At 41.4% G+C, this 72089-nt stretch overlaps 2 protein-coding genes across 5 annotated transcripts; both read left to right on the top strand.

The window, feature by feature from the left end:
* The first annotated feature begins 19632 nt into the window (after nt 1-19632).
* FIBIN (fin bud initiation factor homolog) lies at nt 19633-22977 on the top strand. Of its 2 annotated transcripts, XM_065635962.1 has the most exons (2): nt 19633-19961; nt 20049-22977. In XM_065635962.1, the coding sequence occupies exons 1-2, from the start codon at nt 19788-19790 to the stop codon at nt 20412-20414; spliced, it is 540 nt and encodes a 179-aa protein (XP_065492034.1). In that variant the 5' UTR covers nt 19633-19787; the 3' UTR covers nt 20415-22977. The 2 variants fall into 2 exon arrangements, with proteins under 2 accessions (XP_065492034.1, XP_065492033.1); XM_065635961.1 differs by having other exon boundaries at nt 19633-22866.
* A 6753-nt stretch (nt 22978-29730) lies between these two features.
* BBOX1 (gamma-butyrobetaine hydroxylase 1) lies at nt 29731-59454 on the top strand. Of its 3 annotated transcripts, none has more exons than XM_065635875.1 (9): nt 32638-32690; nt 33725-33843; nt 34153-34586; nt 36020-36134; nt 45102-45300; nt 53066-53171; nt 55121-55317; nt 56062-56228; nt 57454-59454. In XM_065635875.1, exons 3-9 carry the CDS (start codon nt 34203-34205, stop codon nt 57612-57614), a joined length of 1329 nt encoding a protein of 442 aa, XP_065491947.1. In that variant the 5' UTR covers nt 32638-32690; nt 33725-33843; nt 34153-34202; the 3' UTR covers nt 57615-59454. The 3 variants fall into 3 exon arrangements, with proteins under 3 accessions (XP_065491945.1, XP_065491947.1, XP_065491946.1); XM_065635874.1 differs by lacking the exon at nt 32638-32690 and adding an exon at nt 32815-32829; XM_065635873.1 differs by lacking the exons at nt 32638-32690; nt 33725-33843 and adding an exon at nt 29731-29819.
* The last annotated feature ends 12635 nt before the right edge of the window (nt 59455-72089 follow it).

The following is a 72089-nucleotide window of genomic DNA, read 5'->3' as shown; positions in this document are numbered from 1 at the left end:
TTGCTGTGGCATGTGGCACAGTGAGATGTGTCCGTGACTGCTCAGGGTCATAACAGACACGTTGGTCCCCAGGCCACCCTTGTCCCCTGGGTGTTGCAGAACTGCTGCCCCTCATCCCAGTGCTGCTGGCACGGGCTCCCAGCAGCAGCAGGGGCACAGCCTTGTGCCACAATGCAAAGGAGCACAGCAACCAGTGTCCCCTCTTCCCTGGGCTCTCAGCCAAGGCAGTCAGCCTAAAGACAGTGGAGATGATAAATAATCACGTTTTTGTTTCAGGAGGAGGAGGAAGCTCAGTAGCGCAGCCTTTACACATGGGATGCTCAGCGAACTTGGCAGGCAAGGAGGTAGAGGAGATAATGCTATGATTTTGCAATTTTTTCCAATTCTTTTTAGCTTTTTTTCTGATAACTTGCAGGATCACAAGTGTCTTCCTGAGCAATGAGTATTCGGGCAGATCTACATTCAAGCTAAGCACACACATGAAGGTCAGGAACTAGGCTGCATCCTCTGCTCAGCATCCTCTGCTCAGCATCAAGATATCTTGATTTCATCACACCACCTCTTCTTTATTTCCCCTCCACTGTTAGTTCACTGCAACAGTAGATGAAAAGATAAAAATGCCACTGCAACTTCAGTTATTAATAGTATATAGCCATTAGTATAATAAATTCATAACATCCCGTGAGCTGCTATTGGGCCTTTTGGCGATGTGGAAACTGTTCTGGATCAGATCTGCCCAAGGCTCGTGCGACCCTGCAGTGCTTTTGCAACCCGAAGAGCTGCCACAAAATCACTCGTCTACATTAAAAGCCATTGCCATCTTTGAGATAATGGTGGTTTTTTTCCTGTTTGATTTTTTTATCAGGCAAAAAGCTTAGCCATGGCATATTAGAAATACAACCAATGCAATTTAGTTTAGACCCTGTGATTTAAACTCAGTTCACTTCAGAAGAAGCTACTTACGCTGGTTAATTGCTTTGGTCTGAAAAGGGAATCAATACCTTCCGGCTGAGGCATATAATGGCAAATCTCATGTTCTGCCTGAGAAAGAACGGAAATAAGGTTGCACATTCCATCACACCTCAGATGTGATTGCACAAGCGTGTATTACTCTCACATGGTAATTTTTAATATAATTTTGTAGAAAATTATTTTCTGATTTTGCAAAAGAAACTGCTATATGTGTGTGCAGTACAGAAAAAAAATACAGAGTTTGTGCTTAACTTACAGTACTTTCTTGAAGTTAAACCCTCAGGTAACCAACTTGCTGCAGGATGGGCCAGATCCATAAAGAAAGAGATCATTTACAGGCTCCTGAAATTCTATTCCATTAGCAACAGATGGTAAACACAAATACTGAAAAAAAAATGTTTTTGCAAGCTCACTCGATACTGCCGCTTTAACTTTTTAGAGAGCTGCTTCACATGTCAGACTTTCCAAAGGAAAGAGCTCAGCTAGATCAGCAAGTTTGCTAGACAGGCATTCTGTAACTATATATGGATTTAAAAAAGAAACTTAAGCCACGGGAGGCTCGAGTAGTAATATTTTGCAGCTACGAATTAGCAAGAACTAATTGAGCTTCTTTCTGTGAATTAGCATGACCAGATATTTGAAGCAGAATTGTTTTATTCAAGAGGAAACTGAAACGGAGCTGGGTGCCCCAGGACCTGCCCCTGCCCTGCTCCCTGCATTTCACCATTCCCAGCCCCACCGAAGAAAATACCTGCTTAGGAACAACAGTTGTTTTGCTGATCAACTCTGCCGAGCAATGAAAATACATCTTAAAAGTAACAGCTCTGAAAGAGATCGGTTGCTTTCTGCAAACGCCGTGAACTGTTTAGACATATAATTAATGTAGCTTTGCACTTATGGAAACTTGGCATTTCTGCTTGGGATGGTTTTGGCTAAGGGTGTGTTCTTGCTCCTTTTTTTTTAAGGAAGGAATGGTTTGGTATTTATTGCTGAGCAAAACAGCAAGCGCTATTAATATTGTAGTGCTGACAGATAAAGCATTTTCCCAGTTTGCTGCTCTTTTTTCTCTTGCCCTTGAAATGCTTGTTCTCTTTCCATAAACAGATGCAAACAGACCAAACGTTTCCTGCAAAATAAGGCCGTGAGTACAAAGTAGCAACAGCAGGGTTATCTTATTGATGAAAAGACGTACGTCTGCACACGTCAAAGAAAAAAAAATTGCCCGGAGATGAGAAGTTTCGAGGTAACAGTGTTTGCCTGGAGCCAATTTTATGTTGTTCTGTATAAAGCTGACAGGTATTCAGGCATGAATGGATGGAGTAGAAAGTTTTTTGACTCCCGTCTCCCCAGCTATACCATATAATGCTATTTTTTTGCTCTGAGATTCCCAGCTACAAAGCCCTTTTGTGAGCACCAGATGCAGTGGTGCTGCCCTGCCCTGCCCAGGGGATGCTCTTTGGGTGCCTGAACAGGATCACTGAGCCTGCACACACCAAAATTGCTATAATTTGTCAAGCTTAAGGAAAAAAAAAAAAGAAAAAGAGTTTGGGGATATAGATCTTTGAAGACTCTTTTAGCCAAATGCCTGATATTGGGCAGACTCGCCCTACCCCCAGCGTACCAAACAATGCATACCAAATTTCAGGGCAAAATGAGTTCAAGGCCCTGAAAGAGCTGACCTTTAAAGTGAAAATGCTTTGCAACCCTTGACTAGTTGAAGCCGCCACAACTCAGAGAGACATGCTGGGAAAACCAAACACGAGCGTTTCTCATTGCTATGAGAAGAATGATATGATCTCAACCTGATATTTTTCATTCTTTTTTTAATTTTTTTTTTTTTGTGCTGGATGTTTACTGGAGCTCTGTCCTTCATTGCTGGTGCTTTAAACACAGGATTATGCTGCCTAGAGCTTTTTTTTTTCCCCCCCTTGATGTGAAGAGTATGGCAAATAGTCTTGTCTTTATTCCTTCAGCTTATCACTGTTTCCCATCCCAGGAGCACTGGAACTGTCAAACTGCTGACAGCTACCTAGAATTGGACAAATATAGGTACGACAGTAACTGCAAGAAAGAAGGGAGACGAGGCTGTTTCAGGAAAGTGCTACCATTACAGTAAACTTGTGAGCCTATAGTGAATTACATTATGCAACCAGAGCCCTACAGCTTTATTTCCTGGTCACATGAGCTTGAAGCCACAGAGGAAAGAATTGCAAGAAAGAATCATTTGAGGAAATATAATATTCTAGACAAAGCTATTAAACAAGATAAAGAACGTAGTTTCCTTTAAAAAAAAATAGATCAGACTAGAAGAAAAAAGGCAGAAAGTTTCTTATTCATTGAGAAATAAACAAAAGAAATCTTCATTTTCTTTAGGCTTGGAAAAAAGTAGTAAAGATGTCTGAAGTCTGAAAAGAAAAAAAAAAAAGCTATTTTATATCTTATCATTTAATTTATATGTTCTTCTGCATAGAGATTGATGGTTTTTTGTTGGTTGTCCAGAATTTATTGCTGCAGGGTATTGTTCATAAGCAGAGCTTTTTGGTGAAAAGTAAGTAAGAAATAGCATCAGAAGACAGTAAGAATAGCAAACAACAGCCCAATGGTACATCAGTCTGTTTTTCTCTCATACCACATTCCCAGCACTTAAAATGTACACAGGACTTAAACTTGTTTGGACTTCATGCTCTTTTTTTGGGATGGGTGACAGTAAAGCTGTGGTTATGCCTATATGAAAAGGCAGGCAGCACAGGTAAATTAAAGATGGCTAGCTCCTAATAGAAATAAATCCTACTGAGTTATAATTATGAGTTTCCCAGACACCATTCTTTCCAAATCCAGCAAATCCAGTGTGAATGAGTCACCTTATTCCAATACACAGGATTGCACTAACCCAACGACCTCTTAAACTATTGTCTTCATAATACTTAATGATTCTCTTCTCATTTTCCCTCCATGCATACAAGTTGAAAGTACCAGAGAAATAATCCTGTTCAGCCTTCTCTGGGGTGTATTGGGGAAAGCACATTTACTCATTTTTAGAAGTCTTCTCTGCCAGTATGAAGCAGAGAGAGATGTTTTTTCGGTTGTTACCTGCTAGAGTAGTTTTTAACAAGTGCCTTTTTCCTCTCATTTTTTTGTTGATTTTTGGTGGTGGTGGTGGTGGTTTTTGTTTGTTTTGTTTTAAGTTTTAAAGAGCTTAAAAAGCTAAAAATGCTGGGGTTTTGACTGAAAGGGGTTTTGAGGGGGTTTCAGGTTTTCAGTAGCCTGATTCTGGCTCAGTGAGTTATGGGGGGATTTAATTTTCCTCTGGGTTCCTTGGAAACCCTCTATAAATGGTTTAAACTTACCAGCCTGCTTCCTTTAGTCTGCCTGGTTCCTCGGTATGTGCTCTCCATAAAGGCTGCCTTGGGTTTTTATCACCTCATCATTGCTCCTGGTTCACTGATAACAGCTGGTGATAAAGGAAATATCCATGTCGGCTAAAGTTCCCCTGTTCCCTCAGTGCTGCATGATGCAAACCGATGATTTTTTTCTTCCATAGTGGCTGTTGTTAAAAAAAAAAAAAAATGAAGAGACGGAAGACAAAATGCTTAACTTTGTCCATGTTATCATCTCCACAGGGTATTTCCAGGGAGGATGTTTTCACCAATTCTAGACTAGCTTTCTAGTTTCTTGTCCCATATTGGGGCAGAATTTGCTTTAAGTTTGAAAAGGCATTCCTAGACATATTAATATAAGCATAGCTGTGGCAGCTAGTGCATAACTATGTGCTAGCAGTGTAGCCTTTGCAGTCCAGAACTCACTGCAATCTACGGTGTCATGCGTGAAGTGAGGTAAATACCTGAATATTTCTCTTGAGCTGAGATCTGGCCACAAATAGCTGCTGACAGTACTCTCAAGATAACACAAGTCTAGAAACTGTGCCTGTCTGAGGCAACTCTGTACATCTTGACTGCTGGCAAAGGCGGTGGTAATCCCAAGGATTTTCCCAGTATGGAGCCCAAATCTCTGATTTATCAGCTAATGGCTTTCAGTCTCCAAGGCTGTCATTCTGATAACTCTCCTGAGGACTAGGATTTATACCTTCAGCAATCAATTAGGTAGAAGGGCACATCCAGCTGAATTCTCAATGGCAATGTTTTTTATCTCTTTAAACTGTTGTGTTTCTTCTCTGATGCCTTCCAGTTCTCAGAATTCACTGGATTCATATAACAACATCAACCATTTCAAAATTCAATTATATGTTTCATTTCAGGCAGCACTCAGAATCATGGAGAAAATGGCCATATTTACAGAATATAGAAGTAATTACAAGACAGCTTCCCACAGCTATCTAGGAAGAGCAAGTGTCCAAGAAAAATACAGCAAGAATAGTACAGCTTGATCTTTACTGGTTTGTATCTTACAAGAGTCGTATGGCTCATGTGCAGCATGCAGCTGCACCTAAAAAACACTGAGATCCACCAGCCTGAGGTCCTTTCTTTTTATAGAGTCATATGCTAACTGTCCTGGAACAGATATTGTTATTAAGGGGAATTATAAAATAATCGTTTAAGGGAGATAAGCAAGTGGATTTCCACTCTAAGGCAACATCTGTGCATCATATGCTCATGGTAGTGCAGGGAGAAAAGGACCTAACAATTCAGAGGAGAAAATATAAGGTTGTAAAAACAGTGAATCTCATCCCACTCTTGACTGGAAGGGAACAGGGTTTTTTCTTGAACAAATGCAAAGGGGTAATAAGAACAGTTCAGCCCATTTCTTCCATCCTGAGAAGGATTAGAGCCCTGGCCCCCAGCTAGTGTGGAACAGGCATGAAGGGATGGGCTTCCTGGGCTGCATTTTGATCCTAGTGCTCAATTCTGACTGTAAAATTTCAGCGCCCCTAAAAAAAAAAAACACCACCCTAACTCATTGGGATCTCTTGCACAGGTGACATTGGCGTGGGGAAACAGATCTCTTGAACAGGACGGCCGGTCGCTCTCTGGATGGTGGTGGGAGGCCCCACTTCAAGGGTCCTTGCAACAGTGTCTTCAGCTGAATCAGGTGAGACTCTCCAGTCTGCTGTTTGCTGTTCTGTTGTATCCCCTGGGCTGCGGTTCTACAGAACCGCTCTGGCAAACACATCGGTTGTTTCTACAACCCAGGTCAGCCCAGTCAATGCCTGGAGATCTGGGGAGAGCCTGGACCACGCCGGGACCTGATGGCTGAAGTGCACTGGACGTACACACAGGCACTGCCCTGCTACCCAGCTACACCTCAGTTGTAGCTATGGGACAAACATGAATTTCGTGTTATAGTTTATTATTTTAATTTGAATTCCACAGATTTTGCCGCAAGCTTTTCACAGAGTGTTGCTGTGACAGTATTCATACTACTGCTGAGGTTTAGTTTTGTCTGCAGTTTTTCTAAAATGGACTCTTCTCTCGGCAGCTCTGGAACTGGCTGGCTAAGATTATACATATGGGCCCCGATTTATTCAGCAAAGCAGTGAATTAAATGTTATAATTTGTATCAATAGGAACAAAATTGCTCATCTCGGTGCTGTGTGCTTTTAACGGCCCGCTGAGCTCCCACCTTGCTGAAACACATCTCCCATTGAGCTAACTCAGAATAGTTTGCAACCATTCTCCATACTCCTTGTCCTGTTTAAGAGCAGGATGTGGCTGCTAAGCGTTTGGCTGGTCTGTGAAGATATTTGAGGCCTAGGTCCAACCAGCCGCTTTGACCACCGGCAGATCTGGCCCATTGCCCTTCTCCTGGAAGAGACAAGGAGCAGCTGCTTGAGCAGCAAATGCAAACGGAGATGCTGAAGGCTTCCTCCTGCACCAGCCTGGCCATCACACAGTGCAGGTGATGCCTTTGGGCTGCTGTGGGACCATCTGGGTAGCACCACCAGCCCCAGAGCATGTAGGTGGCAGCAGCCGGGCTGGTGGGGAAAAAAAGGTTGTGGTTAAAATAATGAACTTTGATGAAATGGAGCCCTGGGGCAGCTATCTATTGATCCACAAGGCCCTCCAGTTGTCAGCCTCTAAACTGGCACACTCTATATCTATATATACACAGAAGAGATTCTCTGTAGGGTGTTTTTAGCTCTGTGTACGGCTAAGAATTAGTGCAAGGAACTGATTAGTATAATAGCAAACACTGAACATTTGCTTGTCCTCAGATATTTTAGCAAACTAAAAGGGATTGCATTCAAACAGCGGGGGGAAAGTTGACTTTAAAATGAGGAGACGTGTATGGTTTAAATATTCCATGGTGATGTCATGGCAGGAAGTTAAGTCCTATTTCTTTTTCTGGTTTAAACTTAGTGGAAAGCGTAGGAAAATATTTCAGCTGCACAGCTACTGCTATGGCTCTAAGCAGTGTGCTGCATGGAGCAATTACATCTCTGCACGTGCTGTGATGCACAGCACACATCTGCATGCACCCTTGGTGCAGAAGTCACAGTTCCCCTGTGGTCACAAGGAATTACACTGCCATGATCCCGTTGCCAAATACAGTCCACATAAGTAAAAATGTACGCATAAAAAAACCCCAAACAAACAAACAACGAAAGAAAAACCACCAACCAAACACTAACTAATCCTTGCAAAATCCCGTAAGGTAAAACGTGTACTGTTATCTGTGTTCTACAAAGGAATGAGCCAAAAAAGACAGACCGTGTCAATGACTACTTATAAAATAATCTTAAGGCTCCCAAATTATGAATTGCTATTTACAGCGCTTCCCTGGATATTATGGTATTTTCTCAAGGAGGTAACTATACTCATACATCCTAAGAACAAACCAGACTTCTGTGCTAAATAACCCAGACTGCATACCAGAGCAGGTTAGGTATGGATGGCAAAATGAAAGATGATTCTGGAGTACAATATGTTGCAGGAATCACATTCAGTCTGATCAAAGAAACTATTTTAAAACTGAGTTTAAATCCAGAGAATGTACTGGAATGCCCTGCAGGGAGACAGGCTGCCCCTCTCCCCAGCCTCTCCATGTCTGAAAAGAGGCTGCAATCTGACACAGCAGCAATGACCAGAAGTGGGGAGGGAGAGAAAAGAGGTATTATTATTCCCGCTTACACCTACTTTTGACTCTGCATGTTTGTACAGACCTTTAAGCCTTGTATATTTGGCCCAAGCACAGTGATAACAAATCAAGCAAGGAGCTGGACAAAGCCTTGGTATTTCTGACCCAGGCCAGCATGGGAGCATCCAAGCTTGCATCCAAGTGTGCCTTGGGATCCAGCAAAGCTTTCAGGAAAGATTTGACACTTCATTTTTCATGTCTGAGTGGTGCAAGTAGCAGTAACTCTGGGTATTGGTTTGTTAGTAGATTACATTACTGAGAGGCAATGTTTTGTTTGTATTAAATAGCTGTCAGCCTCAGAAGTCGTTCAACAATTTGAACTGTTGATCTTTTACATGGATTTTTTCCTGGAAGAAAATATTTAGTGAACACTCACCATTAAATCAATGAAAAAAGTATGCTTCCCTGATAGTCTCTTTGATCTTTACTAATTTGCAAGCATCTCTGTCCATGCTTGTCTTTCTCATCTTCATAGTCATTGTGAGAAAATGCTATTTTCACATTTTTTCTGGCTTATTTATATTTTGTTCTGATATGGTCACCATCTAGTATTACATGTGGTTTAAATGGAAAAGACACGGTGGTAAAACAAAATTTCTATTATTATTTTGTGGGTTATCCTTAAACTTACCGGTACAGCTTCAGAAGCATAAAGCAATTTGTGGGAAAGGAGAAAGGGCTGATATGCCTGGAAGGGATGTATAGTCAGCCGCTTTCCAGACCTTTTCTCGGGAGATCACCCATGGTGTTTGAAACTTGCTGGGTGACCTGTTGGTGGAGATGACCATACAGAAAACATCTGCTTCCTCAGACCCTTGGCTTGTGAGGACTCACCATGTGCTTCGCTTTCTGAATATAATACCCCTGCTGAGTTTGGTAGGACCGTGTATGTGAACACAGGTAAGTACAGACAGGAATGTGGCCTTCAGCCTTAATTTGTCCAAAAGCACAGATGGAAAAGCAGGTCCATTTTTTTTCTTCTTATGAATCTATAGAAATTATCATGTCATAGTGCGCTCTGTTGCCTCACGGTATGTGGGAATCAGCACAGGTCTAACCAGGCACACAAAATATATAAACAACAAATGGAACGTAGCGAAGGCAGCTTTAGAAGAGCCCCCTGGGGCTGTGTCCAGAGTCCTGTCCCTGTCAGTTTGGAAAATGCTGAGAGGTAACTGAAAGTCTTCTCCCATGGCAATCTGCAATATTGGCCCTTCCAAAGTCAGTTCATGCTTTCTCTTTGGTGTCAACATGGCGAAGATTTAAATTTAAATAGTTCTAGTATTTTGGATAAACACTGCCCACTATTTTGGGGGAAAAAAAAAAAAAAATTCCCATAGATTCCTTCAGAAAGACTATTGCCATGGTTGTCACCATGCCCTACGTGCTCCTTCCAGAATGACATGCTGCCCAAAGCATTGCTTCCTAAGCAGAGAGACACATTTGCCTGGCTGGGCAAGGCACAGCTCCACCTTCACGTTGCCTGTTTGATTTCTCTCTTTCACCTTCTTTTTTTTTAGAGACCCAGCTGTCTTTTGCTGGTTTTCACTGCCATGGCTCATTTATAGGTGATGCGCAGTGAGAAACTTGTGGTTTGGGTTTGTTACAGCGTTATGGAAACCTGTGCTGGCTGCTCTTGAAAGATCTGGTTGCTACGGCCGTCTGCTTTCAAACCCCCACGAACCCTCACGTGGACCAGCTCTCTCCAAAGAGTCACCTTCAAGATCCAGAGTCTTGGACATGGCAGCGGAGCCTCCTCTCAACATCTGGTCCAAGAGAGGAGGGGAGGTAGGACTGGAAGGGTCTGTTTCTTGTGCCTGTGCATCTCTCACAAATCCTATAGCTGCTGATGCTGATGGGAGTGCCCAGAAGTGTCAATTCGGGGAAAGCCCTGAGGACTGGTAAATTTTGATGCTTCTAGATGTATTGAAGTCTAAAAGTCCTGTCTGCTTACATCTGAACTGGTATCAACATTCAACGCGTTATCATATTCTTTTTATCAACTGTTATATATTAGCTTCAACAAGTGTGATACGGTTTTGTCCATACAGACTTACTTCACCTACAAACCCTTCTGCTTCTAATAGACACAGGGAATATGATGAAAGAGAAAATTCTGTGCCATTCCAGAGAAGATTAGACACGTTTTTATTTGCTAATGCATTCCACTTCCAACATATTTACTGCTGTAACATCTGGACAAAAAAAAAAAAAAAAAAGATGTGTTTTAACCAGTGAAGTAACTTGATAAAGTTACAATGTCTGGAGGGGATTACTCTTGTGTTACTATGTGTTAGTCCCACACGGTGTGACTATATATCCAGTTAGAGTCCTGGGTTTATGTATTTGATGAATAGATAAAAATAGAATATTTAGTAGGAAAAAAAAAGGCTTCAGAGGAGATAGTTTATTCTCTAAACTAGATTTTTTTTTTTAACTTTTTTATCACATGAGGCAATGGAGTGTTTTGTTTGCCTTAGTTAGAAAAATATTTCAGCTGCTCAGCTGTTCCAAATCAAATCATACAGCTAATTGCTTGAAAATGTTTGATAACCAAAACCGTTTGTAAACGTCAACACTTCTGTACACCACAGTAGAAATGAACCTCTGCTGAAAATTTGTACCAGAAGTATTTTTTGCCCTGATGATTTTTCTCATGCAACAACTTTGTCCCAAGGCTAGCCATCATATATAAATAATTAGGACCAAATAACTGGTGGGCAAAGAGAACCGCTAGAAAGCCTTGTGTAAGCTGTAATTTGATTAACAATAGCAAATTCTTTTTTGTAAATCATCTGGAATTAACACAATGAACAATCTAGGAATTATTACTCATATCTGGAAATGCCCAACATTTCTGGAAACTTGTGCTTCCAGAAACAACTAATGGTTTCTGTATTATTCATTGTGCTGATTCCCAGATGATTCGCAGCCCAAAAAAGAAGAAAAAAGGCTACTATCTGCAAGTGATTTGCAAGTAAGCCAAGTGCAAGCAAGCCAGTTACAATATAGAGCAAAATATTTCCAACATTTGTCTTTGACTCTGCACCACCGAAGGCACAGGTAAAGTTCCCATCACTTTCAGCAGGAGTTAGAAAAAACTTCCTTAGAAAATGCAGTACTCAATGTCTAAGTGTCTTAGTTTACTAAGGTAGTTATTTTCTCCATTCATGCTGAAGCAGCTTTGGAGTCCTGACCCTGTCACTGCAGCAGGAGCAACAGCAGCAAATGTCCTGATAGGATTCTCAGAAGTCTACTCGCATTCTTGACAGCGACTTAAAACTAAACTGATCTCTTTTAGAGGGGAAAAAAAAAAAAAAAAGGAATTAATATTGGTAAATGGAATAAGACAAATAGAATATGTTATAACATGCAAATAATACAATTTAAATGAATGCTATGGAATTAGTGGTCCTAATTACGATTTATAACTTGCAAGTCTTCCGAAAAGCTGTAATATAATTTTCACTGCTCGCTTTAACACTTTTTAAAATCCTGTGCATACATTTTCAGGAATGCAAGAAATCACCACAAAACAAGCTTGAGTTTGCAGCCTATGGTTACACCTGATCCCAGCTGGACAACTTCCAGAGAAAGGTAGGTTAGTTTTCATGTATATCTGAGTATGTTTTGGTTAGTGCACCCATCTCAGCAATGAGACTTCCTTGTTGGTTCAAATTCTGCAGTTTTACAAGTACACCAAAATATTACAGACTACTGTCTATGATTTTTCAGAAAGTAATGTTAGAGAGCTTGGCCTGATGCCTTGTAGGTTGGAACGGTTCAAATGTATAACATTTTTTTAAAAATCAGCAATAGGAGAAAATGAACAAAATGTGAAGGTCAAGCACATCTCAAAATCATACTCTGCACAAGGTGCTTTGGGAGGCAAGTGTGAAGATAAGTAGAAAATGGGAGAACCTGTATGGCTTAATTGCCTCAAGAAAACCTTGCTGCTATTCCACGTGGTTTTATTTGTGGTAAACTACTCCTTCATGAAATTCACATGCAAACGACCCAGTGCAGCAAGTGCTACTCCTTTCTGTTCAGCTATTGTTGCTGCTACCTGCACATTTAATGCTGGAAATTTAATTATCACAGAATCGTAGAATCACAGAATGGTTGGGGTTGGAAGGGACCTCTGGAGACCATCCAGTCCAACCCACCTGCTAAAGCAGGGTCACCAGAGCAGATCACACAGGATCGTGTCCAGGTGGGTTTGAATGTCTCCAGAGCAGGAGACTCCACAACCTCTCTGGGCAGCCTGTTCCAGGGCTCTGGCACCTCAGAGTAAAGAAGTTTCTCCTCATATTCAGATGGAACCTCCTGGGCTTCAGTCTGTGCCCATTGCCCCTCATCCTATTGTTGGGCACCACTGAAAAGAGTCTGGTCCATCCTCTTGACATCCACCCAGGAGATATTTATACACATTGATGAGATCCCATCTCGGCTTCTCTTCTTCAGGCTGAACAGACCCAGTTTTCTCAGCCTTTTCTCGTAAGATGCTCCAAGACCCCTCATCATTTTTGCACCTATGCAGGGTCTTCCTTGGGAGAAAAGCAAGAGGGGAAGGAGAAGCAACCCCATAGTTGCAGACATGCTCTGAAGGCACCGGATAAACCATGCATGTTGCAGACGTTGAACCCACAGAGCTGTTCTGCCTGTGGGTTACTCTTGTAGACAGGATAGATTGTCCAGCCCTGCCTTCCAGACACTTCTCAGTTTTGAATGTACCCTCTTAATTTTAATTTCAAATGGTTGTTACAGCATTGCTTTGGTTTGGTTGAACTTTCTTATGGCTTCAAACAGGAAGGTATTTTAAATGCCTCCGAAGCTGCCTACTGTGAAACAGAAGCATTTGTTCTGTTGGCACAGGGAACCTGCTCTTCTTGGTGTTTCTGTGGGTTTGAGCACTGAGATTCTTCAGCAAATTTAGGCTCAGGCACCACCTACATAAACCCGGAGGAAACCCTCCCAAGTCTGCTATGGCACTACAGGGCTGCTGTCTTGGGCTTTCCAGCATCCCAGCAAGACAGTCCCCAGGGAAAAGCTGTTTTTCCAGCTGGCACAGGTTCTGGGAGCATAAAACCCGGTGGGATTAAAGCACTAGAACGGACCGATTTGTGAGACCAAACATGGTGTTCAGAGGCTCTGAACGCCAGCAGCAAGGCCAGGCCTTTCTCATCCCAAGCAACCAAGCTGGAAGAGCTGTAATATTTCCTAAGCCTGAATAAGCCCACAAACTTTATTCAATCCAGCTTCTTTCCATCAAAGCCAATCGTATGTCTTTGCTGCTTGACTATAAACACAGGGACAGGCAGGGAGTGTTCCTGCAGCTCTGCAGAGCATCTCGTGCACCCTGGTTCAAGGGCAGTGGTAGCAAACAGCTGTGCCGGAGCTCCAGGATGAGCTGTGGACACAAGTCTTACCAGCGTCCATTGCATCCTCTGCGGAAGGGCCCGCAGAATCACCAGCGAGGCATCTCAAATGCCGTTTCCTAAGCCACGCAATTCCAAATAAAAGTCATAAATTGCAGCGGGAGGTATAAAATCCCTATCGATATTCTGCACCAGCCTCAGGTATGGGAGAATAACGCAGTGTTAGGGCTGCTGAATGAGTGCTCTGTGTGCACCGAGTCGTTAAAAACCCGTGGAACAGTCAACCATGACTGCACAAAAATAAATAGAGAGCTGACTGTAAATAGTATCCCTTCACCTGCTTCTTCAAGCAGAATTTTATAAGAATGTTTGTTAAAGGGAATGGGTTTTGTTTGGGTTTTTTTTAACAGGAAGATTTCGGTGTATTTCAATTGAAACCATACGCTTGGTCTTATGCTGCTCAAATACAAAGTCAGTCTAGTTTTAAATTTAATACACTGTTAAAAACACCTAAATAAAAATCTGAGTGAATGTGTTAGGATACAAAAAGGACATTTTCCAACTCCTAAAAAACACATCTGGGAATACAAGTGAAGTTTACTATAGAAGCGTGTTTTGTTTTATTCTTTATTTGCTACATTGGGAAAGGTATGGGTGAGAGGTTTCTTCTTTTTTTTTTTTTTTTCATTTTCTATCTTCTCTCACCTCCACATACACAAAGGATACCGTTATAAATACTTCAGTTTTATCTGAGGCAGAGAATATAAAGGCTAAACCACTGCAGAGACACATTTATTAAAACTATGTGCAGTTGGTCAGCCTGAACTTGCAGGCGCCCACCCTAAATTCACGAGCAGGAACTTTAAAGGATTGGTGAGAAGAGGAAATCTGATGACTAGTCCGTATAAAATGCGCCAGGATCTAGCTTTGGTTCAGCAATTCATCCCTGATCTTAATACTTAACATTATATGCGTAAATGAGAAAAATGCTATCCTTATAAAGGTGGCAAAACTGGAAATTATATAGTGTAAAACCTACTTACATTGTTCAGGAACTGACCTAGGGAATAGTCCTGGTGAAACTCAGCTTTCAGAAAATTCAGATGTTTTCAAGACCCTGCCTCAAATGAATACATTAGATCACAGGACTGTAAATCCTGAGCAACTGTATCAATGGATTAATCCCATTGGAAATTACATCAGCATTTCCCCACCAGACTTTCTTAGATTTCTTCCTAGGCTTTTATTCAAATTCTTTTCCAACCCTGCCTAAGCAGAACACATCAGGTTTTAAGTTTTTTCTACTTTTTTTGAAAGAGAGAGAGAAGGAAAGAGAAGTTACGTGGGTTTTTTTTACTGTCCTAAAATAAATCTTATTTTACTCCTAACAGGTTAGAGGCAAGCAGAATGTGTTATCATGAATAATTAGTGAACTATGTTTCCGTAACATCTGCAAAGTGTATGTTTTCACATACAGCCTTTTCACGTTCACATAGAGCACTAAACATAACACAGAAAGGACTGAAAACCAAATCAACATTTTAAAAGCACGATACGCTGTCTCTGTAACAAACCACACTGACAGTAATGGGAAAACTTCTGCATGTGCTGGCCAACGATGATGCTTTTTAAAGTGTTTTCATTTCCACCGAGGAAGTGTTATTATTTCCACTTCAGGAACCTTGCTGAAGAAATACTAGCAATATCCCTTTTGGGGTTTGAGGTTTTTCATCAACAAGACAGAAACTGCACTAGTATAATACCCATAAATATTCAGCCCTCTTCATCTCTCTTTTAACCTCTTCCCTTCTTAAGAAGGATCCAGATGCATCACTTCTCTTTTAAAAAATAACCTGAGCACATCCTCAATTTTCTGTTTTAAGCAAATTATATCTTTATAAAGTAAACCAGCACCCACTACAGAGAGGGGCTGTGGTAAAATCTCTTTCTGTATTTTTCTGCCAAGGTTGAGCTCATTTTGGTGTTGGCTAAAGTTGAAGTAGATTCAGTACTAATTGCATATTCTTCTGAGACAACCAGCCTGACAGACTCTTTCTATTGTTGTATTCACGCCCAGCCTCATACCCGATACTTCCTATAGCTACTTGTGTTTTTTGAATTCAGTGTTCTGTGTTGCTTATCCAAGAAGGGCCAGTGCTAAAGGACTCAGAAGACTTTATGCCCAGACACAGCTGTGGTTTCAGCCTGAAATCGATGAAGAAGAAAAGGTTTATCAGAATCTGTCAGTCTTAAACATAAGCTAACAACAAAGTTGTTTTCTCTACAAAGCTCTATGTGAGAAATCTCTTGTTCAGCTGTTCCAATTCCGAATTCAATGCACCTTTCTGAGAAATTCAAAATTTCAGTGTAACCGCAGATAAGCATGTTTGTCCTGGAACATTCAGTACAGTTTATACTTCAGCATATTCATTCCTAATCTCTGTTGTATTCCAAAGTTATACTGAATGAGTATTGAGTGTTTTGTAAAAGTTTCATTTGACAAATCTTTTTTTATTCTGCAGAATTTCTGGCATATTTTATGGCAATTTTCCTACAAAAAACTGTCAGTACTCTTTTATGGGCTATTTCATGCCCACCTAACTTGATGCCATCTGAGCGTTTCGTACTACACCCTACAATTAGAAATTACACACACATACTTGTTAGTCTCATGTTTAAACAAGGTATCTTTATGTAAAGCTATAGAACAGTTCACAGCGGGAAAACAGACGCCAGCAGTCAGAAAACAACATTTATACCCTAAAGCCTGTGGGGCCTTTAGGACCATATAACATGTATCTGTTCTCCAAATTAATGACTATTTACATCTGAAACATTCTGATGCTGCAACGTTTACCATCATCTGCGACAGAAATAGCGAGCACGTGCGAGCCAAGAACTGAAGATGAAGCATTGCTTGCAGAGAAAGATTATGCAAGCATGGCCTGAAATCCAGTGCCAAGTTGCATGTTTGCCATCAGTTTATAGGCAATTTCTGGACAAAACTGGAGGCTGATTTTGGTGCTGTTGCATAAGAGGTTATACAGAGTTCTTTATAGTACTATAAACCTAATGCCGTTCAGTGGGAAAACAATGACTTTACCACGGTGGAGTATATCATGCCAAGTATTTGTAAAAAAGACAGTATCGGTATGCTGCTTTATTTTTGTTTCCAGTACTTTTTCCTCATTTTATGCAAAAGGAATTTTTAAATGCTTGAGCAGGCACGGAGGGTGAAATACTGTCATGGCGAAATCAATGGGCCTTTTGACAATGCTGGGCTATCAATGGGGGCCTTCATGGGAGCATGCCGCAAGGAGCAGCTGGTTCTTGGATGCATCCCAAAAGCTCCCCAGACATCTGATCTCATACAACTACCCCTATGGGTTCCCAGCAGAAAACGCAATGTTCAGTAGAAAATGGCTCACTCTCCTCCCTGGTTCTCTCCACCCTGTGTTTCTGGTATTCCTGAGGAATTCCCTTCTGTCCTCCTTCGGTTTTATTTCTCTCTGCGCCTTCCAGACATTGGCAGAAATTACTTTTGAAAACTCCATGTTGACACTGATTTTTATGTTGTTGTTTCAGTCATTGCTGCAATGTTCCTGCTGCCATTAACTGAGAGATGAAAATGTCTGACCCTTCAACCTACGTCTTCATGCATGAAGGTAATTGTTACTTTTCGTGCTTGTCTTTCAAAAAAAAAATCTGATTTTTATTCACACGCACATGGTTTTGTGGACATATTACATTATCTCAATGCAGTCTTAAGCCTTTTGTCTTTTAAATGTGATTTTTAGAATGAATAATGTCTGCACATGCACCATATTGTCAGTGTGAGCCTATATCTTTTCTATTGTTTTAGGCTTTTCAGTTAAAACTTAGGATTCTGTTGCATCGTGATCCTGAACCATACAGGTGTTGCCTTGATCAGGCTGTTGTGCAGTTTTCAGTAAGTGCTAAAAGCTTTTACCAAAGCTTTGCCCACTGAGTCACCAAGGCTGCAGATCCCGTATTACAGACTTCCTTCAAAAGCAGACATTCCGAGTGGGTCACTTGAGGAGAGACTATTTTGACGCAACGTTTAAATAAAACTTGGATAACGCACGTTGGATTGAAAACAGCAGTGGCCGGGAGTCGGCAGCTGCAGCAGGGAGCAACAGACACCTCTAAAACTCCTAAAGTACAAAGAGACAGAGAAAAAATATATTCTGAGTTTTTTACCCACTGTGGCACTGGTGAAAGCATAACCATGCTGACAAAGCTATAGCCGAGTGATTTACACTGCGGTACCTCCATGAAGAGACCTCAAAAGTGGAGTCCACCACAACCCAAGTATCAGCCAAACCAGTCAACTGGCAGTAACACCAGCCAGGCTGGAAAATTATGTAGATAAAGTACTATGGCTGGCAAAGAATTGGGAACCAAATGAAATATTAGGTGAAACAAGAGCATCCTGGGAATAAAATTGTTTGAAAGAGCCCCTGTTGGCAAACACAGACCAAGGACAAATGCCAAGCAGACTCAGTTGAATAAGCTTTAAACCTTTTATAGAAAGCTGAGGCACAAAAGCTTAGCCTAATCCAGACTATTTATATGAGTGTTTTCTGAACTTAATTACAAATTTAAAATGCTTCCAAATGTGTGGAGTGTTTCTGTTTGGATAGCTTGTCTGGCCTGGGTTTTCGGCAGTGCAAAAGAGGTTGCCTGGACTCTGCAAATATTGCTCACCTTGAGGTGTATGTGTGCATGCCCTTCACTGATTCCAGGGCTTGGGAAGTCCACTTAAAGCAATTCAGAAAATGAAGGGTTTAGATATTACCCTTGCTGTCTCTGGGTTAAGATCGTGTTTGTTGGCTGACTGGTTGGTTTATTTTTTGCTCTTGTTCCTTGGCATTTGTTAGCCTTATGACCTTCTGCGCTTATGTAAAGCACTTCAGTAGGCTCTAAAGTCAATAGTCAGGAAAGCTGATAGCACAGGTTATCATTAAGTATTAAAGGTCACACTGCCAGTGAGAACTTGCTTCAAGTGTGCCCCGAAACAGGATAGCTTGTGATTATAGCATGAAGTTGCTGTGAGGGAAGGGGCTCAAGACTCTGTGTTTGAAACGTAGGTGTCTAAGTCATCACGGTGTAAGAAATGGTAGAGGTATAGTCCCCTGAGCCCTGTAAGACTCTAATCTACAATGCCCAGCATAATAGTGAAAAAAGCAGAGACATGACATAAGCGGCTGGCCTGTTTCCTAATCGACTTAACCGTAAGCATCGTAGTTATTTACAAAATGAAGAAAGTATCAGGATGATAGTTAAAATATTTACATTAAAGAGGCTAAATAAATATTTTTGCACGCAAAGCCCTCACAAACAGCAGTGGGAGTTCTAACTCTGGATGACTGCAGGATTTGGTATAATCTCCGCTAGCTGGTGATTTTTTCCATGAAAGAGGAAAGATGACGTGAAAGGAACCGGTAAACTTTACAGACCGTTTCTTTTTGTGATCTCACCTTGATTTAACAATTCAAAAACAGTAAAGACAGATTTATACTAGTTACGGGCAAGGTTTGACCCCGCTGTAATCCAGCTGCTGGGTTCATGCAGAACATTGTTTCACGGAAGACAAATGCTTACAATTGTACGTAGTCAGCCCCCTAAGATGAACTTGTATTTGGATTTTCCTCAAATGCATCTGACGCTTTATTTAAGAATAGGTTTTGCATTTTATTTCCCCATCTTTAGTCTCTCAAGGTTTATTGCATTACACCCTTATACTTGAACCCACATCTTTTTTCTTTTCAATTTTTTAGGCAGTGACTGTGTGTTTGCAGCTTTGCCGTGTCCCGCTGGCCCCAACCTTTGTTTGCTGAGAGGCACGTGGAGCTGTCGTGAAAATTAAGACTATTGGCAAAGTAGTGGTTTCTAGTGGGGAAAAAAACCAAAAAAACAAAAAAACATGAGAAAAACTGAGCAATCCCCGGGTCGGGGATTTTTTGTTTTAGGGGCAGAAAGGTGTGCGTTTCTCCCTCCCCGCTCTGCACAACCTCCTCGGGGGGCGGTGCCCGCCGCTGGCCGATGCCCGGGCCGGGGGGCGGCCCTGCCCTGCCCTGCCCTGCCCGGGGGCCGCTTCCTCCTCCGCGGGGGCTGCGCGGCTTTTAAAGGCGGTGCTCCCACAGCCGGCCCCAGAGCGCCGCCAGCCCTCCGCGCCGCCGCCCGCCCTACCCGAGCGGACCCGCAGCGGAGCCGGCCCTGCCCGCGGGGCGGCAGCGGCGGGGAGCCGGGGGAGCCCCATGGGGGGTAGACGGGGCGGCCGGGGGCAGCGCGGCGCCGGCCGCCCCTAAGGCTGCCCGCAGCATGCCGGCAGCGCTGCTCCTGCTGTGGCTGGGCTGCCTGTGCAGCCTCTGCCGCGGGTACTTCGAGGGCCCGCTGTATCCCGAGATGTCCAACGGGACCCTGCACCACTACTTCGTCCCCGACGGGGACTACGAGGAGAACGACGACCCCGAGCGCTGCCAGCTGCTGTTCAGGGTGAGCGAGCAGCGGCGGTGCGGGGCGGCGGCGGCGGGAGGCAGCGGGCTGAGCCTGCGGGAGGAGCTCACGGTGCTGGGCCGGCAGGTGGAGGACGCGGGCCGGGTCCTGGAGGGCATCGGCAAGAGCATCTCCTACGACCTGGACGGGGAGGAGAGCTACAGCTCGTACCTGCGCCGAGAGTCCGCGCAGATCAGCGACGCTTACTCCAGCTCGGACCGCTCGCTGAGCGAACTGGAGGGCAAGTTCCGCCAGGGGCAGGAGCAGGGGGGCCGGGAGGAGGCCCGGCTGGGAGACAGCTTCCTGGGGCTGCTGCTGCACGCCCGGGCCCTGCTCCGGGAGACCCGGCACATCTCCAGCGGGCTGCGGGACAAGCACGACCTCCTGGCCCTCACCGTCCGCAGCCACGGCGCCCGCCTCAGCCGCCTCAAGAACGATTATCTCCGCGCCTGAGCCGGGACCGCCGCCCCGACGGGGGGCGAGGGGCTTCAGGCGGCGCCGGCCGCCCCCCGGGAGGCGCCCTCGGGCCAGGGGTCTGGCTGAAGGCAGCGCCTCCTTGCGCAAGTGCATCCTTCATCCTGGAAAAAACTTATTTATTGTATTTGACCTCCCAAACGAACAGTGCGTTTCTATAAAGCGGGGGAGGTTAGAGGTATGTTTAATATCCCATATTTAAAAACAATAATTACCCCGTGTTACATGGTTTAGCTTTGGTTGCAAAGTGAAGTAAGTCCCCTCGTCTCCGATTCCCTGTCGTTGGTTTATATAGCGTCTTTTCTACTGCGGCTCACCTGCCGCGAGCGTGGGTAAAACGCGGTGCTCGCCAGCCACGTCCGGACTCACGTGTGGCAAATTCTTAAATTGCTTTTGCTGTAACTCTCCTTCAGGGTGAAACCTCGGGCCCTCTATTAATTTTCTTAAACTTTTGTAACGGTATGTATTGTACGCACGTAAACCATTGTTCTACTACGTAACTTGAAGCTGTGATTTCCATTTGTGTTTTGAAAGACAGGAACTATTCTGGCAGGATTTGTATTCTTCCAGGCTTGCTTATCTGTGACCCTAAGCTATCACAACCCCAAAAGCCAGCCAAAAAGGCTTATGTCAGAATCTGAGAATGCTGATGCAGATTTTTATAGTAAGAAGAAGGAGCCCTAGTGGTGATTGTAGTTTCAAATCCCAAATTGGAGAGCAGGGTTTCTTAAGAGCGTGTTTCTAAAGCAGACAAAAAGGTTTCATCTGTGCCAGCACAGTGACGTTTCTCGTTGGTGCCTTTGTACTTTTGCTAGCTAAGCTATTCATAAAATTATTTGTGCTTCTAGACAATAGCAAAAGTGCCTAGTGGGAAAGAGACAGATTTGTTTGGGTTTTGAGACTCATTGCAATTTGTCAGTTTGGGGTAATATGGCTACTAGGTTACAGATGCTGCAGGCGAATTCACTGTTGGGATGAAAAAGTTCATATGTTGTTTTAATAAATATTTGAAAACAATGTTAAAGCACTTTTTTTTTCTGTTATTGTTCTGTTTGAGACACTCTTGATTTAAAGCACGCTGTTGTATTATGTCTTTTCAGCAAAAATTTGTGAGTATGTAGATGCTGCCAAATGAAATAACTCGCCTTTTAGTAAAAACAAATAAAAATTTACAGGCTCAAGAGGTAAGCAAGTTTCATTAAAAGCAACGACACAGAAGGGCACATAGGGTGGAGTTCTTGGAGTTTGTAAGCTTTTTTAAGAAACTAGCAACCTTGTGGCACTGGAAGAGAAGCTGTTTGATGGATATTTGAGGTCAGATCTTGTTAACACTACTTGTGTTTGGTTATACTTTGGTCTGCAAACCGTCCAGTTGGTAAGTTACTCAGAAGTGCAGTGGGTCAACAGAAGTCAGCTGGGACCAGAGCGGCCGAAGGCACTGGGAGATGTTTGGTGGAGGAACCTGCTTAGACCCTAGACCATCCGGGCAGCTCATTTTTGCTAAAGACAGTGAGATGCAGCTCCTAGCGGGATATTTGAGCTGCCAATTTACGCCTTTAGATCGCCAATGTCTTTGAAGATCTGCCTGAAAAAAATGAAATATTGGGTTCAGTGGAACTACTCAGTGTTGTTTTCAAGTATGTTGTCAAGTGAGAAGGTATGACAGGTTCTAGTTCTTAAAAATTAATTTACTTCTGATACTTTCTTTGCCACCAGGGTTAGGTGTAACAGCACGGGAGAAGAAAGGGTCGTCTGGGTCATGTCTGCCCACTATGACAGCAAACTAAAGAGCATTTCTGGGGTGGACCAAGCTCTAAGAATGCCAGAGGGTTTCATTCACGTCCTTTCCGAATCTTACCCCTCTAGAAGCAGATGCCAAAGATGTCATGTGGTTCCGTTTGTACCCAGATGCTTCTTAAAAGGCGCTTTAGTCTCTGCTTACTCACTTTCTGAGTCATTGAGCATAATGAGCTGTAAACATCAGTAAAGAAACTAAAGTGGCAGACCATACTAGTGTTTTAGCCATATGAGAACAGTATGAAAATCCTAATAGAAAAATAGTAGTAGTGTAAAACACAGCTTCTGGAAAATGCTTGGAGCAGCTTGGCTATTCTGTTTGCTGTATCAGACTTTTAGTCGAATTCAAACTATCCCAAAGTACATGCATACCAAGAGGGTAGATGTTTGCAGAGCGCTTACTTCTCGAAGCAGAAGATTACGTGACCTGTGGAGATGTACAGTATAACTCACTCTGCTCAATACACATCTGTAAGTTGTCATCTAATGAAACAAAACCATCGTTCTTCAAAATCCACACTAGTGTTTCATATGATAAATATAAATATCATGATAAATATCTCAGTTGGTTTATGTTTCAACCAAATATAAACATTTTTGTACTTGAAACTGAAACAGAATCAGAATTCTCTGTAACGTTGGATATAAAATGCTTTAAATGTTGTCTTTTTAAAAGAAAATGCATACATAAGAGTCTGGTCTGTGCATAAGTTCATGTTTAGCAAAAAGGTTCAGTCTCATGTGGATTTTATGAAGGTGGTACAAAACTCTCTTAGGGCATTTCAGTCTACTTGGTTTACGTCATTTCGGCTGGTCTAAGCAAAGGTATGTATTAAGTGCATCCATTAAATGTGTCAATTTTGAGTCAGAGCTGATACATTAAATGGCCTTGATAAATCTGCAGTGCCCGTGAGAACTGAGTGTTCAGTGATATCCAGGAGTTTAAAATTTGAAATTCAAAATAGGTTTTTTTGTAAACTATGGAAACTATACTGCAGTTCTCTTTGCAATCTTATAATTTTTGCTGCTTTTGCTTTTCTATCTGATAAAACTTATTACATTAGAAGAGATTAAGAACCTCTGGTTTTATACAACCTATTTTAAATAGTGAAGGCCTTATTACCATTGAAAATTGAGCAAGGATGTTTAAGCAGAGAGCTTTAAAAAGATGATTCTAGCAGCTATTTTGACACAATAGCTCCTCCTGTTGTGTTTAAATATTGCATTAATATTGGGTGATTTTTTTTTTTCTTCCTTTTTAATGCAGAGGGTGGAGCTAAGATTAAGCCGACTCGGTCTTTTTTGTGGTGTTCTGGAGATTTTTCAAATAATGTATATTCTGAATTTATTGAAGAGTCGATGGCACTGAAGAGCAGGTAACAACGTTTTCTGAAAAAAAAAAAATCAAGTAATGCAGCTGGAACAGTCATAGAGAGCTTAATACTTGAGTTTTCTTTGATATTCAGCCTGTGATTTAACTCATCAAATCAAAGCAAGGCACTAGGGCAGAAGCCTCTGCTCCTCTCCAGGTCGGTTAGTGTTTGAGGCAGCGCTCTGCTGTGGACATTCCCATGTCTCTCGATATACACGCGGAGAGGAAGATGCTCAGAGTATGAATATGGTGCAAACTGTCCTGTCTCACATCAGCGCTAATAAAATCTTGGAAAAGGACAGGCTGTGCTTGCCTTGTGCCAACTCAATGGCGGGGAATTCAGGGTAGCTGGTGGTGCAAATTGTGGCTTTCTAAATTTCACCTTCCGAAGTTCTACAGGTTGACCTGCCCAGGGCCAAGTTGAGGGAAGCTTTCGGAAACATGGTAAGCCTCTCAAAGAGCCTGTGTGTGCCAAGCTGGGTGCATGAATGGTCTGAAGTTGTTGTTCCTGAAGGTTGTCATGTGCTCAAATGCAGGTTGCTGAGATGTATGTGGACCTGGGAAGCAAAAATTATACTCAGTCAACAGAAACGACCTGGTGAGCTACAGAAAAAGCATCAGCTCTGGTTGTAATCTTACCTTGACAACTTTTATTTGGTGGAGAAATTCTGTTGGGTGTATCTGGTGCTGTTGGTGTAGCTGTTTATTTAGACGGGCTTCACATTACTTTACCAGCTTCTTGCTCATGCTTACGGGCTATCACTTTTGTGGTTGATAAAGTTTCCTACTAACACCTCAGTCATTGACTGAAATGTAGTTGACAGCCACTATTCCTGAAGTAATCCTGTATGTTCAAAATCTGGCATTTTTCCGTCTTATTTTAAAATGTACTTTTACTTACAGCACATTGGGGAATTTATTTTATATTATTTTGGGGTGGTTTTTTTGGTGAGCCATTAGCAAAAACTGAATGATTTGTGGATCTGTATTTCACTCCTGGAGTATGCGAAACTGGCAAAAATACTGACTCCACTACATGCTTTTTCAAAAAGCTTTTATTAGAATATACGCGTATAAAAAGACTATAAGTCTGTGCTTATTTTATTTTCTTCATAAAGTTGTCATCCTGCCTACAAGATCAGTTTACAACTGGAAAAGGCGGAACTTAATGACTAATTCTGTAACAAGAAAAACATATGGTCTCCATAATCATTTCATTTTTAATGATGTGGCTTGGACAGAGTCATTCATGGTTTGTAGAGCCATTTGCCCTTGAAAACAGCCTCACCTTGGGGAGGTATCGCTGACGGTCTCCGACATGCCATTAACATTCTTTCATAAGAAAAGACTATACCAAGTGTGTCGTATTTTCTCAGATGACAACCTTCCATAGGCTGTGTGTACGCCTTTTTTGAGTGTGTAGAAACTAACTGTGTAATAGTAATTGTTCGTGTCTGAACTTTCCTTGGGGGGAGAAAAAAAGTCCTTGGAGAAGGTTGGCTTAGGGAGAGATTCATTGTCCAGCACTAGATATTGGCAAGTGCAGGATGACCGAAAAAGCTATATGTACTTGCATCGTATTTTCCATATTTTTTTTCCACACTGCAAACATTTCAGTATGACTGGAATTACCAACATAAATTAGTGTGAATAGCAGAGACTTTACTATAGATAGACTGTCCAAATTACAAGATGGTTTTTTCTGTCTACTTATCTTTTCTCAAAAATAACATGACTAAGATTTTCAGTTTAGTGTTAGGTCCAAGGCAATTAGTTCAGCAGGTCTTTTGTCTTGGGTTTTCAGCTTTTTTACTTAAATTCGTCTAAGAGCTTGTTATGCCCTTACCTGCGTAATGCTAAATAATTCTTTCTCGTACACTTTCTGTGTAGTCAGCTTTTTGGTTAATCAAGAGCAGTCAACTTTTCTTAAGAGCAGTCTTTGTCCTTTTTTGTGAATATGCATTTGTTTCTAATTTAATGTGATTTAACTGAGATTTGTGTTAAAATGTAGAGTAATATGAGTGCATATGTTGAATATTTTGCAAATTATTTTTGTTTTAATGCTTTCTTACGAAGTAATGTAATTAACTCTGGATTCTAAGAGAGGCACAACAAAACACAAGCTAGTTCATAACTGGGTCAGCACAGAAGTCAGGATGCTATTAGGTATGTAGTTTTAAATAAAGTCTTGCATATCCTCTAATTTCAGAAGAGTAACCCTAGAAAAAAATAAGTGAATTAACAACTGGTAAACCATGCTCAGTTTTTTTTCTTGATATGAGTGGAGAGGAATAAATCTGACCACGTACATCAAGAATGAACTGAAGTTCACCCTGTTCTCATTTACCCCTGAAGCTAATTTGCAACCAGGCCTAGTTTTTGTTTCAAACATCTATATTTCTGTGGCAATCAGGGTTTTTAAAAAGCCAGGCATCCCCTTGTGCTACCTATATATTGATTTATACATCCTATCCTAATCATGTCTCTATTGTGTCTGGTTCCACAACCATATGCAGGCTGCGTGGTATTTATTTACTCACATAGTCTTACTGAATTTAATATAAATTCCTCTACATTTTTAAGTTTGCTTCCTAAGGATGTTCTGCTTATGCTCTTTGTACATTAGCCTGTGACTTTAAATTTTGTAATGCCTTTTACCTGCTCGTTGTTGCCAACCTTAAATTTATTTGGTAGTAACTTACTGCATAGCCTCGTAGTCACATGGAAGCCTATGGCACAAACCCCACGGAATCGTACGTCCCTGTACGAGCGACAGTGAAGTCCAAAGTGAATCAATTAACTGATCTTGTCCTACAGGATTCAGCAAAACGACGTTGTGACAGTAAAAAAGGCGCATAAAGGTACTGTAAAATCAATAAGGTCCAGATTTTCATTCTGAGGCACTTCAAACATAACTCTTTTAAAATTCTGTCTTTTATACATACTCAGCAAATACAAGCACAACGGTAATGATTCATGTTTTGCTGAGTTACGTCATCTTGAAGGCAGTTTGTTTTTATTTCCACTTGGATAGGATACTTTTCCACTTGCGTATTATGTAACACTCCTTATAAAAATAGAGACCCGGTCTTGCAAACACCTTGGAGTGCTCCTGTTACTGAATGAGATTTAAGATCATTTCAATTCTCAGACCCTCCTTATTATGCTTGTGATACTTCAAAGTGTTCCCCTTTGGCTTGAAAAAAACCTCCATTCTTGATCTATGTACAGCTTTTCTTCCTAAGGTCTAACCAAAATTTCTTCTCGTTCTTTTTTTCAGCCTGGCAGGGATTTCTGTGTATGCTTATATACTTAGTTTATGTTAATAACAGGTTTCACTCATTAAAAATCTTTAAATATATTATTTACACACAACTTGATTTGTTTCTCCACACTTGAAACAAGTTGATTCGCTTGTTTCTCCCTTTAATTAGTAAAAATAAGAAATGAACTATAAGTGTATAGAATATAAAACGTTTTCTTCCAGCTAGTATGCGTTTCATAGGGTGTGCACTGGTTCTAAAAGAAAACAAAGCAGCAAAAATACTCAAGAAACGTTGTGTTAATGTCATAGGCTGCAAAGCCAACAGCATAAGAGTCAGGAAATTAAAAACTGTGGCTTTTCAAGCAACAATTTACATTCAGCACAGACAGAAAGTTCACACTGCCCTTTCCTAAGAGCTACTGCTTGCAGATTAGCGATGGACACAAGGAATAAGGTATGTAAACTTTATAAAATATCTACAGGTACAGAATTATGTTTCTTTTTTTTTTCTTTTTGGTAATGAAGAACAATTTAAACTCTGGAATAAATAAATAAAGCAATTTGTAAACAATATCTATGAAATGAACCCAATTATCTGCCAGACATCCAGACTATCAAACCTTGAAAATAATTTAGAATTTTCAAGCTCCTGGTTTCAAATAACATATTTAAATGGGGAGAAGGGGGGTGGCAGAGGGAGGTATACATTAGTTACTTATTAAGAAAATGTTTAAAAGCCAGGAAGACAACCATGATGACCAAGAATACGTGTGTTCCATAGAGAAAATGGGAGAAAAAAAGAGAAAAAAAAAGGCAAGAATGTGAAAGGAAGGGGGAAAATGGATTTGGAACTTAATTTGAAAGCAACTAATTTCTACTGCTCTTTCCTTAAAATAAAGTAATGCATCCAGCTCCATGCATTACAGCACTGCTGTGGCATGTGAATATTGTTTTTTATTGAAGATGTTGAATGATAGCTACCAACAAAAATATCTAATTTCCTATAAGTCTCAGTCTTAGCCCTTTTTAACTGCCAAAATGCTTAGTCTCTAAACAGTCATTGAATATTTTCACTTCTGCATGTACTTGTTTCCATCCAACTAGCCAACTTTTCATCTTTGTGAATGCTTTACTGTTTGTGAAAAGTGCTGCTTAGCTGACATTTATGTTGAAGATTTTCCCTTTATTGGTTATACTGAAGCACCAGGACTTTTCTGGGTGCTCTGCAGACCGCAGTATGGTCACCAAGCACCCAGCGGAGTAAGCGCTTCTTGCATAGCTGGGAAGAAGCTTCCCATCTGGAGGAAAATAATGATTTTCCTTTTCCTTTTTAGTTCGGCTCTTCTTTTTCATGTCAGTCACTCCACCAGCTTATGCATACTGAAGAAGGTGGGGATTCCAGTCCTGTACAAGCTGAAAACTTGGAGATGAACATGGGCTGCTCCAGCCGAAAACTGGTATGTGCCGAGTCCCACCATTGCCTTCCACTCCACAAGTCATATTTCTGTCTGTTAGAACCTCCCTTTCTTCAGCCATATGAAACACAGTGTTCAAATAAATGCACCTCAATGTCTGTCTTGTAGTGAGGGGCCCAAAACTGAACGCAGTATTTGAGGTGCAGCCTCGCCGGTGCCGAGTACAAGGGGACGATCGCTGCCCTGGTCCTGCTGGTTCTGATACAAATAATGCACAGACAAGGGCCGCTCCATCTGAAACAGCACAGATATTTTATGCCACAACATAGGCTCTGTTTGGCCACAGTGCCACTAAATCTTGCCTGTAAATGCTGTCTTTCACATTCGGTGGTGTTTATTGTAGGCTACATCTGGCATATGAAGACCCCAGGGTTTGGGGTTTTTTTGTGGAGGTGAGGTTTTCTTTGTCTCTTTCTCTCTCTTCTTCTTCCTCTGCCTCCTTCTGCTTCTGTTGTAAGGGCATGTGGCTCATCACTCCTACTGAGGATAGCCAGGACACCCTGCAGGAGATTTCTCCCTAGGTCCTTGCTTTAGTCCCATGGTCCAAAGAGGATTCTTGGTCTGATCTCCCTCCTCACCAAAAACTGGGAGCCCGAAGTGGCTGGGAAGTGCTTTGTAACACACAAAGGAGGTGAAGCCATGGGAAATGATGGCTTCTCCCACTCTTTTATCTTGAAACTGAGGGTAAATGCCTCTTTAAAATCCATCCTTCCGTCAAGCGTGAGGTCAGTGTGGTGGTAACAGGGAACTAACCGAGCCCAGTTCTCTCCACTGTGGTTCCAAGGGGACTACATCTATAAAAGATTTCCCTTAGCCAGAAAATCCCTGAACGGAATCCCCTGGGAAGCACCACTGCTGCGAGCCAGCCTTGTCCGGCGCTGGAATATTGTGTCCAGTTTTGGGTCCCTCAGTTCCAGAAGGACAGGGAACTGCTGGAGAGAGCCCAGCGCAGGGCAACGAAGATGATGGAGTGGAGCATCTGCCGTATGAGGAAAGGCTGAGGGAGCTGGGGCTCTGGAGCTTGGAGGAGACTGAGGGCTGACTCATTAATGTCTATAAATATATAAAGGGTGACTGTCAGGAGGATGGAGCCAGGCTCTTCTCAGTGACAACCAATGATAGGACAAGGGGCAATGGGTGCAAACTGGAACACAGGAGGTTCCGCTTAAATATGAGAAGAAACTTCTTCTCAGTGAGGCTGCCAGAGCCTGGACCAGGCTGCCCAGGGAGGTTGTGGAGTCTCCTTCTCTGCAGACATTCCAACCCGCCTGGACACCTTCCTGTGTAACCTCATCTGGGTGTTCCTGCTCTGGCAGGGGGATTGGACTGGATGGGCTTTCTAGGTCCCTTTTAATCCCTGACGTTGTGTGATTCCGTGTGCCCGCCGGGAGGGCGCGGCGGCGGCGGGGTCCTCCCCGGGGCCGGGCCCCGCCGAGCCCAGCCCAGCCGAGCCCAGCCCAGCCCAGCGGGGACAGGTAAGGGAACGGAGCCGGGAGCGCGGACGCGGACCCGGGGCGGGCGGAGCTGCTGCCGCCGGCGGCGCCACCGGCCCCGACACCCACCCCGGCCCCGACACCCACCCCGGCCCCACCCGCAGCGCGGACACGGCCTCGCGTCCTTCTCACGTTTCCCCGGGGGAAGCGTATTGTGTGGCGTTTGCACCCCTTCTCCTCTGCAGAAGCTGCCTGTGAAATGAGCTGCTTTGTCGTTTACTCTAATTATGCTAATTGAGAAGAATGAAAGCTGGCCCGGAGCTGGCCCGACTCCCAAACAGGAATCCTTTAGCCGGCGTCACTTCCTAGGCCTTCATGCACAGCGCTACGCAAATCGTGAAGTAATATAAATGCGCAGGTTTTTTTCCCTTAATGGTACATATTTGCCTGTTTCTGTTCTAATCTGACATGGCAGCATCAGGCAAATGTTTTCCTGCAGAGACTTTTTTTGGTGCACTTGTACACAAGATGGTGTAATTCAGCCATGCAATCGAAGGTGGTACATGCGCTGTCTTTAGTCTAGGGTTATGATTTTTCTGACGTTTGCATTGATTTTTGCATTGATACTTGCAAGATGTAAAACCTCAGTTCAGCGTGAGGCCAGCGCGGGCTCCTCCTGCTGTTGCCTCGGTGTTTATGTATCCACGGTGCCAGGGCAGCTGGCAGCGGCATTAAACTCTCTTACATCTTACATCTTACACGGGGCTGGTTGCGTTGACCAAGTTCTGACGCAGCAAACGGCTTTTAAGACACGGCTAAAACTTGGTTGTGACACAATAATTGTACCCTTCGGTTTTCTGCAGCTTCTTAACCTTGTATGAGGGCAGCACATGTTAACCAGAGTGGCTCAATTTTCAGGGAATACTGTTTAATTTAATTGTACCATTAACCAGAATTAAATTTGAAGTAGCTGTGCAGGTAAAGCTAATAAACACACTACCGGTGTCAGCAAACAGGGGAGTCTGGATGGTGTTTAGTGGGGTGAGGTTTGAAGAGACAGAAGGAGACAGATTTTTGAGGAAGAGAATAGTGAGCATTAGCTTTTAACTGGGGAGCTGGGGAAGACTGAAAGCGTAGCCTCCAGGTGATGGTGATGGCCTTAAACCCTGCCTGTCAGCACCCAGGCTGACCCTCCTCATGCTGCTGAGGATTACAAATGATTAGTGACAACGCGGACAGAAAATCCATAAGCCTGGGACGATGTTCACGTGGGGACAGTGAGACTCATGGGAGCTACTGGGAGTATTCCTCTTAAACTACACAAATCTGAGGTCTGATAACTGAGGGTTATGTATGGTATCTTCCAGGTTCATGCAGAAAACAGTAATTCAGAGAGAAGAAATGGGGAGAGCTGTGATGCAGAGACTTTGGTTTGCATTATTATTATGTTTTGCTCTTTGATTTGGCTGTGGTTGTGAGTATAATGACTTCGGGTGAACCAGTGAGTTCTGCGTCTAGTTTAGTACAGAATGCAATTTCAAGTGTAGAATAGTAGCATAGAGATAAGTCTCTGCCTGAAAATTTTGAGGGGGCAAGGGGATTAAAAACTCCTGGAACTCTTGCTGGTAATTTAGCCTTAATTAGTTTGAGATTAGCACCTATTTTTATTGAAAAAATGAAAAAAGAAATGAAATATTGAGGCAAACCTCTAAACAGCTGTCAAGAATTGAGAAACTACAATGAACACGACAAGAGAATCCACATGTCGTGTGATTGATTCCATTGAACATCTTCAATGGCCTCCTAGAATGAGAGATGTGTTTTCTGCCGTGGTCTGGCACCATCAGCTCCAAGCATTTGGATTTGTTTTTCTCACCAGCAGCTCAGCTGTCTTGGACTCCAGGCTTTTTGAGACATAAGGTTGTATTTTTCTAGCATTTATTATCATATCTTGACAAAAAGGTTTTGGAAAAACATCAGTGTAACCCAGTAGTTACGGTTGTGCAAATTGCTGATCAGGAACAGAAATGGTTATTTTGTCCAGTTACACCATTTATAGATAAATGGCAAAGACAACGTTCTTCCCCTCTTACTGTCAAGTGGGAAGGTAGTAGTTGGTTTCTGTGTGGTACTTTTAATTGTGTAATTGCAGGATTTTCTGAAGATATCAGTATGAACAGTTCAGTGTTCTTCGGTGCTATTTGCAGGCTCTCCTTAATGTTCTAGATGTGCTCAATATAGAGAAAAAGCAATTAGAAATAACACGCAGTTTCCAGACAAATCCTTCCTTACAGCTTGCTAGAAACAGGCAGAGGAAAGAAGAAAAACATCTAGAGGGTGTGCTGTAGCAGACATTTTTAATCGTTATGATCTGGATTTTCACTTTAATAATGACTAACTTCATAATGACTAACTCAAGGAAAACAATAAACAGCCTTTTTATAGTTATAAGATTTCTCTCAGTAGGTGGCTAACCCGAAAAACTGCTTTACAGCAAAGACAGAAACAGAAGTTTAATGCGGTGTATTAAAAGAGTAAATGCTTAACTTCATCATAAGGGAAATCTTCTTGGTATAACAATTTTCAGGTCTTCCTCTTGCATAACCAGAAAACTGAATAATACTAGAGCTGGAGAGCCCAATTCTCTCCTAATTAAGTTTTGTTATACGGGTACAAGTTTATTCACTTCAGTAAATATACATGAAGACCTGAATAGCTCTGGAGTCTTGGGGCAGAGTAACAGCAGACGAAATAGATCTGCATATTGAAAAAACCACATATAATGATTTTTATTATTATTGCAAAGTGTCTAATGGAATTGTTTCCCATCCTAAGCCCAGGGAAGGCTCCTGCTGCAGCCTGTGAAGATTCTCCCATCTCTGCGGGATGCAGTGCCTGTTTCAGACTCTGGCTGTGAGCACTGCAAGTATTTCAAGAGAGTACTTTGTCATGAGCAACAGGTTTGACTGATGACACCAAAAACTGCAGCCTTATGGAGCAGGAGTTTTGTAGTCAGTGGAGAGAAATAAGAGTTCAGTTCGTTTCTGACAAGGTCAGCTGAATTGTGATCTAGATGTGCCTGCCAGGAGCGTTGGGGATGGTGTGTATGATGTTCAGGTGGTACGTGTCTCTGCAATTAGGCGAGATGAACCCTATTGTACAAGCTTCTCACATCCAAGCAAAGGTGAAAATTCCCATTTGGCTTGCAGCCTCCCGCATTGTAACATAAATTACATGTAACTCACCTCAGTAGCTTCCAGAAGTTTGGGATTTTGTTTTTGTCGTTTGTTGTTGTTTTTATCTATAAATTGTGTCTGGCAGGGTTGGTTGCATCTGAGTTTTTTTGGACAACTGGAGAGACTCTGGTCCTGGTGCAGGACATCAATATTTTGCCCTTTGAGCTTAAGAACAAAAACAACAGAAAAAGATATTGAATTAATATACAATATTTGAGATCGTTAAACAGTCTATTAAAACATATATGTAATGGCTTATTGATTCAGGGGAGGCCAAGTGTTTTTCTGAATAAGAAAAGTATTAGACCAGAACTTCTTTTCTAATTTAAGATTTGAATGCATCATGTTTCTGTCGTAAAGCACGCAGCTAGCTTTAAATAAAAGAACGTATCTCTAGAAAGCAGTTTGACAGTGAAAAGAGAAAGGAGCTCTTGCAGAAAACTCGATTGCTGTAGGTAAAGTCACATTTACAAGAGATGGATTCTGTGTTCTCTTTTCCATAGTAACCATAACAGGAATTACGGTAGGTGTACTTTAAAGCTTTAGCTTTTGAGCAGGGCTGGTAGTAGCTCCTGCTTTTGGTTCGTGGGTGTCAAGAGGATGGACCAGACTCTTTTCAGTGGTTCCCAATGATAGGATGAGGGGCAACGGGCACAGACTGAAGCCCAGGAGGTTCCATCTGAATATGAGGAGAAACTTCTTTACTTTGAGGTGCCAGAGCCCTGGAACAGGCTGCCCAGAGAGGTTGTGGAGTCTCCTGCTCTGGAGACATTCAAGACCTGCTTGGACACGATCCTGTGTGATCTGCTCTGGTGACCCTGCTTTAGCAGGTGGGTTGGACTGGATGGTCTCCAGAGGTCCCTTCCCACCCCAGCCATTCTGTGATTCTGCGACTTGGCTCTATGATCTATGGAAGTTAGTCTTCATGTGATGAATCAAACTGAAGCCCTGCTAAACTAAGGATTTTTTTTAATAGATGGGTCCGAATACACCCTCTGTGCTTAAAAAAAAATGTTAGCAACAGATAACGAAGGTTCATAAAGGTTCAGGCAGGATGGAGGGAGGGGAGAATCATCTTAAAATGTTTTTTCTGCTATATTGACTCCTCCAGTAACAAACTGCTCCTCGTGCTGTTTCAGGAACTCCACGAAGGCGTTCTCCCTCTGACCATTTCGTTAAACAACTCAAAATGTGGAGGGCGGTGGCTGCGGTCCTGCCGAGGGCCAAAGTCCCCGCGGGCAGGACGTGCTGCCTGCCGCCCCCGCAGACGGGCAGGAGCCTCCTCCGGGGGACCCCTCGGCATCGCTGGCCGGGAGCTGCTCCGAGGGTCCGTCCCCCGCAAACGCTGGGCATGAAGCCGGGGATCCAGAGGGTGGAAGCTCTGGACGCGGGTCGTTTGGTCCGCGTGGAGTGGGAGGACGGGAGCGAGAGCCGCTACCCCTGCGTGTGGCTGAGGGACAACTGCCAGTGTCCCCGCTGCTTCCTGCGCTCGGCCGGGGCACGCAGGCTGCTCTTCGAGGACCTGGACGTGAACATCGCGGTGAAGGACGTCACTCTGCCAGACAGAAAAAAGGTATCTGGAGCAAGCTTTTGTTCGCCCTGCGGTTCCAGGTTATACTTCAGGCACGATTTGTTTATCCGCAAACTCTGCCGTGTATCCGCAAAGCCTTTGGGTATAATCACGAACTGGGGAACTCGGATCTCCCCACCTTTGTGTGAAACTTCATTTTATAGATGTTATGCAGAGAGCACAGAAAGCCAGGCTTTGGATTTAAGAATATAATCGTGCTTTTAAAAATTCTGCTGTATGTTTCTTCATCAGCAGATGCTCAAAAGAAAACACAGGCATTCCCCACGGTTTTAATTACACCTTCATGTATGTCTTTTTTCTACAAGTAAATGTCTTGAAAACCAGAAAAACAAATGCCAAAGTGATGAGGACCTTAATCCGTAACAAAAATATCAGTTTATTAGCTAATTTCCAAGGCTCAAAAGACTGCATCCTCGAGAAAGCATTGAAACCAAATTTGGGCCCGATATTCAGAGCTGGCCTAGTGTCTGTGTCTATATCTGTATCTACCTACTCTATCATTTTTTTCATTAAAAAGAGGAGACTATTGGACAAGAGAGGACAGGACCTGTCCCCCTATGAATTTTAATTCTTTTTGACATATAAAAACCTAGCAGATCATTTAGATTATATGGGATTTATTAAAAAAAATACATGCCTCCTTTGATATGCAAAATCACTTCCTTCGTTTTACGGTTAAAGTAGTTTTAAACATGTTAAAAATGCAGCAGTCAACCCTTCAGCAGCTGGGGCAGCCCTGCTGCAGGGTGAATCTGCAGAGGCTGAGCTGTGCAAGAGCACGTGAATGTGAACGGACAGAATAATGTGGAATGGGAATCGGTACCTACTGAACAGCCTTGTGAATTCAGCTGAGGGTCTGTGCTGCACTGAGCTCTTTCAGTTCATGATAAGCAAAGCCATATGTTTTTTTTTTCCCATGTATTTTTCAGGAATTAAAAACCAAACTTTTAAAAATTTATTTGAAAAGGGGAAGACGTTTCAAAACTAGGAGAGGGATTTCTCTCCTAGAATTTCTTTCTTGTCTTTTTTCTTTTTTAAGAAGCTGTCAGTGGTTTGGAGGATATTTTTTGCTCTCCTCTGAGCCGTGGTGCAGCGCTCTTCCCTGTGATATGTGCCAGCTTCTGTGATTCTCCTCTTTCTGCTTAGCACAGCTCCCCCAGCGAAAGCAGCCCACACAAGCCAGCGAATTAGGTCATGGGTTCATGTGAAAATGACTGTTTATAAAAGGTATCAGAATTTGGATGACGTTCAGGTTGGGTTTTCATTACTCATTTGCCATTATGCTACAGGGAAGGCTCAACCATGACGCCGATCTAAATATTACTTTCTGAGGACTTTTTTGGTTGGTTTTGTTGTTTGGGTGAGGTTTTTGTAATCTTTTTGTTCTAAAATTCTCTTTTGTTTTATGTTGGAAGATCTCTATTACATGGCCCGATGAACACGCAAGCGAATATGAAGCCGAGTGGCTGAAAAAACGATGCTTCTCTGAGGAAGCCAGAGCGGAAATGCGAGAAGATTTATTTTTACCAGGTAGGAATTAAAGCCACATCTATCGTGCAGGTTTCAAATGCGAGGGGTCTGACCCTGACAGTCCTGGCTCTAAGTCCCAACACGGGGACCAGGTCTACCCGGCTGGAGCAGTAGCAATTGCTCTTGGTGACCCTTTCCCTCTTCTAACCTCTGGACCTGAGAGCAGGTCAGCCAGTTGGGCTGTGTTTGCTTTCCTAAAAGCCTTTTTCTAACAGAAGGGGCTGGTAGGTCTCAAAAATGAGCCTCGTGGACCAGCAGTGGTCTATGTGACAATGCAAGCGTGTGTGCGCCATTTAAATTATTGATTTTTTTTTTTTTATTTTTAGAAAGATTATTTAGAATTGCAAGGGGGTTATAACTGAAATTTTAAGAATTCCTTTTCCCTGGCCTTCTGTTAAAAAGTAACGGTGTAATATAGCAGTGTCGAGTGCCGAAGTTCAGGTTGTGTTTGCTCTGCGTCCCCTGCTGTCTTTTGTCCATGAAGCATTTTGTACAACCAGCAGTGTTAACATTTACCCAGTACAAATCACTCACTCGTTTGAGTGAGTAATTATAAACCCACCGGGTTTGTCATGATGCACATCATGGTTTCCTTGGCAGCCTTTCAGATTGTGAGCATGAAACCGGTGAAAACTTGCAAGATTTCTGCCGTTGCTCTTGAGAGAGTTCCTGTGAGATCTGCTGTTGCAGAAAGTTGTCGATCTGCGTTCAGATTGTACTCGTTAAAACTGGATATTACGTTAGAAAAACTAGAGACAGGCTGACGGTGTGAAACTCAGATCCAGGTATCGGTTTCCTCAGAGCTCAGCAAAAGGCAAATCTGTGATTGGTTTATGCTCCTTTTTGGGGGGGTGTTTTTCATACTGATGAAGAAAAGAATGTTTGTTTGTTTTTTCCCATGAAAGATGAGAAATGGGAAAATATGTGGCCCTAGGTATTTCCTGCATTCGAGCTTTGTTTGGTACTTTAAGGACAACTGAAGAGGCCGGTTATCTTTTCCAGTTTCTGCAATTATTCCTTTGCTCCTAGCACCCGTTCTCCAAAACAAAAGTCAGTTCTTAAGATTCAGCCTTTTATATCTGGCTTAAAACTTAAGTGATGTGTAATATTTCCACTAATTTCAGTGGATCATATAACAAACTCTTCATAGTTCAGAATGAAACTTTTTTTCCTCCAATGATATAAAAATTCATGTCTATAGCTTTGGCAAGAATAAGCTCCACTGTTTACTATTTTGGAGGGTTGGATACATTCCCAGAATGAACGTGGTGAAGATGCAAACCTCATTCAGGGAAACTAGACTTGATTTCTCAGGTAGTAAGAACTTTTATTTGGAAAAATTAAGCTAGCAAGATGCATTGTAGCCTTGGGGGGGATGTAAATGAATATAAATTGAATGTTGCTCTCATTAATGTCCAGACAAATTAGTCTAGATCTCTGTTTATGTTTATTAGCAAAGGTATCAGTAACTGAGATTTCAGTATTTCATATGTAATGCTACTTTTTTCCCCCATTATGAAGCCTAACTTGCTGTCATTTGCCTTTGTGCACATGCATTTACACAGTGCTTACTCTCAGCATCTAAATATTATACAATTCTTGTTTTGGAGGCCAGTTCTCCCCTCTGCTACTGCTGAAGTCCATTGAAGCTGTCTAGGTAAAATATACACCAAAGCTACATTTTACTCTTTGGGCAATGCTTTTTCAAATTCTGTTTTCCATGGTAGATCTGAAGAAATATGTTTATAAAAGTCATACTAAATAACAGCCTGCATTAACTTTGGCTTTGTTTAGTAGCGTCGTACTACTCTTCCTCATATTCCCAGAGAAGATCTGGCTTGTTATTACAGTTTCCGCAGCTTTCCTTAGGTTTCGGTGGCAAAAAAATGCTGCAGTAATAAAGCACATGAGTTTTCTTGCTGGCTGGTTTAAGACTTGTTTCTCATTGTGTATCAGGGTAAGTTTAGAATTGGTTCCTTCTGGTCAGTGTAGTTACACACTGCAAATTACATGCCCTTAAGTAGCTAATCATATCCCAGCAGTGTAGGGTTACAGACGGCAATGTGAAATGCCAGCCCTGCGTGCTGGTTCAACAAATATATATGTATATATATATGTAAGAGCAAACTTCACTGCTGACGTTATTACAGCTGTGGCTTTTTTAAAATTCTTTGGTTTTGCAAGACACTATTTGCTCTTCATGTTGCTTTTATGATGGTTTTTCATCATCATTTCTGATTAAAAAAAAATCAGATGTCAGGCATGTGTCAAACCTGGAGGTCAGATTTTCACTGTAAGATGGAAGTGACTATAAATAGCTCCATGGCAATATGTCAAGTTTCCCCTTTTAAAAACAGTGCCAGATCCTCCCCGTGGGGTATGCAAAGTCCGCCGTTTGCGTACATAGAGGCTCATTTCAACCAGCATACAAGATACTTCCAAAAGAGCAGCAAAAGAAATGTCTTTTACTTCTCCAGTTCTGATGGCTCAAAGACACTCTTTTTTTCCCTCCTGTGACCTTGTGTTCTCCCCAGCAAATGTCACAGGACCTTGGGGGGGACAAAAAACCCAACAACTAAATATCACGATGATTGGGTGGAGAAGAAGATTCAGCAGAAGGTGCTACTTGCATAATTAATATTTTTAACTTTAGGTTAGGTTAAGGTTTTAACCTAAGGTTAAAGGTTTCAGATGATGATGGTCCTTTAAAATACGATAATATGTTATTGTGTGTGTGTATATATATATATATATATACACACACGTATTGTATATTGTATATATATTCAGATCCACTGAATTTTGAATCGGGATGTTAACAGCATCAAGGGTGCTTTTAGTTTCTCTGCTAAGTCCTGATTGATGATAAGAGGAAGAAGTTAAAACTTGTTATTTTACTAAAACAATTTGGTCATCTGAATTTATCCTGTAGTAATAATTAATAAGAACTTATCCCATGAGTTAGGCTGCCATATACATAATTCACAATATAGCAAAAATAAATTTGGATTTCAACAAACATTAAAATACACATTGGTAGGCAAGATGAAGTAAGTTAATCTGTGATATCTATACTTTCTTTCCCTCATGACTCCTTTATAGACGGTTTTGACCAGCACTGTCCCAGCCTGCACAGTAAATGCTGCATAATTCCAAGTGCGTGTTTGATGCATGCACACTGTCTGCTTTAACTGGGCAAAGCCCATCTTCTCATTTTGTACAAGCTCTAATGTAGATGGCTTTTTATGGCTAACCTGGTATGATCAAGAAATGGGATTTTTTTTCCCTTTTTTTTTTCCCCAAGTTATTTTTCTGAAATTGAAAGAGTTAGTGAGTCATTAATTCTCTCAAAAGCAGTTCATTTTTACCTTTTTGAAAAGTACATAGATTTGGGACATTATTAGTCATAATGTAAATGATCAATAAATACACAAAATAATTCTACAAGACGTTTGTTTTCATCCCTTAGGAATTATTTAGCTACCTGGGTAAACATAAATATTTTTATTTTGGCAACTGCAATTGTGCTGTGCAAGAGAGACTCAAGGCTGCCCAGGCACTAACGGCTCATTCCTACTTTTCTTACCCCTTCAGCTTTTAGAGGTTATTTTCTTAGATTTCTACTATAGTACAATGGAAATCATATTAACTGTGGTTACGCAGTGGGGAAAAAATAAAAAGTGCTATGCCGACATGATAAAGTAATGAAGAACATGAGTGGGATCAAGTACTTTTCCCAGCGGGAAATACTGGGAAAGAGTACGGCCCCTGTTCAGTGCAGATTCTTGATAGATTTTTCAGGTTGAAGGGGATGTGGATAAAAAAAATGGGAATAAAGTTCCTGGGTTTCGGTATATGGGAGAATAACATGCCCTGTGGGGCACATGATTTCCTCAGACTTTCATTTGGACTTTTAAAAAAATATTGTTAAGTGGAAGAATTTAAATATCTTTGTATCACGGGATCTTTTTTTTTGGTTTTATGATGTATGCTTTCCTGTCCCTTTTCCAAAGAGTTATGGACCTGATAATTTGTCAAAGTGTAAATATTGGACAGCATGTAACAGTTTCATCTGGGGTTGAGGAGAAGGAAATCTTTATAAATTCTGCTTATTTTAGTGTAGAATTATTACTTGTCTCTCTTCTACTACTCTTGTACTTACCTGGCTGTGATGATCTCTGGGATTGGTCAGGAGAAGAAGTTCTTCGCTGCTTTTCTTACAAATATGAATCAAAAGTAGTTTATGCGTATATGTCAGACATAAGTGTTAGAAATCACACCTCAGATCTATTGCAGCTACCAGAATGACTGTATGTGGCACCAGTATGTTTTAATTAAGCTTTAAGATCTCTCTGAAAAAAAACCCCCACAATTATCAAGATGTAAAACATAAAGATTAAAAAGGCTCATGGAAATTCTGTACTAAAAGGATGAGGAAGTCACCATATAAGCTGGGCTTTGCAACTTACTATATGCGCCTGGTATAAGTAATCATCTAATCATCAACTGCGGAAAGGCAGTATGATTGTCAGCAGCTTTATTAGCTCTTTGCGAATAGTAAGCATATTTATTATGCGTACAGCCTTGAGCTGGTGTGTAAATGCTGCAAGTTTCTCCCCATTCTGCATGGCTTTGTTGCTGAAAATAAATCACTCCATTTCAGTCATGCCTCTAAATTTTTTTTTTCTGCTTCTTTCTGTTCACAGAGATTATGCCTTCCTAATATTTTGAAAGGTTTACGCAGTGCTGTAAAGACAGTGGTTTGGCTTGCGTTCTAAGTATGAAAGTTTGTTCTTTGATTATTTTTCATCATTTTCTTTGGCATATTTTCATATTAAGTGCTCGTATTAATATTCTCAACATAAAGCATTTGACTGTGTTGCACACCAAATATTTGTGAATGTCCTGAAGAAATGTGTCATCTTTAAAAAATAGACAAAGTGTAGCTGTAATGGTTTACCATCAAGACAGATACGCTTTGCAGAGATCTGTGTTTTATGCAATACCGTTCCTTATTTTCATCCATGACTATGGTGGAAAGGAACAGCCACATTAAATTTGCAGGTGACACCAGCCAGGGGTTGACTGGAAATGTGTTGAAGGACCCAGGTTACAATTCTAAATGACTTTGACAAATAGGAAAAATGATAAAAATATAAAAATTGTTATTTTATGCTGGCAGACTGGTTTGGGATCATCAAGGCAAACATTGCTTTTAACTGAGTCCAAAGAGAAGACTTAACCTGCAGAAGAGTTGGAGCAGTCCTTCTGCTCCTTCTGATGGAGTTAAAGCTTCTATAGTGTGTATCAATTTTGGGCACTGTAGATCAAAAAAGGTGACAGAGTGCCCACTGGAAATCACTGCACTTGACACATGGAATAAATGAAGTGTGGGGTAGGGGGAGAGAGAAGGATCCGTTTGTTTTCCATATTCATGGTACAGATGTCACCATACAAATGCATGTGTACATATGTGAACAGATTTTTCTTTTTTTCTTAATGCTGTTCAGAATAGGTAAAAATTCGAGCTCAGCCAAACGATAAAATGTTTCAAATTAAAAGGAGGATTTTAACACGTGAAGCAAAGGCACATTTTTAGTAGCAATAACTTTCCAAGCTGCACTGGATTTTTTTTTTTTTCCCCCTCCCCCTTTTTTTTTTTTTTACCAACTGCTGCTGCATCCCGTACGTTTCCCAAGATTAGTAATACTTGGAGCTGTGCACAATGCTTTTTCAGCTTTTGGCATATTTACCACAGTGTCATTATAGAGTACATTGGCAAACGTCACGGGGGGAAGGTTACTCCTGCAGTAGCTCAAAGACTCAGCTCTTGGCTGCATCAAGATGCCACTTGCAGTGCTGGGAACTTGGAGCCTTTCTTCTCTGAAACATAAGGTAAGATTTATAATCATTTGTGTACCAGCCCACATGATTAAAAAGAAAAACAGCCCCAAACCTCTGAGGATGCTGGCTGCACTTTTCGCTGCAAGTGAAGCCATGGGAGAGAACTGGAACTTTGAGGACAGAGTTTATAGCCTTCCCAGGTGGGATTTAACTATATTTACCACTTTCTGGCTTTGTTTGGGTTTTGGTGGTGGTGGTTTGGTTTTGTCTTGCTTATATATATATATATATATATATATATATATATATATATATATATATATATATATATAATTTTTATATATACATAGAAATACAAAGTAGCTAAATATCAAAAAAAAAAAAAGCCTAAGAAGCTGCTTTGCTTGAACCATATCTCAGTTTTAGTCGCTGGCTGGAGAGTATCACTGAACAGTTCTGTTTCCTTGAAATTGTGCAATCATAGCGAATCAAATGATAAAGGTTAAGCATCTCTTCAGTCCGCAGGCAGTGTTGACTCCCGAATATACCACAGAGTCTGGGAAAGGATAAATTCCCAGCACCTTAGTGGGATTCACATAATTGATGGTTTTCACACAGAGAAATGAGATCTCTGGCAGGTTCCTTACAGAAGCATTTTTGTATTTGGCCTTTGTGTCCCTCAGCTCCATGGAGTTGGAGCTGTAAGGCCAGATGTCTCCACTGCAGGGATCTGGTTGGGAGGAAGACCAGTTGATGTTCCTTGGATGTTCTCCACAGGGTGGATGTAATACGTTATACCAGAATTAAGGACGGTCCCAGACAGGTATGCGAAGTGTGTGCTGTTTGCAGTGCTGCGGCAAAGCAGCGTTTGCAACAAAAGCCAACACCACAGCCCATGTCGACTGGCTGCAGAAGGTAGAACTCGTAGCAAGCACAGTGGGAAGTGGGAATTCGAACAAGAGGCCTTGACTTGGGGAAGCCTGGGGCTCCTGGAGTTGCAGTTAAATTCCAGGCGTATATATTTATTTCCCAAAGCGAGGAAAAACCCATCAGTATAGTCCTTGAAATATTAATATTCCGCTATACCTTGTTTTATGTAAGGAAGATCAGGAAAATTTTTATTAGCAAGAAAGACTAAGAAGGAAAAGTTGAAACATAATATTCCATTTGTTTTCACACAGTTTCACCAACACTGAGACTTAAATATGTTTTTCCAAAGGATATTCTTGGCAGTTCACGCAGCGTACCTAAAGCTATTTTAATTTCATAACTTGTAATAGAGAAAAAGGAAACCATTCATATTTTATTTTTTTCCCCATCGTTTAAGTGTGTGAAAGGCTGTCTATTGAGTTAAACACACTGGAGCAGTGAGTAGCAGGCCATGGAGTGGTCTCAAAAACGAATTTAATGAGGTGAGATTATGTCCCTCCTCCAGGACTGCGCTTTTTAAATTTTGCGAACATGTTGTGAAATTCAACAGCTTGTCAATCATACTACAGCTGCTTTGAAATGCAGGGTAGAGCATAAAGGATGGTCTATGTGGATAGCTTATACTTGGGTATGTGCTTTGTGTTTCTTGGACAGTCTCTAACTTGCTTTAGCCAAAGGGGAGAGGAATAGTAGTGGCTGGAAATTTGCAGACTTTGCAACTCCTGAAAAGGTGTTGTAACTATGTAGTGTCAGGATTTGCTCTTTTTATGAGGATGTTGCATTTTGTACTTGCTACATACATCTAGAGAGAGGGGGACAAAAAACCCCAAACCTGGCCCTTTTCATCCCTTTGAAGTGCAGCACGTCCCTCAATCACCGGCTGAAATCCTTCAGAGCTCCCATTCTGAAAGCTGCTTGGAATATGTAATAGTTTTCATTGATCTCCACGTTGAAGGGATCTTGGAATAAAAGAAAGGTATAAGGGTTTGAAAAATGATACCATCTACATTTTTCAAATGTTTGTGGTCTCAGTTCTAGTACGTAATCTCTTTGATTGATGATTGGACGAGTTAACTGAATATTAGCTAAAATGCCAAGTTAGCTAGATGTGATTTAAACAAAACTATTATTGTATGGAATAGACCTTTTAATGCTTTACTGTGCACTCCCTAAAGAATAAGCAACTTCAGGCCAAATACATCAAAACAAGGGAAACCAGTTATGTCTTTACTGTAAGAACAAGAGCTCTGATTCAGCATTTAAGAGAACGCTTGACTTAAAACTAATGTTTAGCGTTTTGCGAAAAAACTAGAATCAATGCAGAAGTTATGCAAAAGGAAATTTTGTCCTGTTTTCCCATCACTGTGCAGTGTCTTTGGTTTGAATGTGCATGTGTGTTTATTTCTGCATACGCACCAGTAAACTGGCAAATTAATGAGATTTTACAAGTGGAAGTTAAAGAGAAGAGAGCAATGAGGCAGATAGTGTTGTATTTGGGGAATATATATCTGAAATAGATCTTTAGTACAGGAGAGAAATACTCTCCTTTGCATCTTCCTGAAGTAAGATAAATGCTCACCAAAAAAAATCTGCAGACGAAAAGGAATGACACCATCCTGCAGAATTTAACGTAACCAGATATTTCATGAAGACAAATCTACAAAAGAAAACTGATTGGTTACTTATGCAATTGATGTAGTTACTCTGCTTTTAAGCTGTTATAGTAATGTGTGTCTCCTGTTCCTTCATCAGGAATATAATATTTTCATTGTTATATATCCATACAATGATACCTCTGAGAGAGATCTTGGGTTGTTCCATGCTACTTTCTTTACCCTAGACAGGGAAACTTCCAAAGTAGTCTTAGTTTCAAATTTTCACTCTTGTGGTTCACCAGTATAGACACTAAAAGGACTGCCCATTTCTGATGTACTGTTAAAAAAAAAATCCCCTTCAAACAATCTTCTATTGAAGTTCTGATTTAAAACTTTTTAGTTGGTATGTTTTGTTGAATTTCATCATAAAGATCACTTGTTATCCATACAGACTCAGGGACCCAGTTTCAGGTGGTCGACTGCAGGATTGAAGGCGTATTCACAAATGCATAGAAATCCCATTAACTTCATACTTTGACTGTGTCCTGAGCTTTGATGCTGAAACAAAGTGCTTGATTCTCTATTTCTTTCCTTTCAGAACGCCAGCACTGGGGCTCAGACCTGCAACTCCTGAAAATACCTTTTGAAGAAATCATGTTTAATGATGAAAGTGCATACAAGTGGCTGTGCACCCTAAAGAAAGTGGGAATTGTGCTGCTAACAGGAGCTGCTACTAGGCAAGGAGAACTGGTGAAACTTGGCCACAGGATTGGGTTCCTGCGTCTCACTTTTTATGGGTAAGGGGTTTTTTAATATCCTTCCTATGTAATCACCTCTAATGTACGTCACTTCAGCTCGCTGGACCTATTTTGTGCGTTAATTTATTAAAACAAGGTGAAATTTATTCTTCTCTGCATGTTAGAAAATGTGGTGCCAATTAATATTCTGATTGCTTTGCTGTCACAGGCAGGGTATGTAAAGAGCAGCAGCTATAACGTTAGCTGCTGAGAGTAGGAAAAATGCCAGAAAACAGATGATGTCCAATAAAAGATACCCACAAGATAGCTGTATTTAACCATACCATAGAAGAAAATCTAAAAAATCTCTAATCCAGTCCCCTTCTGAATAGGGGAAGTTATGTGTACTGAAACTTTTTTGTAGCCTGATTTTCAGTCATGGACATGTCAGCTTGGACAATGTTGTGTGTCACATCACTGAGAAGACGGGCAGAAATCCCATTTCCCGGCTTTCAGCTGAGTCTGCTCTGAAAGCCACAACCAGTCTCAGCAGACATTTATTTTAAAATGGCTTTTTTGCAAATGTAAGAGCCCAGCCTGCAGGAGATCAAGCAGGAACTTGTGAATCATCCTTTTGATGCCAAGAGGTGGTAAACTGAACCTCTGCCTCCTCAAGCACCTACTAGGTGAGGAAATAAATGATGATGGTGGCTCATGTCTTGCTGGGCTGTGTCAGTGACCTCCATCTAGCTAAGTAAAGGAGCAGAGTTATTAGTTAACATATTGTCTTGTCCCTCACCCCCAGCTCTTGGTATATTTTTTTACACTGTATATCAAAAAAAACCTATTACTTGGATATGTACTTATTCTTAAAAAATAATAGCGCACAAAAATACATAGTAGCATTTAAACATAGTTGTGATTTCTTGGTGCCTGAATAGCCACCAAACCCAGAACTTTCAGGGCTTCCCATCTGAAAAGCTTTCTTCTCCCCCATAATGGAATAAATAGAATAAAAATTATGGCACTTGCATTTACCTCTAGTTCAGAGAATAAGCAAGCAAAACACATGGGCAATAACCAGTGTCTCCTCCTTTGTCTAAAAAAAAACCCCAAACCTCTAAAATAATTAGAAGTGGGGAAAAAAATCCAACCATAGCCAGAAAGACCATGTTCTCTCAAGATCGCAAGTCAGAAGGAAAGATTTTCAGCCTCCTAACACTTCTGTGTGAAGGCACATATGAGCTCTGCTGGAATATGCAATGCAGGTGAGGTTGGTAAAAGCAGCACTGCGACACCAGGAGAAGTACATTAACTCAGAATGTGAATTGTGGAGGGGTTGAAGGTGAACAAAAGGTCCCCTCTTCAAGCTATGGTGCTTATTAAGACTTATCGTTGCATCTTAATTTTACAAACGTTTTTTCCATCATTAACTATGGAAAAAAAAAGATGTCATTAAAGCTGCCAGCTTTTAGGTTTACTGAACAATTTCTAAGAGGCACAGAAACAGCTACTGTGATAGACCAGCAGCTTCTAGCAGTGTATAAGTTGCTTCTGACTCGATCTCCATCCTTCATTTTTGTTTCATTTATGTTGAAAGTTAACCTGTTTGTGCACAATTTTTCCCCACACTTCAAATCAGGAAAGTTGGCTCAAAAAAATCTTCTAGAAATTGGCAGCAACTGAAATGAACCTATAACATGTATTATAGACCAGCCTGTGAGAATGGCATTTTAAAATATTCTTTTTCCTATTGTCTTCCAAAAAGAGAGGATAGAGAGAATAACTGCTTTAAAATACCATTAATATGATGAAGTTTTTTTGTCAGTTCCAGCAGCCATGATAAATATTTGTAAAGCTTTACAGGGAATAATGTATAAATGTGCTGGGGTTGTTAAGATAATGCACTTTCATTAAGGTGCAGTTTCTTCTTTCTGCTTACCGTGCCAGAAGGAAAAGTGGTTTTCAAAGTTAACTGGGATTCAGTCAGGTTAATCCTACTGGAATAAATGGAAGCAGGACTCTTGGAAACCTCATCCAGTGCTACAAAACATTTTCTACCACTTAAAGCATTCCTAATGTCAAACACGTCTATGTTTGGCAGTCTACTATAGTCTCAATTTAAAGCTTGCATCATTTTGAAAATATTACTGCTTTCTACTTCTGTTTTGACATGATCTTAACAATAGATATGAGGAAATTCTTAGGGGTATCCAATCCTGATCATATCTGAGAATGTTTCACAGCTTTCCTTGGTATCTGAAGGATGAAATGGTTTTTTCTGTTTGTATCCAGACAGCTGCATAAGCATTTTGAGGTAGGAATGAATATAGCAAGCCCCAGATAACAACAAAAAAATGTTGCTTCTTGGTTAAAGCAAACCACTAAAGAAAATATTTATCTCCAAAATACCTCAGGGGAGGGGGGAAAAGGCCAAACCAAAACCAACAACGACCCCTTCATCATACGCCATGGATTTGTGCTTGGGTTGCAACAGAACCTTTAGTTGTTTTCCAAAGTTTCAGGGATGAGGAACTGGATATAGAAGTATTTCCTAGATCCTAAAACGATCTTTAAATCCTCTAGACTAACGTTCTTGACATGGCAGCCCACTGTGTTTCACCTACTGTCTGTCTGCTGAGCCCTGTAGCGTGTTTTTCGTTCAAAAGGTTTTGATATTTAACTCAGCAGCATTGTAAGATAAAATCTACTGCTCTGCCTGGTATTCTGCCTCAGCTCTTCATCCTCCTTGCTATTTAAAATTACTGCCAAGGGTCTCTTTGAAACTGTCTGCAACATCCAGCTTGTGACAACTGCTGTGTTTGAGAGAGACTGAAAAGCCCCTTACTGTATAAATGTACATTAACTGCCAGGATATACTTTCTTTGTCAAAGTTCAGCTAACAAGAGATTCAGACTGTGTTTGTGGTTTTGGGTATTTTTTTTTTACAATTATAAAAGTTAGTTTTGTCCATCACTGACTCTTCCCTGATAGGACTATAAACAGTAATAATTGTTGAATGTTTCACCTTGTTTAAAGTCAGCTTGAATTAATGTTTACTGTCTTTAAAGATGGTTTCAATACAAGCAATTCGACAGGATGAATTCTGAGTCTTTGAGGTGTGTGTGTATATATATATATACACACACACACATTTAATAGTGCTTTAATACATCTTCCCACCTATTAATATTCCATACAAGATCAAGGTTGAAATGTGGTCTTAATACACACTATTTGAACAAGTAATAGAGCTCCTTTCACTTTTTAAGTCAGATTTACTATTGGTATTGGTTGAACCTTATTTTTGTGTTTCCTGAAATATTAGGGTTCACAATAAAGTGACAATTAAAGGCTCTAAGTCTCCCTGCTTTTCCAAAAGCTATTCGCTATAATAATCCATGTATTGTTTAGGTTGTAAAAAGAGGGTCTCAATGCTATAGTAATTTTCCAATTGACTACAAATTCTGCATTTAAAAGAAAACATGATAGTTAGAATATTTAGTTCAGTTGAGTTTTGGTTTTATCATTTTTTTTCTTCTTTTTCAACACAGCTGTAGTGTTTGACAGTCTTAAAGTCTGGTGTACATCATCCCAATTGAGCCACCATGGTTAGATTTGCCCAAATTGCTAATTATGTTTCTGTGTATGATTAGGTTGATTTAGCAATATTAAATTAAAATCTGAAGAGGGTAAGGTCAAAGAGAGCGTGACAACCAAAGACCAGTTTTGCAGACTAGTCTGGATTTCAGGTAACAAAAACCAGCTCTGCCATGCGGTGAAGTCAACAAGCTACATACAGATCAATGTCCAACTCTGGAGGAAAAAGAAAAAAAGAAAGAAAAAAAGACCATCTGCTGCAGTGCAAATGGAAAGGCATAGTTATAAAAGGGGTAGGATATGTATGATACAATGCGCATATTAGCAGAGCCGAGACTTCCAGGGGAAGGACCAAAACCATTGAACACGCTTTCTTTTTCAGAGTATGTCGCCAAGTTGCAAGGAGAGAAATTAACTGAAAGCACACAGGCAGGCTGCTCTGGAGCTCAGAGCCAGACTCAATGAGCTGATTTGGGGCCAGTGTGCTATTCCTTACCTCCTGGCTTTCATTTCCCTGGTTCAGACGCTGTTTATGTGTCTCCAAGATGCACTGTGAGGATGCTTTTGCTAAGACTGTATAGTAAAACCATACCTATTCAAACATAACACTCGCAGTAATAGAAAGAAAAATTTCCAGAATTGTACAGCATAATTATGCATGATTAGATTGGATATTGGGAAACATTTCTTCATGGAAAGGGTTGTCAGGCATTGGAACAGGCTGCCCAGGGCAGTGGTGGAGTCACCATCCCTGGAGGGGTTTACAAGGTGTTTAGATGAGGTTCTTAGGGACAGGGTTTAGTGCCAGAGTGAGGTTATGGTTGGACTTATCTCGAGTGTCTCTTCCAACCAAAATGATTCTATGATTCTATTCTATTCTATGCTGCCAAGTTGGTGTGCAAGATGAAGGATGCTGTCTGCCGTTGAGGAGTTCCGGTAGCGGACGAGATCTATAGGAAACATTTTACAAAAGCATCATCTGTTCGCATGTGTGTTTTACAGACCCCTGCATGGTTTGACACCACTTCTGAGCATCGTCTTAGTGGACTCTAAGATGGAGTTGTTTTAGCTTTTCTCCCTGTTTAAGAGGATTTTCTTTAATTACAAAGGGTGTAAACAGAAAGTTGGGTTGCAAAATACTAAACCTGCTTAAAAGAGATGCTCTCTGTTTTACTGCACTACTATCTCCCTGGGCACATGCATGTATGTTGCAGCCTGACATCTTTAGCAATGTTCAGCTGCTTTCATCACTGTCCTAGTGACATTCATAATTCTGCTTTGAAATTTTTAAATAAATGACTCTTTAGATCATGGGGTTTTTTTCCTAAGAGCCCTGTGCAAAAAATAATAATAGGCAGGGAGGAATTCCTCAAGTACTGGAAAATACAAGCAGTATCATGCATAAACTTTGTATTGTTATGTGTTAAGAAATTATCCATAAGGTATTTTTTAAAAATAAAACCACAAAACTAGTTTCAAATGTTTTAGTGCAGATGTGCATGAAGTGGTAACACGCTAAACACATCAGAAAATACTTAGAGAACTGTATTCAAACAGCTTATTAACCCAGTGTTCGTTAAATGTGTAATTCATCATGTGAAGTCTTGAAAAAGACTAATGGTTTTAGCTTCTTTTTGGATATCTATGAGGAGTTTTTAAAGTGTTTTATAAGGAACAAGCTTCTTATCTTTTTACTGTGTATAACTGGAGCCCAGCCTAAAATATGAAAGAGAAAAGCCATCTTTCCCTAATGGTGTCTTTTCTCCTAATTTAGCCTGTTCCATTTTCAGGTACAGTTTCTGTAGTGCCCTGTCTTGGTGCTCCTACATATTTCTCGTGGTAGCAGATACTCCATTGACTTTTCAGTCTTAACAACACACTTACAGCCACATTTTACAGTCTATCTCTTCACCTCTAAAACAGAAGCTCATTTCTTACTGGCATCCAATTCTGAGGCGCCTTTTAGAACTGTAATAAAATAATAACTTTGAGTAATTCCCTTGCTATTTCGCTAGCAGCCAAATACAAGACCTACCAAATATTATAAATAAAAGGCTAAATTTGGAATTGGCAAGCCTGCCAAATAAAGCATTACCTCAACAGGGCCATGAATTTTAAATTGAAATGTAACCGTAATGAATAGAACCCTGACAAATGGAAAAACAAAAGCCTTTTTTCTTGTCTAGGTGTCTGTTTGGTACATGCTTCAGCTGCAAGAGAAGGACATGGGTCCCATACCTCTCATGAATGAGACTCAGATTGTTAAAAAAAGCGCAAGATCAGATGATTCAAGTGTGGCTTCAGTCCCTAGTGCAGCGATTTTTGCAAGGATAAGGATGGAACACAGACCAGTTTTCTGTCCAGGGAGACTGAGCTCAGGTTGCTACTTAATGCAAAAAAATTGCTACACCTGCCTGGTGCCAAATTTCCTGCTCTGTCAAACAGCCTGAGGAATTGATGCTGAAAGCTGACCCTAATTACTAAACCATAAACCATTCCAAACCGCTTCACTCCCCCCAACGGCCAAGAGTCCTCTGACATTACCCACATTTTCTTTATTTGTTTCTCATGCACTCTCCCCATGACTGAGTTAATACTTCAGCTCAGCTGAGACTTTGACAAAGTAAAGCTGATTTTTACACATTTAGCACCGAGTTCCCTATTAGCATCGATTTGCCTGTTTACTCATCCCTGACTTCAAGCCAATAACTTGAGCTTTGATCGAAGCTCCTTGCGTGGACGGAAGGTTCCCAGGAACCAGCTCCCCTTGCAAAGCCCAAAAAACACTAACTGCTTTTGCAAAACCTCGCAATGATAAGGTACTACCGTTCCAGCAATTTTATGTATTCATTTAAAAGAGACAACTAAAATGTGCTAAATTGTTTTAGAAATATCAAGTGACACTGGAGCCTTTTAAGTTAAAGGTACAGTGAACCTCACTACCTTCAACACTAATGACAAGGATGATATAATGTGCTGTTTGGCTATAGAATTGGGAGCGACCAAAGTGTGGTTGAAGTTACCGTACTTGAGCATTGAAGTCACATACAGATGAATAAGTGCTGTACCAAATAACAAAAATGATTTTTCCCAGGCAGTTAAACACATTTGCACATATTCCACGCTTTTTTACCCCCTAGCAATTTCAGAAATTTAGTTTTAGCATTTTGCATAGTTGCTATACTAAATACTACTTCTAGAACAAAAGTATGTGTATATTATATATATAAATCATTTCGGTCTGCACATTCTTTAACCTGCTTTCTTTTTAAACTATTACTAAGTAGTAACGCTAGACGCACACTGTCTGAAACATAATATATTTGGTATATAGTATTTCACAAGGGAAAACGAGTTTCATATTTTCTTTTAAATCAATTTTGCTCCCGTGATAACATGGACTGCGTATGGCGACTTAGACTTTTCCAGACAGATGTCTGGACATACAACGTGTATCTGCTGAGGACTGTCTTTAATCATGTGAACTCTCTACAAAAAAAAGTTTGGTTCTTGTTCTTAAATTCTCCCGCACAGTGTGTCGCTCGAAACAGATTTTGGTTGTGTTGCAATGTGATGTGTTCGTGTCTTTGTAATATAATTGGGGGGGGGGGGGGGCAGGCATTATTTTACAGTTATCAGTAAATTTTCCTACTGAATTTTGTCAAGTTGTAAGACAGAAACTATGTAACAAAATAAATGGACATACTTCTCAGAAAGAGCATCAGAGAACGGGAAGAAGTCACAAAGTTTTTCACCAAGACATTTTCCTTTAGCGGCAAGTCTTAAAATTACAGGAAAGAGTCCCCCTGCAAAGGATACTCTGTATTTTCCAAGATCATAAAGCTTTGAAAATAATGGGAAAATTACATTGCCTTTAACAACTTCATACTTCATTGATAATGTGCACTACCTGGCAGGGAAAAAGGAAAGGTTGAGAAAAAGAAACGGGACAACTTCCACTCTCTTATTTCTGAAGCCTCAGAATTAAGATGACAATTTATCCCAGCAAATACCTCTTGGTTAATTAGTGTCTTGAATCTAAGACTGCTGAAATAAGCTCCTTTGCTGGGGTGAGGGGACACTGCTAAATCACTGTTTCCTTATAATTTTGCAATACTGTCATGTTCAAAGATGGAATGACTCTTCTGTCCTGCGATTTCACAGTTTCAGTGTGTGCTGACTGGCTGTTTTAACACATTTTTCTCTTTTCCCTTTCATTATAAAGACCAACCTGGCAAGTGCAAGACAAAGCAGATGCTAACAACGTGGCTTATACAACCGGGAAACTGTGTTTTCATACCGATTACCCTGTTCTGCAGCATCCACCTGGGGTAAGGCGAACCTGCTGACTTTTTCACAGCACAAAATGGGAAAGGGAAATGTTACTACCACGTAAAATATGGTTAGCGTTCAGTGAATTTGAATTTTGTCTTAAAAGAGCCGTGTAAAAAAATAACAATCTATTAATCTGCATATAGCAATCTATATACACATGGCTATGCACTATATATATATATATCATGATGTAACTTCTGCATAACAAGTGCACTCTATGCCATAATTTTTAAATGAAAAGTATTGAGAATTTTACTGTATGAGAAAGCATTAAGGTCCTGTATGTGCTTTTGATACTGTCTTCATTATATTGAAGAAGTTGGATGTCTACCTGCTGTAGTCAAGCTGTGACATTTTAGGACACATTTATTCACCTCAGGAGGAGAACATAATAGAAGAAATACAATTAAGATGTCAATTTCTATGAATAGATTTAAGTTAGATACTTTCCATCCCTTCACGGTAGACAAAAAAAAGGGGCATTCTGCAAAGCTGGACAACAACCATAGGAAATATGTTTTCATCTAGTTCCTGGCATATCAAAGCCTAATTCCCAATAATTCACCAGAGATCTGGAAAGCAGCAGAAACAGGTAAAAATGAACAAGGATAAACCTGGAAAAGTTTGTGTCTGTAAGCTTCATACCTATAACTTCCCCTTCTAATATTCTGCAGTACTTTGCCTTTTTATTTAGTTATAGAAACAACTGATACAATGTGATTTATTCACAAGTAAGTGCCAAAGATTTCACACTAACATCACCTATTAAAATCATTTAGATGCTGTTCATTAATGTGGAGCAAGAATGGAACAGGGCTTCATTAACAGAGGGCAGATGTGAATTAGTTCACAGTCTTGTCTGTGCCAAAGTGCACCCTCTGCTACGAAATATTAGAAAAAGAGCGCAACCTTTTTCATTCAAATGTCCTTGTAAGAAATAAAAGTATTAAAGCGCATTGAATTATTTTTAACACTGTCCTGAATGTTCGCTTTTCTTTATTTATCTAGTTATTACGCAATATTTGAACTCTTAAGACATATTTACTATAAATATTCAAAGACATGTTTTTAAAGGGATGACGATTAGTTTCAGCGCCATCCCATTAAAATATTTTTAGGACTTTTCCAGGTTTTGATCTGGCAACTATTTTTCCAGGAGATATTGGGCACAAAAGAAAAGAGCTGGTTACCTTGTGGTTTTTTTTTTTTTTTTTTTTTCCCTCCTAGCAGTCTCAGAAAAAATTCACCACCATGAAAGGCAAAGGTGAACACTGTTACCACTGATACAACAGATGTATTTTGTGCCGTTGGGCTGAGATGAAGTTACACTCCATGTGATGCTGGGCTCTCTGCTGCCATGGGGAGTTTTACTGCCCAGATTTACACTGGTGCAACCAAGTGCCCAGTTCAGACTTTCTGCTCCATCTTACACCTTGGCAATTTCACTGTGACGTTAAATGAAACTCTCTTAATCCTACTTTATGATAGAGACACTGGGCTTGCCTTCCACAAGAGCCACCTTATCCCTCTGCGAGCAGATAATTCACAGCAGGTTTTGTTTCTGCAAGAGAAAACTAATCCTCCTTGTTGAGATAAGACCGCAATGCATTTAAAATTACAGGACTGCTGCAAAGAGGGACTGAAAGACACGAGACCAGAGCTTTGCAGTTGAATCACAGGTTGCAACCGTTAGAAGATAGCCCAAATGGGATGGATTTATGAACACGCTACTTTAATTTTCTGCCTGTGTGATAGTGGTGGCAGAGCTGCACTAATGAGAACTCAGTCTTTCACTGAAAAACAAAACAAAACACAACAAACACCACAACACACACACACACACAAAACCCACAAACAAAACAAGAAGATATGAGGGAGCTGATACTAATGACCTGTTAAATACACAAGCTAATTCTTCTCATAACGAGATGTTAATTCATTATAGGTTCAGTTTCTCCATTGTATAAAGCAAACAGCTGCAGGAGGTGAGAGTGAAGTTGTAGACGGATTTCACGTAGCCAACAAGCTGAAGAAACAAAATCCTCAGGCGTATCAGATCCTGTCCTCTACTGCTGTAGACTATACAGATGTTGGAGTCGACTACTGTGATTTTGCTGTGCAATGTAAACAAAGGATTATAGAGTGAGTAGTTTCGACAACATGGAAAAATAAAATCCCTGTTGTACGCTGGATTATGTGTTGGCAGGAGAAGGTCTGCTCCTGCCACCTTGTGGGGAAGCACTGATTTAATGCAGTCTATAGTTATTTTTGTTTGTTGTTTGGGGGTTTTTTATTATTATTATTTTTGTATATTGGGGGAGGTGGTTGGTGGTGGTGGTTTTTGTCTCTGTTTTTGTTACTGTGTTTGGTTTGATTTTGTTTTTCCAGTGTATGACTCGTTCTGTACTTTGTACCACCACAGCATAGTTTTCCTTGTTTGGTCTTCCCACGCACCATTTAGAAATGGGATTAATCAGAGCAACTCCTGGGTACAGACACAGGTTCAACAGCTGTGTCCGTTACTAAATTCCAGCTAATGTACATCTGTATCATGCCAAAGAGAGGTCGTCATTTGAAGCATTTAGATTACAAACTATGTACTACAAAAACATCAAACGCCGATGTCCATAATCTCTGCTGAATTTAAAGTTTATGATTCTACAACTAAGGAGTATAGAATAAAGATTCTTAAGCAGATTAAGCATCCACACTTTCTCCTGATTATCTCTTTTCCTAGTCAGGCTTAATTATCAAAATCCAACTTAATAACAGTCTGAATTTCACTATAGAAACATACTGAAATTTCAGCAGGAGAGTTCAGTTGTTTAACCATGTTAAAATGTTTCAGTAACAACATAATACATTCCTTTTCCTTCTGTTTCACAGTGTAGATTCCAGAGGAGAAGCAGTTCGCATCAATTATAATAATGCAACAAGAGACACAGTGTTTGACATACCAGCTGAAAAAGTGAGGCCGTTTTATGCAGCTCTAAAGGAATTTAATGATTTATTAAACAGTGCCGAGCATAAGTTTACTTTCAAGCTGAAACCAGGTCAGTAAGTTGCTTCTCCTCGCAATCATTTTTCACATGTTTTTCCTAACAGTCAAAACACTCGAGCATTGCTAAGCACTGGCACTGAGAGGAAATTTCAGTCCTTCTATCACTTATTTCATGCTGCATCCTTACATTCGTCTCATAGATTTATTTTGCCATTGTTACACTATTTAAAAAAAAAAAAAAATGGAGAAAATAGAGTCTACCTATTGATTAGTCCAATGTATCTTTGTGTTACACCAAAACCTCATCCCATGTACGAAATTGTGACGGGCGCTGCTGCTGGGCTGCTTTTTCTGGGTGGCATATGCAAGACATCTGGAGGCAGATTTGCAGAAGTGCAAAGAGCTCTGAACTTCAGTTCATGTTGTACAGAGCTGTGTTTTCAACATAAAACATGCTGCCAAAAATGCCTTCTACTCTTTAAAAGTCAGTCTGTGCGTATATTTAACTACTTTGGCCTTAATATCTGTTCGTTCATTTCCTAGCTATAAAATAAAGATACGAATAGTTCCTCATCTCTCAAGAGATGTTACAAAAGTAAATTCATTAGTGTATCTGACTGCCTCATGTACTGTGATGCTCGCGTCTTTAAAGTGTCTGTGAGGAAATTAATCTCCCTCTATTGGGAACATGCAATAAAATAATTTGTAAGAGCACATAATAAATGGTAAAACAAAGTACCTCACACTACATTAGTGCCATCCAACCCATCAATTAACGCACCAAAATAGTGGTAGAGGGGAGGGGGAGAAGGAAAGAAGGAATATAAGGTTATTTAATTAGAGATTTATCACAGCGGTGCTACACAAGGGAGAAAAATTTAAATGGCATGCTAGCCTTAATTACGTGATTTCCTAACTTTCAATGGCTTGACTTTGTTCTCATAAAATTCTGTTAACAGGGAGAGTAATGCAGGATGTGTATAGCAAAAATAGTACGAGACCGATCAAATAAAAATCATCCTAGTGGCTTTTACCCTTTTTATCCTCCCTGTGGGTTTGCCGTGGTCGCCTTTCGCCTCAAGTCCTGCATTTCTCAGCATGGACTCCCCTACCGCTCTGCTTTTTAGCTCCTGGTTATACAAGAAGCAGAGGCAGAAAGGGACCTGCCCTCTCTGGTTGAGGATGACCAACTAAATTAAACTTACTGTGTCATCGCTGTGTATCTCTAGCTGAGCTACTTGAAATTATTGCTCCCTGACTGTGCAACCTCTTTCTAGGAGACGTAGTGACATTTGATAACTGGCGTGTGCTTCACGGTCGCCAAAGCTACCAGTCGGGATCCGAAGTGACTCGTCACCTGGAAGGTGCCTACGTGGACTGGGACGTGGTCATGTCCAGGCTCCGGCTCCTCAGGAAGAGCGTCCTGAATAGGGACTGAACTTTCTTCTAACTAGAATGAGCAAAACCTAGATTGCCTAACCTCAAAAACAAACAAAACAACCAACCAACCAAGTTTTCTTTTCAGAAACTAACATAATTAATTTTTGAGTTCCATAAGCTAAGGAACCTGTTGTTCATTACAATTTAAGATTTACCCTTGCCCTGGTCTTTGAATCTATAAAATACATTGCTATCTCTGTTGGTTTATTTGCCTTTTAAAATCAGTGTGCAAAGTGGCTCAAAAGATTGTCACTTGACTGGACTGACAGGTGTTGCAAAGTCTTCTTTTGTCCCCACAAATCTACCTGCCCTCCCCAGAAAGCTTAAAAGGGAGCAGCAGGAAAGAGCTTATAGGTATTACTTACTGAAGGTTTGTTATGAACATCACCTACTTCCATTTTCAGAGCGCCATTCTTTATTGCATAAATCATAACTAAAATTCATTGTAAAAATAAACAACCACTGCTGTGGAGTTATTTTTATACATACACACCCTTCTAGGTAGAACTCTGCCTTAACACAAGATCTCATTCAAGAGATGCTCTATTTTGTATATCCCACTGTACATGTGATGACTATCACAGCCGCAAATAATTTTTCCTACATTTCTAAGTCCATAAGCTCAGAAACGATAGAGCTACCGGAGAACGCATCTTGTCAGTTTTCCTCTGCATTAGGACTAGAAATAAATCTCAGCGTAGAGGTGGCGGACAGGGTCAGAAATCCCATGGGATGCTCTGCACAGGTGTAAGATCTGCAGGGCAGAGAGACTTTTGAGTAAAGTCGGGAAGAGGAATGTTGACGCTGCTTGGCAGCTGGAAACCACAAAGCACAAGACATGATTATGGACTCTGCACCTGATAGAGAAGAGACTCAGATGCATTTTTATTACACCAAAGAGTATGCCTCTGATAGTCTTGGTCTGCAGGATGTTTTCCTCTAGGTTGCATTCTGAATAGGGGTGACGCTATGTAAAAACTTCTGCAGCCAAAGTAGTGGGTTTTTTCCCCTATGTTCAGACGCCAAATTCAAAGAGGAAGTTTTTATACCCAACAATATGTCCACTGAGTTTATTCTTTACCGTTGTTACAGCTGCAGATTTAATAGGATGTCCTTTCACCCGTGCTGAGAGCCTGACAAAACTGCCACACCTCCACCCTCAGATCTGCTCTGTTCCGCTGTTTATCTTCAAAATATTCCTTGAAAGTCAAATAAATCCTTGTCTCTTCCTAGTGGGCTAAAACAGTAGAACTGCAACTACAGAATTAAATAACTGTAGAATTCAATTTGCTGACACGAAAAACCCCAACGTAAGTGAGACACTAACATCAGCTTGCAAACACTTCCATAGCTTCTACTTATCATTTACAGTCAACAGATAGCTCAGCTGAAAAATAAAACTACATTAGGATTTGGTCATGACTCAGCGTAGTGCGGTTCAAATCCATTCCTCTTTAGTAAGTAGTGAAATGTTTTTAATCACAGTTTTGACATTACAACATAGCATAACAAAGCTGGATTTTAGTAGTAATCTGATTTCTCAGTGCCTCCTTTAACCGTTAATTTTGGAAACATGAGGAAAGTATTTTTTGCCTTTCCTATAAAATGGAGAAAAGATGAGGAAAGGTTAATACCTAAATTCTGTAAGGCACAAGCAGTACTGTGCTTTAACTGTGATATTTCCCATATACCAATTTAGTGAAGATTGCAATTTATAACTTTAAAACAAGACATCTTGGGATTTATACCAATGGTTAATAGGGAAGAGATATTTTCTGCTTTTATTCTGTACTTTTCTGAAAACCGTTTTATTCAAATTTCTGTTTATTAAAAGCTACTATGGAACTGATTACTGGTTTGGGCTCACATTTAACCACATAACATCTTCCACACAGATATGAAGTTATTATTGTTATTTACAAATGTTCTTCAATATGATGAGACCTGGATCCACTCAGGTTTGTCCCGTATACTTAATAGATAGTCAAAATAGAACTAAGGCCATAGCTTTGAACAGCTGAAGGAAAAAACAAAAAAACAAAAAAACAAAAAAAAACCCCACACCAAACAAACAAACAAATAACCCCAAAACAACAACAAAAACACCAACACCAAAATTAATCAGGATTCTCAATGTACTTAATTTTGCAATGCTCACATTTTTTTTTAACTCAGTGAAATGTGCCCTATTAAAAACTCACACACAAAAAATCCCTGAAGTTCACACTTTATGCCTGAGATACATTGTACTTTATATACCCACACCTCCTTGAACCATCTACTTTTCCCCAAAATAATGTATTATCATTGTTAAATAAATAACATAATAATGATTTTTTAAAAAGCCATCTCTGCAGATCACAGGCATATGCCACATACACAGACAAGACAGGTGGGTGTAGGAGTGCTGGGGTTCCAGGTTCCCAACAGCACAATCACCCTGCTTACATGCAATTTGCAGCATGTAAATCCTTTAGTATTATGTAGAAATGTAATTCAACCTACTAGATATTCAACTAAGTATTTCATGTAGAATAGAACACAAATAATGATAAAAACCACACAAATAAAATCTAATCCCTGCAATGTCTCCATGAGCTGTGGTGCAATATCCAATTTAACTGGGAAAGGGTCAAAGTGCCCACCCAAACCTGATGCACAATCAACAATTAACATTTCTGGCTGCAAAACCTCTGCTCAACTTCTAGGATCCAGCTACTATCTGTATCACAAATTTAAATTCTAAACACGTTTGCATCTTACTATAGTCGTACTGGAAAAAGACATTTCTCTATCTGCAAAGTAGATCTCCTGATGACTACACCAGTACCTGCTCAGGTTAAATAATGGAGCAGCATGAAAAAGTAGCTGGTGATATGTGTTTGCAAGACAACTCTGAGCAGCATTGGGCTGTATCCAGAGGGTGGTGATGGACATGATTCCACTCAGCTGGTTGTAGTCCAGAAGCCCTAACACCATGTTACATTTGTGCTGTCCATGATGCATCAACCACCCAGCCCGTGGTCAGCAACCGGCTGCACCGAGTGGGCTCACAGCACAGGTAGAGAAACAGGAAAAAAAAACATATCCATTTTATTATTTGCAAATGCCTTTTCCTAGCTTTTTTCTCCTTTCATTGCATTTTGTGGCAATGGATGTTGGATCCGATCCCATGGAATTGTTTTCGTGTACAGTTTTTAAAATATTTTTTAAATCTCTCAGATTTCCAGCTAGTTTTCAAAGCTTGCTGAAAGCAAGCAGTATCTTGGGCATTTCAGCACATGCAGATATCTGTGGATCACTTCAGCACAGTTCCATTTTAGCCGCTGCTGAGCTACCTGCAGCATGTGCCAACTTCTTTTGGCTGGGTGGACAGTAAACCCCAGTCCAGAGAGATTTCTTGTGGGAAGAAAGCTGGATTAGCTGCCCAGCTTCGCAAGTTCAAATGTATTCCATTATATACATCCAGCAAATTAAATGCAGCTTTTCATTGCGTGTGCAATATATCATTCCTGCAAAATATATACATTTTTTCTATACTGTATTTTTTTCTGACACAAATCAGAGAAAGTAGTGAGCAATCTTGTCTCAAATTCTCCCTAAGGCGAATGAGTTTTTATTCTACTCTGCACATGCATAACGCTGTCAGTTTAGGGCAAGTCCACATATGAAATTTCGTGCTGGAAATTTGAAATCACTTTTGGTAAAAGCTAACATAATAAATATATTTTATGTACATATTTTAAACTTACAGCAGAAGATTCTCCCACCCCATTACACCAGTCCAGTAGCACAAAAAAGATGGTAAAGACCGAGATGCAGAAAGAACACAAAAATCTCCTTTGAAAAAAAAACAAACAAAAATAGCCAACCAAATAAAAAATCCACCCCACATCAAAGAAAGAAAGGAAAATAAATTGCAACTGCTCATATAAAACCTATTTGTCTACACCACAACTAATTAAAGGCTAGAAAAGGAAATTGTCAAAATGAGGGAACTAGCTATTAATAAAACACCTCTAGAAAATAGCCATAGTATCAAACTTTAACTAAAGCATAGATGTGGCAGAAAATGGGATATTTCTGGCTGAAATCAATCTTGATATTGTATACGGGATGAAATCTCAGAGAACAGAGTGAGGGCATTTTGCGGCCACCCTTTCTGCCCTGGTGCTGGTGCTGTGGGGACCAAGGTGTGGGCAGGGGGGTGGAACTGCTCCTCCTGGGGACACAAGGGAAGGAAGAGGAACATCTCCCAGTGTCCTGTACCAAAGAATCATAGAATGGTTTGGGTTGGAAGGCACCTTAAAGATCATCTCGTTCCAGCCCTCTTGCCATGGGCAGGGACACCTTCCACCAGACCAGGCTGCTCAAAGCCCCGTCCAACCTGGCCTGGAACACTTCCAGGGATGGGGCATCCACAGCTTCTCTGGGCAGCCTGTTCCACTGCCTCACCACCCTTACGGTGAACAATTTCTTCCTTATATCTAATCTAAATCTAACTTCTTTCAGTTCAAAGCCATCACCCCTTGTCCTATCACTACATGCCCTTGTAAAAAGTCCCCCTCCAGCTTTCTGGTAGGTCCCCTTTAGGTACTGTAAGGCTGCTATAAAGTCTCCCTGGAGCCTTCTCTTCTCCGGGCTGAACAACCCCAACTGTCTCAGCCTGTTCTCACAGGAGAGATGCTCCAGCCCTCTGATCATCTTCGTGGCTTCCTCTGGACTCACTCCAACAGCTCAATGTTCTTCTTATGTTGGGAGCTGGACACAGCACTGCAGGTGGGATCTCAACATCTCCTGCAGGACAGTGCTGGGGAACAAGAAAAGCAGCTGGAACAATCAACAAGTTCCCGTTTTCCTCGGCTGCTTAAAAGAGACTTCAGCAGGACCACAGCAATTTAGAGTGTCCCCAAGGCTGCTCCTACGTTGCATCAAGGGCATCTGGTCGACCAAATAATTAGGATCTGCTTTTGGGTGCTTTTAAGGATATGAGGTGGTCTAGTTAGCAAAATATATTTAAAGTCAAATGTTTTATGTATTTTAATGACTTTTTTTTTTAATATGTAAATGTGCCCGATAACTTTAAAGCAGGCAGAGGATTGTCTTTGTTGCCACACCACAATATGTGTCTTTCCCCATTAGCTCAAGCAAAATGAGGCAGGAGGCCTAAACATGTGGATAGCAGAGCATGGTTTCTCAACTGTCCTCTCTTTCCCAGCAGACATTTAGATCAATAACTACTCCTGTTGGCAATAATCAAGCCATGCGTTCCTTTCAAGTTATTTTTGGAAGCATTCAAAGCAGCAAAGATCACAGAGCAATGGACATGGAGAAGATACAGCAATTGTCAGAGTTTGTCGTACTCAATTTCTGTAATCTTGGCCTGCTTTTTTTCTTTAGTCAAACAGGAATGTTGTTATAAAAATATGCTAAGGGCCATGGCATGTCTGGAAATCAGCAGGACACACCTCTCACTTCTAATCACCCAAGTCCATAGCTGCCTCTACTCCTTCGCTGTCTTCAGTAACATGCTCGTGATGAAGTTTTCCCACACTGCTCCCTCGCAATCTTGTTTTGACTTTGACAAGTAAACACACCAGACCAGGGTGGGTAGGAGGAAAACCCTACCCGTTCATTTTCTTGGCTCCTCTACAAGATTGCCAAGAAAAACACACACTATACAGACAGATCATGTGATTTTTTGGCAAAGATTTAGAAGGAGTTTTTCCTCATCCTCTCGCGTTCCCCCAATGCCACGTGGCGGCAGTTCTCCCACTGGCATGCCCTGCAAGTAAATGGAGCCAGTTTTGTGCCTTATATTTGCATCTTCTTGTTGACTTCATCACCCCCTGCCCTTACAACACCCTCCCTTTGCCCAGAGGCATGTAATCCGCTAGATTCTTTAACTCTGGATATTGTTATTGATAAGTAATTTGCTTTATGTACTATTTACTTTTGTCCATTGCCTTGATTTCCATCGTTATTTATAAATTGTAGTGAGTAGCTATCAAAGCTAAAAGAACCATTGCTGTCAGAGGGCAAGACATTGTCACCTCTGGTGCACTTCACTGATCTCCAGAGCTAAGCATTTACTTCTGATTTACCTTTTATTTTTCAGTCAGATTAATTCTTTTTGAGAAAGAAGATACAGCAGAAGGGTAACCCCACATATTTGAGTCTGCCTGCTGCAGGAAGAGCTCCTTTCCCACTCTGTAGGATTTAACCAGCCTAGCTGGTTACAATCCCTTGATTGTTTGAATTTCTTTCCCTGGGCTCAGTATTTGCAACCTCATAGCGATACAAGCATAAGCTGAAGCACAAAGCCATCTTTGTACAGGAACCAAGTGAACGCCAAACGCTAACGTGCTGGACTATGCCTGTGGTTAAACTAGGGCCTTGGGTATCAAGTGTTCAGTCACTTTTGAGGGAATTCACACGAAATTTGTGGAAATGTAACGAGATCAACATCTTGCGAGAGGTCCACAAAGGTCCAGTGAGAAAAAGTATGGCTGGTGAGATTTACAGCCTTACCCTGGCTGCGGAAAGACAGTAAGTGCTCTTCCTTTTTTGGTTGCAAGCTGCGACCCAGTTCAAGTCAAGCCAAGTTAAATTCTCATCACTGAAGTTTAATCTCCAAATTGCCCTGAGGCTGGAAGCTGCGTGCCACCCCGTGTCCTCCCGGCCGGTGGCCACAGCAGCCCTCACTCCGCTCAGCATCCCTGCCGCGGTGTGGAGGACACTCGGCTGGGAAGCACAGCAGCCAAAGGGGAGCCAAGGTTCAGGGGAACTTCATCTCCATCAGATGAGTAAAGCAAACCAATCTGATAGGAAAAACAGACCACGTTGTTGCTGCAGCCTGGACAGATGTTTGCTGTCAGATGCATCGCACATTGTACAGCCACATCTGCTGGAAAAGCACTTTGCAGATGATTTATCACATTACTGTGCCAAGGAGCTGAAAAGCCCCCTGAAACTTTTCCACTTAATAGTAACCTTCCCAGCTCGGTGATCCTCCGTGACATTTTCTACATTACTGTCCAAAGCAGCTCACAGGGAGGGGGAACCCTTCACCCTGCCCTGGCGGTACCCTCACGGATTCAGGACATCTCAGGGAAGCAGGACACTGAGAAAAATTTAGGACAGATTTGTTGCGTTTCTTCAGATTTTTCCATTTATGGCCAATGCACTGGGGAAGGGATGGTTTATCCTGGCTGCCAAAGTATGTATCCTCTGTAGAGCCTTAGAGCCCAACACCACATGGGACAAGGGGTTGTCCAGGCAAGCGTGTGGACATACAATCATAGAATCATTTTAGTTTGAAGAGACCCTCAGGATCAAGTCCAACCACAACCTAACCTAACTTTGGCACTAAACCATGTCCCTAAGAACCTCATCTAAACACCTTTTAAACCCCTCCAGGGACAGTGACTCCACCACTGCCCTGGGCAGCCTGTTCCAACGTCTGACAACCCCTTCCATGAAGAATTTTTCTTAATATCCAATCTAAACCTCCCCGGCGCAAACTGAGGTAATTTCCTCTTGTCCTATCACTTGCTACCAGGGAGAAGAGACCAACCCCCTCCATGCTCCAACCTCCTTTCAGGCAGTTGCAGACAGCGATCAGGTCTCCCCTCAGCCTCCCTTTCTTGAGGCTGAACAGCCCCAGCTCCCTCAACCGCTCCTCATCAGACTTGTGCTCCATCCTCTCAGCAGCTTCATCACCTCCTCTGCACTCTCTCCAGTATTTCCATGTCCTTCTTATGATGAGGGGCCCAAAACTGAACACAGGATTTGAAGTGGGACCTCACCAGTGCCAAGTACAGTGGCACAATCACTGCCCTGGTCCTGCTGGCCACACTATTCCTGATACAAGCCAGGACGCCGTTGGTCTTTTTGGCCACCCGGGCACACTGCTGGCTCATGTTCAGCCGGCTGTCAATCAACACCCCCAGATCCCTTTCCACCAGGCAGCTTTCCAGCCACTCTTCCCCTGGCCCGTAGTGCTGCCTGGGGTTGTCACAGGATCCTGCCTTCTGCAGACAAACGAGTCTCCTGGCATTGGAGGGAGCCCAGAAACACCAGAAGCCCAAATTAGGAAGGGATACGAATTAGTTTAATCATCGCACTGTGATTTTTAAGCAAATTAGCACCAACAGCTGACAGCTTGCTGACAGGGATGCCCAGAGGGTGCTGCTTCCAGCAGCTTCTGGCACAGCAGGAACACTCGCTCACCCCACAGGGAAAGCGGGGCTGCCCACCCCAGGACAAGCCTCTGGAACCTACTGTAGAAATCATGAATAAGAAGTGCTATTGATGACCTCCTGGGAGAATGCTTAAAATACCTCAATAAGAATGAAAAGCCTATGGCCACTTAGAAATACACATACTTTCAGTAGCTTTGACTTTTTTTATTTTTCATGAAAAATGCAGTGGAATGGTCTGTTTTGGCTGACAGAAAGGACTAACCACATCCCTGAAACTATTTTGCCAGTGCAGGCATTTAAAGACCTCCTGGGACTAGCACATTAGGAAAAAAAATAAGGAGGAACCAGTGCCCTTGGACTTCTTCTGCACGGGCCCAAACCCAAAGCTACAAGTGCCAGTGAAGAAGACTCCCATTAATATTATATATTGCTTGGACCATGTGTCAACATCCGTGTACCCATTTTGGTTTGTTTCCCCTGTAGTAAGTTTTCCTCCTCAGTTTTAGCTGCAGCTGATGAGATGGGACCTCCATCTAGCAGCTCCACAGGAAGTTCTCAACCCAAACACAAATGGGTTGCTAAGTCTATGAAAGTTCACTGCCTTGCTAAGGCAACCTGAGCCATCAATATTTTAAGAAACCTACAGCTGGAAGGAGTCGACCAAATCACAGTATGGTGAAGGATGTAGTTTCTGTTGTCAAGTCAAGCTCCTCATGTCTGTTTTGGTCATATCTACTCCATTAGCAGCAAAGTTGTCCTCCTAGTCTGGTGGTGATTTGGGTTGTACACCAAGCTTGCTCAATGCCCCTCTCAGCCTGAATATGAGTAAGAATATGGATTTCCCCTTCTTTGAGCACAAATTATAGCAAGGTTGTGCCCACGAGAAGACACCTCAGCAGCTTGGTGCAGACTGACAGGCTCAGGTGCCGCACCAGATGCCCATGCAGATGTTCAAAGCACCATTCACACCCACTGCTGCCTCCTGACCAGGGAGAAGAAACCCACATTCGGCATCACCTCTTATTAAAAACAGGGGAACTCTGGCATCCATCTCAGCATTGCTCTGCTCTCAGTGCCCTTCAGCCATGCAGAGCTCTGGTCCCCACTGCAGGGCACATAAAAGCCCAGAGCTGTTGAAGATGCTGGTGACCCGGTGTGTACTAATGCTGGCTTCCATAGGTTAGAAATGGTGTTTTCAAGTCATGGACTCAACTTGAAAAAACCACCGTAGTGCAGGCTAAGGATTAGTAAGCGTTGTCACAGTCTTCTCTGACCTTTTTTACCCTCTACAGGAGGCTTCACTGGGATTACGGGCTGACTAATGGGTCTGATCTGCAGCCCAGATCTCCTGGAAATGAGACAGCATGTAGGGCAAGTTTGGCTCTGCAGCAGCCTCTCCCTATCAGATCAAATGTCTCATCTCAGTAAACACATTTCTGTTCTCTTTTTATCCATAGGTTTATTTGTCCAGAATAAGGTGACAGGTCAATAATCCTTGAAAGCCTCCTTTTTCCTTCCAGGTATTTTTGTTTAGTCCACATGGCCTATAAATCTGAAAGCGTTTTGAACAAGGGCATAGCTCCAGTCAGCTTTTACATGGCCAAGGAGCACCATACTCTGTGTTTTGCAGTAAGTGATTTTGGCACTATTTTTAGGCTCTTGTTTAGGAAAGATGGGATGAGCTCAGAATTTCTGCTGCCATGCACAACTACCCTTGCACATAAACACATCCCTCACTGCTCCTCCTGGAGGGGGGGAAAAGCACGCTCCAAAAAATGGTTGTTGAACATAGAAGTGCCATGAGCTCATGGATTCCTTTCCTTCACTGGGTATGTTTCAGAACACAAAAAAAAAAAAAAAAAAAAGAAGAAAGGATAAGAAAGATCTGAAACAGCAGCCTCTCACTATTCAAGATCCCCTGCATGCTCTTGCCCACAGACACTGGCCTAAGGGCTTCTGCACAAGCCACAATGCTGCTCAGAAAAGGGCAAGGGAAACATTCTAAATTACAAAACTTTGTGAGAGATGGCTATCAGAGTGTTAAGCACAGACATTAAAATGGGAATGAAAAACCCTGTGTTCTAAATTCAGCTTTGCTGTCCTATCAATTTGAATACATCAGTGAGCCAAGTGTGGAGGAATATGGATATAACCCAGTTCCCTTCTGGGTCAACCCAACCTTTGGCATCAGGGTAGCAGCGTGACCCTGAAGCTGGCTAGATATGCAGATAACCACTCACTGAACTTGCTCAGTTTACTATTAATAATTCCAGCGATCACAATTGCAGGGAACACAAGCGTACGGTATATTTGAGGACAAGGGCAGATGCAGCAACTTTGTGTTGCTGCCTGAGCAATAGATGTGAGAGGACACCCCTCTCACCAGGTCTGTGCTATAGTAGAAGCCCTTAGCTCTGGGAGCTGAGGCTCAGTGAGGTTAAAGCCAAAGGGAGACCAGCTCTTGGTCCAGCCGATGCCCAGAGCCCGCATCCTTGCTCTCGGGCTGCAGGGAGCAAAGGCAGCGGCACCGACGTTCCCTGGGAAAAACAAAGTCACCTCCAGGGGTGTCACCACCTGAAAGCTTTGCACCACGTCTCCACCAGAGCCAGGCCCTGGACGAGATTATTGGGACCAAACAAGGCAGATTCCTGTTTTTACTGCTTTTACTACTCCACTCAGCCCGGCCAGATGGGGGCTGATGGTGCAGCAAAACTTCAGGCAAGGCTGCGGATCTGCTGTTTGAACACATTACCTGCGGTGCTTGATTTCAAATGAGTAATGGTGTCAAATGCCACTTCTCTTGTTAAACACTGCTCTCCCCGCAGATATGTACCTTTTCCTCCGAGTAACGCTGTGTCAACACGAGCTCATGTTTTCCTCTTAGCCTGACATCCTCTCGATACACACAAACGCACACAAGGCAATATTGACTGATGAAGTTTGAGAACATGAGTTTTCAACAGCTAAGTCAACAAGAATTACTTTTTGGACACTTGTATTATTTGAGTTGTGCAGAATGAACATGCTGTTATAACTTGTATTTGAAAATTGAAAACTTAACATTCAGCTGCAACCTATAAGCATTAAATCAGCTCCGTCAGAGCATCCTGTGAAGAACATTTTTGCTTATGACTTGTAATGTGACAGCCTTCAACAGCAGACAAATATCGTTTGGATCAATGTGTAAGTCATCTTTGGAAACTGATGTGAAGAAAGCAGAAAAATATTTTTTTCTTTAACTGAGGATCTATTATGCTCCTGAATTTCTAATAATATTATTTGTCTTCATATACATTTATGTGTGTTAAAAGTGTCCATTATATTAGCCTCGAAGAAAAAGATTTAAAAAATCAAAACACTTTTTTGCTCTGATTAGGTCTATTACAACTCTTAGCGTCTTTATCAACTTTGCTAAGTGATTTATTAATAAATCAAAAGAAGAATAACCAGTGCTTCCAAATTAACATCTCTGGCAAGTTTTTTTACTTAATCCAATAGATTATTGCATTTCCTAGAACAAAATAAAAAATATCTTTTTATATTTGCTTGCTGAACTGAGCAAAATATTTGAAGAAGTGTAAAATCAATGATCTGTCAAAATTGGGAAGGAAAGCAGACCTCTTAGCACACTCGAGAGCTAACGTAAATATTATGAACACTATTAGTCTCTCTCCTATAGATATTTTAAGTGTAATCCTCATGAGCGATGCATGTTTAAACAGTAAGCCTCTATGTAGTTGGTTATCCAGAGGCACCCAAGGAGATGTGGGAACTGCTAAATAACTTGTACTAAGCTTATATAGAAAACCAGCCACAGTTTACAAGAGACACTCGCGTCTTGCACTAAAGCTACCATCAGTTTCTGATGTCACTCTTTCCTGGGCCATCACCAAACGATGACAAACCCAGAAAATTCTTTCTGAAAAAGCAATATTTCCAGAGGCAACATCAAGGGTCATTCAAAGTATGAATTACTAGTTCTACCTGTGCTGATATTCACATAACGTGGGCAGCACAGCTTGATCTCTTTTCCAAAAGGGCAGCCTCTGTACCACCCCAAAATATTACTGTAAAGCTCAGGTTATCGTCGTCTTGTTTCGAGTAAAGACTTCCTGTAAGTGTTGCAAATAAGAAGCTAAGGTAATCAAAGACAGCTGAAAAGGCCTTGATCAAGGCCACTGTCTTCCCACCACAGAGCAACCAAGCTTGGAGCCAGGCCAGGCATGGCAGAGGGCAACCAGGGAGAAAAGACACATTAGCATCAGTCTTTTATGAGGTGAATATTTCCAGAATCTTTCTAAGGGCTGAACTTCACATGGCGGGGGGAAACAAACAAATAAACCAACCAACCAACCAACCAACCAACACCCCCACACCACTACTTAATTTTGTGTTTAAAGATGCTCATGGTAATGTGATTTCCAGATGTTTAAATTCTGGGGCAACGCAGAGCAAAAATATGCTGGGCAGGACTCTGTCCTTGACGCCAACTTTCCACTTCCAGGCTCTCAGCCTAAACTGGGCGTGGGTTGTGCACTAAATGCCTGGCCATCAAAACAAGCTTAAACATGGAAGAAAAAGCCCCCAGCAACAAACAATGTGATCATGGAATCATTTTGTCTGGAAGAGATTCTCAAGATCATCGAGTGCAACCGTTAACATAACACTGGCACTAAACCCTGTCCCTAAGAACCTCATCTACACGTCTTTTAAACCCCTCCAGGGATGGTGACTCCACCACTTCCCCAGGCAGCCCGTTCCAATGCCTGGCAACCCTTTCCATGAAGAAATGTTTCCTAATATTCAATCTGAACCTTCCCTGGTGCAATTTGAGGCCATTTCTTCTCATTCTGTCACTTGCTACTCAGAAGAAGAGACCAACCCCCTCCGTGCTCCAACCTCCTTTCAGGCAGTTGCAGACAGCGATCAGCTCTCCCCTCAGCTCCTGTTCTCCAGGCTGAGCAGCCCCAGCTCCCTCAGCCGCTCCTCATCACACTTGTGCTCCAGACCCTCCACCAGCTTCACTGCTCTTTTCTGAACTCTCTCTAGTACCTCAATGTCTTTCCTATAGAGAGGGGCCCAAAACTGAACGCAGATCAATGCATTCCCATACACGGACCTGGGATGCAGCAACAACGGAGCTAACAACTTATGGGTCCGTCTTGTCTAATGAATCCATAGATAATTGTTTGTCCTAAGACAACACTGAAGTATTATGAACTTCTCGACACAACCTTGGCTTTTTGGCCCTGCTGCACATTCCCTGCAGTTCCCCAGTGCTGGGACAGCAGGAGGTATCTGCAGGCTGGGGAAGCCACTTCAGCAAACAGGCACGTTGGGGTCAGCACTGTCATGGTATTCAAGGCCTTCTTGGGGTTTTGGCTTATGGTTATAAAAGCTTCTTATTTGTTTATGACCCTGTTCTGAATTTGGAAAGTAGGGCGATCAAGCACATTTCCATCCCACATCGCCTCTTTATTACGAGAGGATTATTCCATGACAAACATGGAAATATGCTGCAGTATATTTGATGCCCTCTAAAGGCTGTTTTCATGTTATAAACCAGCAAGAAATATCTTAACGGCTCTGACCCACAAATATACCTGGGTACACTATGACAGCATCGTTTAAAAAACAAAACCAAAAACTACACAGAAAAAAACCCCACCACTTGCATATAATCTCACTGTGCAAAAGATTCACACAGCTCCACATTTCCCCTTCTCCCCATCTCCACTTTGTGGCTGCAGCGTGCTGGATGACCCTTTTCTGCTACATGCTCCGGCACACAAAATCATATCAACAGGCAGCTGGACAGTCAGATTACGTGCCCTTCACCAACACAAGTTTGTTAGTAAGAGTATCCTGACATTCATTGCCTTATATAAAAGTAACTATTACCAAAGATTTCGACTGAGGTTTAGCTCTTTGCTGCGTGCTGTTGTGAACTGCAAGACCAGAGGCAAGGATGTCTTTTAACATTGCACCACTACACCCTAAGGGGATACATCTATAAATTGAAATAGAACCATATATACCAATTCCATAACAATTACAGAAAACAAACTGAACTGATCTGTTTCCCTATTTTCTGCCACTGGAGGGCATTCACTGCCCTTACAAAACTTCCTTACTGCAATTTGCAGCAGCAGAGTTGCTGCAGAAAGGCACACGTGGGTCTGCGTTGTTGTCTCTTATCCCATCAACACTAACACACAGGTGCACACGTCCTCCGGCATTTCGCCCATGGGAGCTCCCAAGGAAACCAA

Source organism: Caloenas nicobarica, chromosome 5 (genome assembly GCF_036013445.1).
Source record: "Caloenas nicobarica isolate bCalNic1 chromosome 5, bCalNic1.hap1, whole genome shotgun sequence".
Taxonomy (NCBI): Eukaryota; Metazoa; Chordata; class Aves; order Columbiformes; family Columbidae; genus Caloenas; species Caloenas nicobarica.
Note: the sequence above shows the minus strand (reverse complement) of the source record. Positions and strands in the feature narration are given on the sequence as shown.

Coding starts and splice junctions, on each gene's coding strand:
- FIBIN (XM_065635961.1), top strand. CDS start 19,788: ATGCCGGCAGCGCTGCTCCTGCTGTGGCTGGGCTGCCTGTGCAGCCTC.
- BBOX1 (XM_065635873.1), top strand. CDS start 34,203: ATGTGGAGGGCGGTGGCTGCGGTCCTGCCGAGGGCCAAAGTCCCCGCG. Junction 45,301..53,065: donor CTGCGTCTCACTTTTTATGG/GTAAGGGGTTTT, acceptor TTCATTATAAAG/ACCAACCTGGCAAGTGCAAG. Junction 55,318..56,061: donor TGTAAACAAAGGATTATAGA/GTGAGTAGTTTC, acceptor TCTGTTTCACAG/TGTAGATTCCAGAGGAGAAG.